The sequence below is a fragment of the Leuciscus leuciscus genome (genome assembly GCF_965113295.1).
Source record: "Leuciscus leuciscus genome assembly, chromosome: 22".
Classification (NCBI taxonomy): Eukaryota; Metazoa; Chordata; class Actinopteri; order Cypriniformes; family Leuciscidae; genus Leuciscus; species Leuciscus leuciscus.
The window spans coordinates 3295546-3367634 of NC_138746.1; the positions used below are offsets into that span (position 1 = coordinate 3295546).

At 37.2% G+C, this 72089-nt stretch overlaps 1 protein-coding gene across 2 annotated transcripts; it reads left to right on the top strand.

Annotated features, from left to right (window-relative positions):
* The first annotated feature begins 5478 nt into the window (after window positions 1-5478).
* On the top strand, window positions 5479-47043 carry kcnk12 (potassium channel, subfamily K, member 12). Of its 2 annotated transcripts, none has more exons than XM_082153443.1 (4): window positions 5479-5951; window positions 6212-6298; window positions 6378-6793; window positions 42866-47043. In XM_082153443.1, the coding sequence occupies exons 3-4, from the start codon at window positions 6469-6471 to the stop codon at window positions 43756-43758; spliced, it is 1218 nt and encodes a 405-aa protein (XP_082009569.1). In that variant the 5' UTR covers window positions 5479-5951; window positions 6212-6298; window positions 6378-6468; the 3' UTR covers window positions 43759-47043. The 2 variants fall into 2 exon arrangements, with proteins under 2 accessions (XP_082009569.1, XP_082009570.1); XM_082153444.1 differs by having other exon boundaries at window positions 6215-6298.
* The last annotated feature ends 25046 nt before the right edge of the window (window positions 47044-72089 follow it).

Below are 72089 nucleotides of genomic sequence, written 5' to 3' on the forward strand. Positions count from 1 at the left end.
TGAGGTTTGTGTGCTAAGGGGGACGATATTTATAACGATAAAGATAAAGATATCGGCTATAATTGTAATGATCATTCTGCAGCACGGTGATCTTATAGTTATTGTTCTTGGTGTGAACGGGCCTTAAAGTCCCCCTGTACTCAATCATTTTATGCCTTAAAAACTCATCTTTGATCACCAAAATGACATATTTTTAAATTCCTTAAAATTTTTTATTCAAGCCTTAAAATATCTTGAATGTAACTCGACACCCTTGCCTCATTTAGTATATGTGGTTCTATGAATATTCAAATGAGCCCCGCCTCCACTCACTCACTCAGCTCAGAGATCCACTGGTTGACGATCACACGTTGATCTGATTGGTTACAAGGTAGTTTGTGACGTCAGAAACACCAGCGATTGTGTTTTTGAGACTGTCTTTGGTTCACTGCAGTTTTAAGGAGAAATTACTCAGCAATGGTGTCGACGTATGAATTTACACATGGTTTGTCTTAAAGCATATTAAAAACACCACATAGACATATAAACAACATTAAAAACTTGATATTCACCACAGGGAGACTTTAAGAGTGAGTATATCAAACTATTGTGCAAAACAGGCTTGGAAATCCAGACCCAAATCTGAAAGATTCATTGTGCTCTCGCGAGAACTCTGGATTTCCAGGGTACGATCGGCAGATTTGCAGTGAATTTGCTCAGTCAGATGAATGCGTATACTGTATGTGTGTGTGTGTGTGTGTGTGTGCTGTATCTGTAGATGAGAGCTGACTCTGCCGCCTGTTCTTTGCAGAATGACACTGGATCGATAGACTTTCCCAATGCCTCCCTCTCCACAGATCTATCTATCTCAGCCCCTCCGCTGCCGTCAGCCCAGAGACGCACTGTCATTTAATCGCTCAGGTAATTATAAAAAGCAACTTTCAGGGGGAATCTTGACAAGTTAGTGATGGATGCAACCATATGTTCTCTGTCTGTGCAGCATCAATAGAGTAGAGAAGCAGATTTTGTCTCCTCTTTTCTCATCAGCATTTTTCACATTGTTCCCAGCCAAGTCGAAAAATACAGTATATGCCTATGCATGACTATATTATACCACTGTATTATATAACCACTGTTATTGGTTACTAATCTGGTGATTGATAATGATCTGAGCCAATCATATGACTGTTATTAGTACTGTGCTAAGCATTATTTACAGTTTTTTCCAATTGCTAACACACTAAAATGACATGCACAGCACAATTATTTAAAATGACACACGGAGAGCAAAACCTCTTAAGTCTCCAAAAGTCTAAACACATTTTCTGCTTTACACACATTTTGCAATTCAAAATGGCACTTTTTAAACACACTGAACACGGTTTTCTGCATAACACACAACAATCTGACATAAAGTCACATGTTTGCCATTTCAAAACACTGCCATTCAAAATGACACTACATGATCTGATTGGCCGATACATGTGTCACCTGACCAAACACCTCAATGGTTAATTGTTAACACTTCAATCTTTTTCAGTATACTGCTTTTTGTGAGCATATTTTTGTTCAGTCCAATGTAAATATATCTCCTGTGCATATGTTGCACTGACTTGTTTGATGAATAAAAAAATTTAATAAAATGTTTCAACAGCATGTGTGTGTGTATCTGCAAATATTTCTGTGCATGTGAACAATCTGAAGAATTTTCTACAATTTGAACTATTTTAGTATTATGGCAAACCATACTAAAGATGAGAGTGCTTTTCATTACGCCCAACAGTGTGTAGTTGGTTAGACAAAAATCTGGTAATATGAATGAAGTGTGTGCCATTTCGTGCAAAAGTTTGATTTTGATAATTGTTGGTTGCAGTTTTGAGCATCCTTTTGACCCTTTCTTATAACAAAAGTTTCCATCTTCTTAAAACAGCTTCTTTGCCACAAAAAAACATTTCATTCTCCATCAAATTTTCCCACCACAACACACCAAAAGGAGCAATACAATAATGGGTCTCTGTGTTTTCCTGATAGAAGGGATATCAACAGTTAAACAACAGAGAAAATCGCTATAAATAATTCAATTACTGTACATTTACATTCATGCATTTATCATAGGACCAACAAAACAGTGTAAAAACATATTCATCGCCAAAAAATGTGACCAGACACTTCATAAGCCACATATAAGAATGCTATGCATTATACAATGTGTGCTTTTAAAGAGGCATTGTTTATCCATGTTGATGCTACATCATCATCCTTGCCGTATACTAGATTATTAGCAGGTGTGTGTGTGTGTGTGTGTGTGTGTGTGTGTGTGTGTGTGTGTGTGTGTGTGTGTGTGTGTGTGTGTGTGTGTGTGTGTGTGTGTGTGTGTGTGTAAGTGAAAGACAACATGGGTGCAATGAGGATGAAAGTAAATTATTTTATTCCCCCAAAGGAGTTAACATGGTTAGTGCACAAATGTTCTTATATTTGATTGGATGGATGGATGGATAGATAGATAGATTTGATTAACATTGTTTAATGTTATGATTAACTAAATTGTATGTATTCAAACGAGCCTTCTGTATCAGACGTGAAGCTTTGAATTAGACTCCAGAGAAGAAAGGGATATTGGTAATCTGATGAATGGAGTATCATGTCTCCCCTCGAGTAAAATGGGGTTAAGTGATTTTTTTCAAGGACACATTGTTGATAGAAGAGATCGGTGATCGCAATCACTCTCGTTCCAGGGCGACCTTCTCCTTACGGCAAGTGATTTATTTTAAACCTTTGTCTTTCCATCTGTTAAGTGTTAGACTACTACATCTGTACATAAGAATGGTTTACCAAACTGTACAATGCTGTCATTATTTATTTATTGGGCAGGTGCTTTTAGCCAAAGCAACATACAATTCATTTACATTACATTTATGCATCTGGCAGACGCTTTTATCCAAAGCGACTTGCATTGCATTTCAAGGTACTCATTTACATTCTTATCAGTTCTTGCTTTCTCTGGGAATCGAACCCATGACCTTGACGTTGCAAGCGCCAATGCTCTACTGTTCATAAATTCCAAATCATTCAATCTTCCCCTCAATCATAGCTCTCAAATCTCATGCTTTTGTTCATATTCAAATCTTTGCCTCAAGATGGGACAGGCTAAATTGGACATCGGTGATATGTCCTACTTTTGTCATTGAGTCTTGCATGTCTCATAATCACCACGTTTGAATATGCACAAACATGAATGATGTGTGACAGAGGGGAATATTTTCAGTGCATTACAATTTTAAATTCACACATTTGCAAGCACTCAATGATGTTCTTAGTTGTTGTTGTTTTTGAACTTGACAGTCACTATTACTCACTAATAATTGAGCTTCTTTATGTTTAAACTTGGTCAATCAACTTGGGGCTTATAAACTGTTGTTCTGTTGTTCAAACTGTTTCATGTCCCATCTTATCTCAACACAGCTTGATCACATACTGTTACCTTATAAAATTAATCTACATGTTTTCCCTCATCGATCCGATCAATAAAAACCTGGAGTGGAAATTTGTGTGGAAAAAAAGCAGCTTTGGCATTCAAAACATCTCATTTTGTGTTTCACAGAAGAAAAAAATTACAACACTTTAGATTAGGGTCCAATTCTCACTATTAACCAACTATTAACAATGACTTTTGCCTCAGTAAACTCATAATTTGCTGCTTATTAATACTTAGTAAGGTAGTTATTAAAGGGTTAGTTCACCCAAAAATTAAAATTCTGTCAGTAATTACTCACCCTCATGTTGTTCCAACCGCGTAAGACCTTCGTTCATCTTCGGAACACAAAATAAGATATTTTTGATGAAATCTGAGTGCTGGGTCACTCTCCATAGGCTGCTAGGTGGCCCAAACTTGCTGGCCCAGAAAAGTTATTAAAGAGATTGTTAATATAGTCCAAGTGACTGCAGTGGCTCAATCTTAAGTATATCAAGCGACGAGAATACTTTTTGTGCGCAAAAACAAACAAAAATAACGACTTTATTCCACTATTCATTTCCTTCTCTCTGGGCCTCTAGTTGGTTCGCGTAGTGTTTTTGCGCTGCGCGTCACACACATGACCAGCGTCGGCCAATAGTGAGCGTACGTGGTGACGTGTAACACAGACGCGCTGCGCAAAAACACTACGAGGCCCAGAGAGAAGGAAATGAATAGTCGAATAAAGTCGTTATTTTTGTTTGTTTTTGCACAAAGATTGAGCCACTGTAGTCACTTGGACTATATTAACGATCTCTTTAATAACTTTTCTGGGCCAGCAAGTTTGGGCCACCTAGCAGCCTATGGAGAGTGACCCAGCACTCAGATTTCATCAAAAATATTTTAATTTGTGTTCCGAAGATGAACGAAGGTCTTACACGGTTGGAACAACATGAGGGTGAGTAATTACTGACAGAATTTTCATTTTTGGGTGAACTAACCCTTTAAGTCTGAGTATAGGATTAAGAGATGTAGAATATGGTCATGCAGAATAAGGCATTAATATGTGCTTTAGCTATAAACAGCCAATAGTAATATGCATGCTAATAAGCAATTAGTTAATAGTGAGAATTGAGACCCTAAACAAAAGTGTTACCAAAAAAGTAAATAGTGTTTGGACAAATGGTGAGTAAATGATACAATGATTATTTTATGAGTGCACTGTTCCTTTAAGTAGATGGTTTTCGTTTAGATTAATCAGTAATTAATAACTTAACTTCACATAGCATGACATCTGTTGTAGGCCTATGACCTGAGAGATTATCTAGCAGTTAACACTTTGGATTTTAAACATGCCAGCCATTGCATTGGATTGGAGTCAGACTCATCTAATTCTGTCTCTGGACTCACAGTTGGCAGTGGTGATGCTGGCCACAGGTAATTATGCCATCGATTAATTGTCAGAAATAACAAGCCCACCTCTTCCAGTTACCGCGGTGCGCTCGAGCGGCTCTAATAGTGCGCGCGGCAGTTGTAGAAGCGCGTGCCGCATAGTTTCCTCGTGATTTGTGGGGAGACTGTGACAAGGCAAGGCGTGCGTTAGGGGCGCAACATGGACTTACTGAGGGATGGAATCAACATTTACCATTATCACGTTATTGTCGACACATTTCACCTCATCGTAGATGTTTTTGGCGCTCCCTTCTGATCTCGTGAGCTGTTTGTGGGAAAAGGGCGGGAAAAGCACAGCGCGCTTTTCAATTCAACATCGAAAACAAAAATGAAAGGAATAAAAAGATTTGAATAATTCAAACACCAGGACGGAATAAAGGATATTTGTTGTGCCTACTAAAAGACAGGCAAAGTAGAAAATAACATCAAGTGTTTCTAGGTAGCCTATGATAAGGAAATGCGACGTAAAACTGCATGACTGTTAAAGAAAAAATTATTGCCTATAGATTTACTATCCTATATTAAATAACTTTGTTAAAGGTCAAACTGTTAAAAGGCATCTAACTTTGTTAAACGTCAAGCAGGTAAAATAACAAGCACTGTAGCTGCCAACATTACTGTAGTGTAAATCATAGTTGTACTCTATGCGCACAGATCTGATCTGAAGATCAGCCTCATTAGGACTGCGGGCATCACACATCCCACAGCGAATATACTGGAGATCTGCCTCACAAAAAAAAGTGCAAATGGCTCAAATGGTCACTAAATGTCTTTATTTGCATTGACCCCGCTGTATCTTTCACAGAAGCAAAAATTAATGTGATTCACGGGACGAGAGATTTTGCGCAGCGACCCAAAGGATGCGCTGGATGCTTCATCCGCAACATGGAAAAGCAGGAGAACACACTGCTGCTGCATCCCTGCAATAAAACACAACCAGGAGTCTGGGAATTTCATCGGCTGGGGATTTTAGCCTGCAACTGAACAGTTTAAAGGTGGATTTATGTGGATAAGCAATCCATGGGATGGAGACGGAGATGGATGTAGAACTACTTTAATGAGCGCGAGGGTGAGTCTAGTTATTTAAACTATATCTGCTAAAGCGGATCCACAAGTGGTGTATCTGATGGAAATGTATCCTTTGAAGGATTCAGGCAGGCTATTTAGAATGCAACAATATTTATAAATAAAATTCATAATTGGTTGCCTCATGCGTTTCTTAAACAGAAGAAAGCAAAATAAAGAGTATGAACTTGGAAAGTTAATTTTCTCTCTTTTCCAAGACTTATCTTTCTTGTTTGATACAAATATCTGTGCAATATCCTTTAGAAGACCGGAGTGTCCAAAAGCAGCAGAGGCAGCAGCAGCGCTAGAGGATTCATGTCACTGAAAATGGCAAATGGATAAATGAAGCTGGTAAGCGTCTTAAATGAAGGCTTTCTCTTATCTAAAACTTATCTGAAGTGTTTGATACATATCATTAACGTTATGTTAGGAGGTCTCGGAGTGTCCTCAAGAAGCAGGTGTAGTGGATCCATGTCATTGCATTGGTCGCTGTCCACCGCGCCGGTGGTGCTGAGATCTGGATGATGCAGGGCTGCCGCTCCCTTCACATTAACGAAGACAATGGGCGCTTTCTGCTGCTCGCGTTGCTCATCATCGTGTATTTGCTGTGTGGCGCTGCGGTGTTCTCCGCCATCGAGAGGCCGTCCGAGCTGCGGGCACACGGGCGCTGGAACCGGACCCTCCTGAACTTCAGTGACACGTTCAATATCAGTTTGCAGGATCTGAGCTCCTTCCTGAAAGAGTACGAGGTTGCGATTGCTGCTGGAGCTCGGGTCGATGCTCTTCGACCCAGATGGGATTTTACAGGGGCGTTTTATTTTGTTGGGACAGTGGTGTCCACTATAGGTAAGTCACCAAAATGCATGATTTTCTTTAATGGGAATAATTATTCTCAATTTATCTTCTTGGGCTATTAGAAAAACGATTTCAGAGCTTTTCTTAAAAAGATATGCTCGATTAAATGTCTGCTAATGTTGTTTCTAATTCATATGACTTTATGGTAATACTTTATTTTGATTGTCCCTTTTTGAACATTCTGTCGACTATAAGTAACTTTGAAAGTACTAACTCTCCGTAACTGCTTATTTATATGCTAACTGCAAACACACAATTGTCTTCAGGTAAGTTTATTAGCCAAGGACTCAACAAGCTTTTAGTAATTATTTGAGTAAGTAAGTATTTGAGTAAGTCCACTTTAGACATTCTACTAATTATAAGTAACTTTGCAACTACATGTCAACTAGCAGTCATTAGAGTATTATCTGCTAACTTTATTTTACTTTATTAAAATAACTTTATTTATATGCTCCCAAACAGATATTCAACTGACTATAAGTAACTTTGCAAGTACATGTCAACTTATTCAACACTAACCACCACTAATACTCTACTAATGCGAGTTAGTAGACATGTATGTGCAATGTTACTCATATTTAACAGAATGTGTTAAAGGGACAATCAAAATAAAGTGAAACCGGCTTTATTTCTTCTATGATTACGAAAGTACAGTGGAAGTTGATCAGGACATGGGCTTATTTGTTGCCACGACAGATCTCAAATCTCAATAGTGCTAGCACATATACAGACTTATTATTTATTAAGTCTCGATGGGCCAAATTTGAATATGCAAATGTATAAATTAAATGTGATGGCTGTGGCTAAACTAGGGTAATATTTTAAATAAATAATGGTTTTCAGTCTGTAACTTGCTTAAAACTTTTGTGTGACAAATCATAAGGACTACGTTTATGATGCTTTTGTTTTTCCCTTGTTGGTATAAATCACTGTCCACTTTCATTGTATGGAAGTGACATGTGAGAACATTCTCCTGTGTTCCACTGAGGAAAGTAAGTCATAAAAGAAAGCATGAGGAAGGATAAAAGGTATTTTATTTTTGGGGTGAACCATAATCTAGTGGTGAACTGGTGCAATTGTTATTTTCGTCACATATTTACTGTTTAAAAGCATATTTTCCCCAAAGACTGATATCAAATGCAATCTTAATGCTCGAGCAGGATGGATTCTGATTGGCTGTCAATGTTTTTATCACTCATCAGCTGGGATTTTAAAGTGATTCCAATGATATTGTTCCTCTGTGTCGTTATCGTTAAAGTTGTGGACTCTATTGCATTTGGAATTATTTTTAAACTATATCTTTATCATCCTTGGTGTGAACGGACGGACCTTAACACTGTATACCTAGAATAATTCTACAGGACACATAAATGGAAAATAGTACAGTCAGCAAGTGCTATTTGTATTTGGCAGCAACAGCCTCAGGCTCCTTGCTTGACCCCATGACCTTTCATTGAATCTCACAGCGCACTTTTGCCTTGCCAAGACAACATTTCCTCGCTCTCTGCAGAGACTTCACTTTTCCATTGGCATTTCCCCAGCATAAGTCCTCTGAAGAGCAACAAACACCCTCTAGTGTTGACTCTTTCTCTCGGGCACCAGGCGGCCGAGCCAACTCCCTGCTGGACTTCTGCATTCAGGACGAACCCTCAGGCTTGCAGTTTGCTGTGGGGCTCATGTCCCAAAAACCAAATGTGCTGATGCCCACATGTCCTGGATAACATTTACCCGGTTATAGGTCACTAAAGAGCAAGTACCCCTTCGAGGCAACCCCCTGGTTATTGTGTATTTGCTTCCTACAGCCCTTGGCTCCTGTTTTACACTTTCCATCGGCAGTGAATAATCAATAGCCTTGCACTTTGTAGTTCTTTCAACTCAGAGTAATGTATTCAGCAGGACTGTCACTGTACGCTTGCATGACACTCAGTGGTCGCCTTCGCAGATGAAAACTGAAGCCAATGGGTGCCGTTCAGTTTCAGGCTCAAAAAGGCCAGGATTCGGGTCGGGTTGCACAAGCCATTTGTATGTTCTCAAATAAATTGGAGCGTAAAGTCCACAATAGAGGCTTAGTAACCACTAGCTAGTTTGTAACTAACTCTGTGCTTAATTTGGTTGCACCATTTGATCTGAAGGCAGAATGTAGGTTGTAAGTTTGGGAGTTCAAGTCTGATTGGCTGGTTTTATGGACAATGTTGATAAAATGAACAACTAATCATTGGATTTATCAAAGTTTGGAGGTTTGTTGCATTCTCATAGACACTTGGCTGAAAGTAATCTTGATGAACATCAGCAGAACTAGGGGAACGCGGAGCTAGTTGTAACACGCTTGTTTTAAATACTTCCGCACATGCTTGGATGACGAAACTTTGTGTATTTACTAGTTGCCATATCAACACTATATAGAAAAAAAAATTCCGCCAAAATTTTTTTTTTTTTTGGAAGATATCCATAGACATTTATTAAACCATAGCAAAAGTAAATTTCTTACTTAAGTAAATTTTTCATCTCTATTTTTTGTGTTTATTTAAAATAAGACAAATCTGATATTATTTTAATCTCCAATATGTTATTTAACAGTTGAGATAGTTCTTTAATGCTTCGCTAACTAGCAGAAGACACTAGCTGGGTTTAAATCCCAGTTGAGCAGGCGGGGGCATGTTGTAACACTGCGTTACAATGTGCCCCTATTAGAAATATGCTATTATATTCTATACTTTTATTAATTTTATTGTGAAAACGTGAGAAAAAGGTGAATAAAGACTGAGAGTCAATGTTTAGAAATGACTAATTATTTATTTTTTTTGAACTATGTTGTATAGCTGTGTTTTCATGTGTTCATAGTCAAAACTCAAAAATTTGTTTATATTTAATTATTAAAAATTGCCATTATTTTATATGAAAAAGTTTTTTAATTGTATTTTTATTTAGAAAATATTTTAGTTTGTTTTGTATATATTTTTTATTAGATCAGATAACATTTTAAGCTGTCATATGTTATGTTACAATGTGCCCCACAGTTGTTACAATGTACCCCACCTATGGGGCATGTTGTCACATTTCACTTCCATTCTTTCGGGGTATGTCAAGAAAAAAGTATATACTGTATTAATAAAACAAAACCACATAATTGTACTAGACATGTGGGAAATTAATGTGGGAAAAAATAAATACTCTGAACCATAAGTAGATTTACACAAACTGAGAAAGTCAAAAAGCATTAGGTTGTGCCCCGCTCTCCCCTATATCGTTTAGTTTATAAGAAACAGCACTTATTTTTGAACACAGTTCTTACACAGTTTGTAATTTTTTTTTTGTAGAGCATTATCATATTAACCGGCCTCTAAACAAAATGTAAAACAAAGCGAATGTGGTTTGTCGAGTTACATGCTGGCAGGGAAAGGTCTGGCTCTACAGGACTACTAAAAAGCAATAAGTATAATTCTGCTTTATTTACCAACTAAGCTTGAATGAATGTGTGTTTTGTGCACTGATACGTCTCCATCTTCCTTTCATCTCGGTGTGAAGTCTCTATATCCCTCCCGCCTCCAGAAGAGCTTCAAAGCCCGTGAATGAGAGGTGCTTGGGTTTTGTCATGATGGAACATTTGTCATTTCTCGAACACTTCTTCCTCATCTAAGCGAAACTCTGCCATTTCACACACAGTGAGTCACAATCAGACTGAGACATTATAATGGGGGGAAAAAAATTTTATTCACAGATGCATCATTGATTCAATCAATTATTCCTCAAACAATAATGACAATCTGAATTTTAAAGTAATTATTAATCATTCTGTTTGTTGGAAAACATCCTCAGGATACAAATTAGTGCGTGCAACAAACTCTTTACACTGGTGTTTGTGCAATCAAACATACACAGTTGTGTTCAGGTGAGTTTATTAGCCAACGCTCAACAAGCTTTTAGTACTTATTTGAGTAAGCACAATAAAACCATCACCTTAAAATAAAGTGTAACCCAACATGTTAAAGAAATTGGTCACACTTTATTTCGATGGTCCACTTTAGACATTCTACTGACTATAAGTAACTTTGCAAGTACGTCAACTTACTAATCCAAACCTAACAGTCTACTAATACTCTAATGACTGCTAGTTGACATGTAGTTGCAAAGTAACTTAGTTAGAAGTAATCTGAAGTGGAATATCGAAAATAAAGTGTAACCAAGGAAGTTAATAAAGGCATTCAGAGCTCGAACTGGTACTGTAATTGAACTGAGTAAATGTTACTTTTTTATTATATTATATCAACAACCATTCAAAGGTTTGGGGTCGGTAAGAGTTTTTAACTGCATTTATTTGATGAACAAAAACACAGTAGTATTGTGAAATATTATTACAATTGTTTTCTATGTGAATATGTTTAAAAATGTAATTTATTCATTACTCCAGTCTTCAGTGTCACATGATCCTTCAGAAATCATTCTAATATGATGATTTGATGCTCAAGAAACATTTCTGATTATTATCAATGTTAAAACAGTTGTGCTGCTTTATATTTTTGTGGAATCTGTGATACATTTTAGATTTTTTTTTATGAATAAATGTTTCCTTGTGGAATACATATGTATATATATATACTGTATTTCTTAAAAAAAAAAAATATATATATATATATATTACTGACCCCAAACTTTTGAACAGTATAGTGAACATAAAGCATAAATGTACTTACATTGAAAATTTGTATAACTTATGTGCACCACCACCCCAAAAAAACAAGATGTATGTTGATTGAAAACAAAAGTTTTTAGGATGCATCATTTAATTTAGACAGAACGAAAGTCACAGTGCTTGATTTGACCTATTTATTCTATTTCTGTTCGTGGTTGTGAGCAGACATATTTTGGTCTTCATGCAAAATTGAAGTATTAGAGCAGCTTCAGCTCAGGGTGAGAGGAAACGTTGTGTAAGACAGGCGGTTAGTAACATGCTGTCAGTTGTGTGTGATGCAGAGCTCTGGAGACGTTTCTGCAGGCTACAACCATCACTCATCACTCACGTCAGCGAGACAGGAGAGCTTCTTTACTGCCCAGAACGCATGAACAGGTCTCATACTATTAATAGAACCACTGTTTAAAAATTATTAACCTTACTTGCCTGTTTTTGTTCACTTTGTCATTTATTTCATTAAGGAGACAGCCTTCAAATGGATAGTTAGATGTCATGTGTAGTCTATAGTATAGAGGTTTTCAATCTTCCAGATGCACAGACACACAATAAATATGACTATCCTTGTGCAAGTGACCCCCATCCAAAAATATATACATTTTCCTTTAATTTTATGCCAGTTTATACATTGAAAAATTAATAGTATATATACGTGAAAATATTTTCCAAATCATATTTAACACATATTTTTAATAGTAATTTTTTTCCTGTATTATGTTACATTATTACACTTTTTTTTCCCTGTACTGTTAGATGTGTTTATCTGTACTGTTTCTGGCTTCTGGAACCAGAACCAATGTAGGACAGGGCTTGATTTCGTCTTTGGGGAATTGATTGGATGCCTAGATGGTTTGTGGGTTGCTATTGGTGGATCTCATTTGAGTGACAGGTTGCTCCGCCCTCACGCCAGTAAAGAGATGTTGTTGCGAGGGGAGGGAAAGTTATTGTTTTGGTCATTACGGTCACATGAATTAAGAAAAAGAATGATGTGCACAGATACTTTTTTTTATTTTTTATCATAAATACTGCAATGATATAAAAAAAAATATTTTATTGTGACTGTAAAAATAATTTTTTTATTAGATTTATTTATTTCAATCTAAATATTTTTTTTTTAAATTTAGTTTAATCCTATTTTTATCTTTTTCCATTTTTACACTGGACCTGGACCCCAGTAAGATGTTTATCGTGTTTTATTTTGAGAACAGCATGAGAATGAAAGGGTTAGAAGTTGGAAGTAAGGTTTTCATACAAGTTTCAAATTCGTTTCTTCTACAATTCCTTAGGAGAAATAAATCGAGTAGACACAAACGAGTCAGGTGATTTGTATTGTTGTTTATTGCAAAGAAATATTACAGTTTAATATTTTAGATGACTGTCTGAATGATGAATTATCAGTGTGTGGAGGCAACTGCAGTGTGTGTGTGCTGTGTACATAAATATGAACTTTGCTGGCTCGTCTAGGAGACTTGTATTGCAGAATAGACAGAATAGAGTTCTCAATTAGTATGTTTCATTTATGCATCAACTTTATCTTAGATGTTTTTTTCCTAAAATAACATAGAAATGTGTTGATTGCTATCATAACGTAAGAGTGTAAGCTATAAATTGATGTGGATAGCAGCTCAGATCATTTTTTTCTTGGCAGAATTTAATGAGAATTGAGTGAGTTCATTGTGAGATTTTTGATTTTTAATTGCAGACTTTTGGTATCTTGGCAATTTGAGATCTGAAACTTTTCTCTTCTGAAATTATTTTCTCAAACATCCGAGTCTCCGCCGTTGCTGAAGCTCTCCACTTAATCTTACTGCCATGAGAGCAATTGAGATATAAGGAATAAGGAAGATCTCATTTGTGAATTGTATTCCCAGTGGGAACTAAATGAACAGTTTCTGGCCTGATATAAAACTATGACACTAGTGTTTGACTGCTGGAACATTTTATCAGACTCTAACAGATATATAAAAGTCAAAAGGCAAGTTGGCAAAAATGAGTTGACGAAGCAGTTTTAAATGAGCCTGGATCTGGCCATCTCCTTCTTTTGACCCGTGTGATGATCTATTGGGTTTGGTTGGAGGAAGATGATAGATCAGATACGTACAGTTGCCTATTACACGCCTGTCTGAACAGAGACTGATTTCCACAGACTCTCTGGAGAAGACACACCTGGGAGTCCCGTAAGCAGATCCTTCCTCTGTGTTACATGAGGGTTTTAGAATGGATATCATCCCTTCTTGTCCGGTTTTACTTGATATTGTTGCCTTGTAAGTATATATGTGTAGAGATGCACCGATATTTATCGGCCAATTTTTTTAATCATTTTAAAATCATCAGCATATCGCCGATGAAAAAGGCCAATGCCGATGGTTTTAATTACTTAAAGGTGCTCTAAGCGATGCTGGGTGACGTCACTTCTTGTTGACGTTCGAAGTATTGTCAATAAAACAGAGAGGCTAGCTCGACCCTCCCTCCTCCTCATCCCGTCCCCTCCATAGACAGTAGATAAACTGGACACAGCGACCCCATTGGATTCAACGGAGAAGAGTGAAGTCAATTAGAAGCTCTCACTTCCTGATGGTCGAGCGTACTGCGCAGACTCACACTGAGCTTGACGACGTAGATGTGACGTGAGCAACCCGTCTGTCTTCTAGTAGCTGTGCCGAGAGAAATCTGAATCATTCCCTTCCGAGACTTGCAGAGACGGAGAGTGTGAGTAGGAGGTGTCCACGAGCTAGGAGCAGGAGAAACTTTTGCTAAGTATTCTGATTAATTATTTTGTCATTTTGCCTCCACGTCCCCCCGATTGCCCGCGAGCTCCTCCTGTCCATACGGTAATCTCTCTACTGTGCGACAGAGAGTCGCGTGGTTATGACGCAATCGTTAGCCTATTTTTACAAAAACTTCTTCTACGGGGCCATAACATAAGATACAAAGTATTTTTTTAAACATTTTCGTGTTTCTTTAGAAATAAATAATGGACAAATGGAGTCTTTAACTTTACTCAGATGTAAAGTTATTCGCTCTCAAAGTGACGCCAAAATGAATGGGAGTCAATGGAATGCTAACAGCAGGGGATGGTCCGCTAATCAATGGCGGCGCCCGGGGAAGCTTCAGATTTTTATGAAACAGTGCCCCCCTGGTCCCCTCCCCCTCCCTTCCGTGCTTCCTGAAACAGTCATGAACCATTTGGAAAAACCAAACTGGATTTGCCCTGTCCAGCAAAAACAGAGCCTCCTGAATGTCGGATTGGAAGCCCTTCTGCCGAACTTCGTGCGTTCCTTCTCCTTTTCCCTCTTCTTTGTAATTTCTTCATCGGAACGTCATCTCTTTGGTCGTGTGTCGGCCATTTCAAAATTCTCAAGAATATACCATTTTTAACTAGGGGTGGGGGAAAAAATCGATTCTTCGATGCATCGCGATGCGGACGTGGACGATTCTGAATCGATTCACAAATGTCAAAAAATCGATTTTCTAAAATATATATATATATATATATATATATATATATTTTCTAATAACGTAATATTGACAGAACGCAAAAGGCGGAACTATAAGCAGAAGTGCAGTGCGCGGACAGTCTGTGGCGTGCACATAACATAGACGCGCACATAACAGAGTCGCGAACATACATAACAGACTCATGATGGCTGAGCGCCAAATTCGAACGGCACCTTCTTCGTTAAAAGCTAACGTATGTAAAATTGGCAATTTCATTCTTACCTATTTAGTATTTTTGTATGAGAGCTGCTTTCTGTATTGTTTAGTTTTCACATCAGTACACTGTGTAAACCGATCTGTTATACTGCAATATGTGCAATTTCAGTCACAAAAAGTTACATTTTGACTGTGCTCTCTGCAGATGTTCATTCACTTTTTTTGTATAAGCTGTTTTTGATTGTAGTATACAGCAAACATTTCAAGTCATAACTCTTTATTATTTAGTTGTGTATAAGAGTGGCTTTGTATGTTACTAATTGAAGCTACAGTAAGTTTTTCAAAAATGTTCATTTTGTCTTCTTAATGATTAAATTGGACAATTTTCTTCTAGAAAGACAAGGTGTTCAGGTGGAGAAAAACCTTTTTCTTTACCTTGACATGTTTCGACTGCAACCTGCAGTCTTCTTCCACCTCAACACCTTGTCTTTCTAGAAGAAAATTGTCCAATTTCTACAGAATGTTGGTTCTGATCTACTTCCTAAAGGAAATAAGCCTTTCATTTATTTGTTATTGTTTAGTTCAACTTGATGAGTCACAACACAATGTGATGTATTCATTTCCGTGTTCTACAGAACATAAGCTACATACAAATAATTCTGAAGTTATAACTACACGACACAGAAAGTGCTTTGAGTTGTTGTTACTCAATAAAAGAGTTAAGTAATTCAGCAGCTGACTTTTTTAATACTGCAATCACTTTGTAGTGTATTTTCGTTTACTGTTGTGAAATGGAAAATCAATAATTGCTAATCGAGAATCGTTAATAATCGAAAATCGACTGTAATCGAATCGGGACTTCAATAATCGTAATCGAATCGAATCTGGAAATCAGACAGATTAACCACCCCTATTTTTAACGTTAGTCGATGTCGTTGTCTAGGACATCTCTCCTCTAGGTAACTTCCATATCATTCTTGTTGGTTATTGGCTGGAACACTGTTTGTTATGTTTCATGGTCCAGGCTGGGCCAGTCTGTTTTTGTTGCTGTTTGTGGAGCCTGGGCTGTCTACAGAGACCGCGTTTTTTTACAGTGTGTTCAGGGGACAGGCAGCGAGCGGATAGTGAGGAGATGTTTGCTGTATGTGACAAAAAAAAATTTCGCCTAAAAAACCTGTGACAAAGCTAAGAGCACCTTTAACTGCGTGAAGGCACTGATTTGAATAATGTCTGTTGCATAATTTTTCCAATGTTTTTCTTTGGCTAAAATAATTAAATACTTCCTAAAACAAAATGAAACCTGTATAATATAGCAGCACTGGACAACACGGACTGGTGCATCTGTAACTGTCACTGTCCCGATGAGGCCAGTGCTGCATCTTCACCAAAGTTTATACACGTGTTTTTAAATATTCATGCGCAAGAAGATATAAACGAGAACTCAATTTGGTACTCGCTTTGTGAGAAGTTTTGTGTGCACACACATCCCGGAAAGCCATGTTTTAGACAGCACGCAAATACTGAATTGAGCTCTCTTTCGCTTCCTCTTGCGCTTGAACTGACAAATTCACTCAAAATGATTAAATTGCTCATCTTGGTGAGTATCCTAGTAGTTTTGGCTTAAGTGAACGTAAACAGTTGAGGAATAAAACGCACGTGTGTATTAGTCTATTGGATCTGTGCAGCTCTTAAAGTGACAGCAGCCTAATGTTTAGACTGTCTTTTTTTATGTTAATCAAACAACAACAAAAATCACTCTGCTCTTGACTATAACTTTTGTAACTAAATAAAGATTAATATATATTTGTGTTATCTTACATTTGATTGCTTTATTTAATTTCTGTCCCTGAAAACTACTGTTAGACCTTACCCTGGAAATCCAGAGTTCTCGCGAGAGCACAAGTTGAATTTGCTCAGCGAGTTACTCTGGCGTCGAGTAATGATGCTCATTAAATATTTGCTCAGCGAGTTACTCTGGCGTCGAGTAATGAGGCTCATTAAATATGCCCTTGTATCCGAGCTGCACCAATCACATCGGGTTATCTGATATAGGCGGAGCTAAACAGATGATGACAGCGCTGCGGCGTCCAAGTCATTAGTAAACATTGCAAGATGGCTATGGATGAACACCAGTTGTTTGAAACGGCTTTGGCCGCTACAATGAACGAGTTAGACTTGGCTTTTTATCTAAAAGAGGAACAGAAGACGGCACTCGAATCGTTCCTTTGCAAGAAGGACGTTTTTGCCGACCGGATACGGTAAGAGTATAATCTACCAGTTAGCTCCGCTGGTAGCTAAGCATATGGGGTTTATTGTTGTGATTGGTCGTAGTGTTATCCAATTGCGTGCAGTGAGATTTTCAAATGCATGCTTGGTGCCGCACCTCGAGCTGGCCGATTTTCTTTAGTCGATGCCAGACCATTAATCTTTCAGATTTAGGTCTGGATTTCCAGGCTAGTTAGACCTGCCTGAAAAGCACTGTTTATTTCATATGTATATCTTTGTTCTGATTTATTTATTTATGTTTTTTTTATTGGCCCGTTGAATGTTAAATGGATCCAATCTATGTTCAATGAAGATGATTTGATAATGCAACAATAAACTACTGTAGCTAGTACACCTTAATGCATACGTTTTTGAACTTTGCTCATTTAAAACATGATTTCATTTAGGTATGACTGACAAATATGCGTCAAATTAAGTTTATTATTTATTTTGAAACTGTGCAATGCAAATGGTAATTTTTTTGATTGTGTTAGTAAGACCGTATGTTTTCCTTTTTTGGGGTGAATTTCTCCTTTAACGCTGTTTGACGTGTAAACCTGGGGGATTCCCGTTGCAGCTCTCCGTTTTCCTCCATCCCTCTCTCTCGTGTCTTCTCTCCTGGCGTAGTAATCAGTGCAGTTGGCTCCGGTTACACCACGCTTTGATTGGATCATGCATCATTGTCTCCTCAGCGATGTTCTCTTTCTCCTCACACTCATCTATCAATATAACCTGCTCCGCTAATGCAGAGGAATGATTCCCTCTCTTCCCTGTCCCTCTTATTGATTTCATTGTATTCAATCACACACTGTTTGCACTGATGGACTTCACTTATGAAAAAGGGACTTATGATACATTGATTCGCCATCATTATGCATTAAAACATCATCTGGGTTAATGAAAAGCATGTTTCGTTTAGAAGGGGAAATGTGGTTACCAAGCTATCTTTATATAATACAGCGAGTGCAATGCTGGAAATAGCAGCGATAGTAGTAGTAGGGTTCTGCTTACTGTATACTGTAAGCTGTTAAGAACATGTCTGGGTTGTATTTTACCCTGAACTCAAAAATATATATATATTTGTTTGCATAAAGAAAATTAAGTCTATGTTTTTATGACAACTAAGCACATTTACATCTCATATTCTCATTACTGCAATGCACAAAAAATCATAAATGAAAAATCATCGTGTTACAGTAATGAGAATCTGATTAGCAATTAAAAATAACCTCAAAAGTAACATTTCTGCATGATTGCAGTAATGAAAATATGGGTGGAAATGGGCCTAAGTATCATAAGTATCATTGGTCCTGAAATAGGCTCAATATTTCCATTACTAATAATATAATTTCTAATTTTCTTCTTTTGATTTTGAGGTCAAATGTGACCTGGAAATGGTTTGGGAGATTCACCTGTAAGAAATGCACGATGATGAACCTTTTAAATCAGTATTTTGTTACACCGTTGTTACAGTACATCCTGTTATCATTTCAAATTTAATGCTATTTTTTAATCCAATTTTGTGTAAAAACATCTTCACATTTGGCAGTCTGATCAAATAATGAAAACATTTTTTTTTTTTTTTTTCATAGTTGTTATTGCTTGAGGTAATAGTGCTGCAGGAACCCAGAAATGAGTTTTTAGAATTATATTTTTTTCCGTGTGCCTTAAATGGTGGTTGACAAATGACTAAATGGGACTACAGAGGTTGTCCGGGACATTAAAAGGGTCATGACATGAGAAATCTGATTTGTCTTGATCTGTTGATATATAAGAGGTCTTTGTAGGTCTGCCAGTTTCATAGCTTCATATAGTCCTCCTCATTATAAACAAAACATTTATTTAATCAAGCTCCAAAAATGGCTGGTTAGATATTGTGGGATCTGTGATATCACACATTTGCCGATTGTATTAAGCCTGTAAAATTCATAAAAGTTGTGTTCATTTGTGAAGATTATTTTGATGAACAAAATGTATAAGAAACTTTTGTTGGTCAAAGGCCTTATTTTCTGCAATAATCTGAAAAAAAATAAAAAAATTTGGAAGATTATTTATTTTGATGAACAAAATGTATAAGAAACTTGTTGGTCACAGGCCTTATTTTCTGCAATAATCTGATAATCTCACAAAATGGACATCCCTGTAGCGCTCTATTCGTCACATTGCCATTGTGTAATTCAACCTTCCTCTCAGTTTGCTCTCAGTTTGCTCTGTTGTGTGTGGCACTTTTTGGCAAATGTCATCCAAGTATTCCAAGCTTAGAAAATGTGCATATTGTGCATTATAAACATGCTTGCAGGCTGCAAAATATAGTACTAGTAATATGGTAGTATATTCTGTTCTGAGTATAGCCAAGATTTATAGTTCTGCTTATCATCAGAAAACCTGGAGCAGAGAGCAGCACCTTCTCTCTCTTTCTCTCTCTCTCTCTCTCTCTCTCTCTCTCTCTCTCTCTCTCTCTCTCTCTCTCTCTCGCTCTCTCTCTCTCTCTCTCTCTCTCACACACTCTCTCTCTCTCTCTCTCTCTCTCTCTCTCGCTCTCTCTCTCTCTCTCTCGCTCTCTCTCTCTCTCTCTCTCTCTCTCTCTCTCTCTGATCTCCTGGGTCGCTCTGTAAAAACAGAGGGCTGGAAAATGTCAAAGTTAAAAATGGAAGAGGGCGTGTATCCACATAAAAGGCGAGTGTGCTGTTCTCACCAGTGTGTCCTCAGCACAGATACTGAACGAGATTTAATGAGACAGAACGTGATTAAAGAAGTGTCAAAGTGTCAATATATATATATATGTTTGATCTTTGGGTAAAAATGACATGTTTTTTGGGGTGACCTGGACATGTTATTGACAGGTTTGGTGAGATCTACATGCCCTTTATATTATAATAAATGAAGACATGGGAATTCTTATGTTATTTTTTGGAAATACTGGAGATTTTCTTAGCATTTATTATGATGCATTTTAGTCACAGAAATTTAATTTCACTCAGTCTGATTAATGTCCTTACAAAAGGACACAAGCGGCATAAATGTCGGTCATGTGACTGTTGCGTTGCTTTCACCACCGGTACGATGTTTTATGTTCATTTATGTTAATGCTCGTAAAGTTAATTTAGCCTTTTAAAACTGTCTATCACGCAGGATATGCGATTTATTCCATTACAGTGGATGAGAAACTGAGTGGCTGAGAGTATATGGATACAAATTGTTAAAGTCACAATAAAATCAAAATGGACAATTCCTACTTTTTAATGGAATATTGCTGTATTTAGTATGAATGATTTATCCGTGCACATCATAATTTATTTTAATTCATATGCCTTCGTAATCTTTGATTAAAATAATTTCCCCTCCCTCTTGCAGCATCTCTTCTCTGATGATGTGTTTGCTGGCGTGAGGGCGGGGCAACCTGTCACTCACATGAGTTCCACCAATAGCAAACCATCCAATCAATTCCTGGTGGACTAAATGAAGTCCCGCCCTACATTTTTTCCTCTTCAAGAAGCAGTTTCACTCAGAAATGTGTCACATAGAGAAGAGAAGAGCAGCACTAAAACATTTTTTTGCCATCTTTAATCCTGTAAGCGCTTAATGTAAATGCTGAACTGACAACTGGTTCAAAACTGATATTCTTTCCAATCTTTGCATTTTGTAGCCTAAAACATCTTTTGTATACATGCATGTGCACACAGACAAACACAAACACCCACACGGTGACAAATCAGTGTCAGGAACAAATGCCTGTCCCATTTGTGCATTTATCTCTGCCCTGCATCCTTTCTGTCTCGATCCATGTTCGTGATCCGGCCTGGCAAACACACCAAGGCTGTAAATAAATCTCAATGCGGAGCGTTCCCATCTGATTCCCGCTCAACAGAGAATAAATCACACACAGCACAGCATATACAGTATGCTCTGTAGACAACACCAATTGCTTAAGTAAAACCACAGATTTGATGCTGTCACAGCATTACCCACAGATCAAAACATCGCCTCATAAATGTGCCTCTCCACTCCTCATGCTTTTTGCCTGAATTATTACTATTCAGAATAAGGCAGAAGCTGAAATGATGAAACACAAATGTCATCAGTATCCAGCACACTGGTTTGATCAGAAAGGTCAGAAGAGATGCACTTTCACACAGAACTAATATTCGGAGTGGCGAGCCAATAATCCAACATTATAGGGAGAGTTCACCCCCCCAAAAAAGTAATGTAGTGAATATTTACACAAAAAGCAAATAAGCCAAGAGGCTGTTTACACCAACTCACACACCAATGTCTGATTGAGCCGGTTGAAATTATAAAAGAATTACGAATCCTCCTTTTTCCAAACTCTTTCTTCTCCCTTTTCCCCATCACTTATCAGCTTGGAGAGGTAAAGTGGGAATAAAGCGCCTAATAATGGGAATAGAGTGTTTAACCGGTAGGGTTAGGTGTAAGGATGCTTTGGTAATGTTCCAGGATCCACATCTTTGTTGATCCTGGAACAACATTCCAATCAACCAATCAGATTTGAGGGAGAAGTTTACAGGTTATGTCAAGTTTAAGCTTACAACCAGTGCTTCTACATCAGTGTTATCCACCTCTCATTTCCCTCTGATTTTAGGGATGAGTTGGGTTAGGTTTAGAGGTAGGGATAAGGTTAAGACTAAATGTTCAGACAGGAATGTTGTTTTAGGATCGACAAAATATGCTGATCCAGGAACATGTCTTGGCAAAATCACTGTGACCGAGTGCTTTAGGGATCAGGACAAGTAATGTCCCAATAAAGCAGCATCCATTTATGATTTTAATAAACATAATCATGTGCACTGAATCTGTTGTTGTTATTGCATACAGTTTAATAATATACTACAATACACTGAGGTGCTAATACTATCTAACAACTATTTACATGAAGTGCAAAGAAAATACTTTTTTTGTTGTTGCTATTTACAGTGTAAATATCATCTATCATTATTTGTACTACTTTGTAGCATTTAAGTAAATTCTGCTTTCATTCACTCACCCTCATGTCATTTCAAACCTGTTTAACTCTCGCCAAAATGCAACCTACAGTATAGGGTCTTTTTGTTAACCGAGGCGAACTTTCGTGTAAAAGCATAATTAGGATGGAAACGCCACCTTTTTAAGATTGACCGTATTTTCATTTTCGGTCAAATTGCCTTGTGAATGGGAGTGAATGGGGCACTTCTACTATGATAGCATCAAAAATAGCTATTTTTAAAACACTAGAAGGCTCGACACAACATGAAACTGTGCTGGAAGTATCACCAGAGGCTCTACACATGAACTCCAGCATTGACTACATTGTTTGTGTACACAGAGTTTACTAAAAAGAAAGGTTTTGAACAACTCCCGTCCGCCGGCATTTTGACAGTCAAAAATAGTCGATCTCCGAATGCGAATGAACTGACTCTGAATGTTAGTATTGCTTCTTATATGAGGATCCTTTTTCAAATACAAGGTCAATATTGATTTTCACTAACGACAAAACAACAAATTATCCGTGAATTTATATGGAACTAAGCTTTAGGAGCTTTCCATCCTCACTCTCCTCCCTGTTACGTTGCATTCGGAGTTTGACTATTTTTGACTGTCAAAATGCCGGCGGACGGAAACAACAACAGCTACAGTGAGTGGTTCAAAATCTTTCTTTTTAGTAAACTCTGTGTACACAAACAATGTAGTCAATGCTGGAGTTCATGTGTAGAGCCTCTGGTGATACTTCCAGCACAGTTTCATGTTGTGTCGAGCCTTCTTAGTGTTTTAAAAATAGCGATTTTGATGCTATCATAGAAGTGACTCCCATTCACAAGCCAATTAGACCGAAAACAAAAATACGGTCAAACTTATAAGTGACGTTTCCATTCTAATTATGCTTTTACACGAAAGTTTGACTCGGGTAGATTAACAAAAAGACCTTAGGTTTCACTTTGGCGAGAGTTACCCTTTAACTTTCGTTCTGCCATAGAGAACAAAAGGTGAAATTCTGAATAATGAATAAGAAAGAGAAGCACGATAAATGACAAAGTAAAAAAGAGCTGTCAACCTGCAAAAAGGACAAGAAAGCACTAAAAAGTATCAATCCGTAAATGACTATAAAGTTTTGTGTGAGAAACAAACACATCATATGGACTTTTTTTTTAGTGTGGTGCTTTTTTTTTGTCCTTTTTGGATTAAGAATATATTGTTCAATCTAAAAAAAAAAAAAAAAAAAAAAAGACAACTGGGATGGATTATATGTAACTAACCCTAACAAATTATATGTTGTCAACCTTATCATACTGTACATGAAAGATTCTTCCATTGTTTTACTTGTGAAACTAGAACTGATTACACAAGATGTTGTTTCATTCATTCAAGAATTAAGACATTTTTATTGAAAGGTTAAGAGTCACTGGCATATGATATGATATGATATGACTGTACCTTTGATAATTAAGCATATTTTATTGGATCGTCCTGCTTGTATAGGTTATATGTGTGTGTGTGTGTGTGTGTGTGTGTGTGTGTGTGTGTGTGTGTGTGTGTGTGTGTGTGTGTGTGTGTGCTGGAGGATGGCTTGTTTTTGCAATATTCACCTAAGTGGATTTTCCTGTTAAAAATGAATCCTTGATTGAATTGTTGGTAAGAGCTCAGTATGGCTGCACTTGCCCTGTTTCTGTAATATAGTACAGGGTCATTACTGAAGCGCTCAGGAGCTTTGCAGATCCTGCACTTCTGAGCATTATTGAAACTTTTAGCATCTTTTCATCAAATTGAAAACTGTCAGGAGATTCAGCTTGAGAACTCTGCAGTGCATCAGCACTATTCTTCATATATTGGACATGGTGTTCCCTCCCATGTGCCGGTGTAAATTTAGATGCGTGTGCTTCACAGAATCAAAGAGCTTTTGCATCTAGTGTGAGCAAAGTCAGTCTCAGCTGGCAGACACACGGGCCGTCACAGCCCAGTTACTGGCCGTCTGATGCTAATTGCAAACAAAACTGGAAAGCGGAATTTATTTATTTTTATTTATTTATTTATTTTGCACTTTTACAGGTTTTTGTCCAGGGAAACAAAACTGTATTTAAAAGGTACTATATTACACTATTTTTTTTTTTTTTTTTTACAAAGAAATGCCCAGAAACACAATGAATTAAATGTGACATTTTGAAGAAGAAAGACTAAAATAGTATTTTCTCACCAGTTTTTTTATTTTTTTTTTTTTTTTTTTTTTTATTTTTTTTTTTTACAGTGTATAAGCACATTTGAGAAAGAGTCCTTGTATTTGCTAAAGTTTGTGAAGTTAATGTCATTAAATCTCTTAGATATTTTAGATATTATTCCTCTTTTATTTTAGGATAAGTCGAATTTTAGTCTGAGACACAAAGACAAACAGTGAAATTAACCAAATGAAAAGAGTTATTTTCCCTCAAATATCACTGCAAGTTCATTGTACTTAACAGGAAAAAGTTAAGTGAACTCAATAAATGATTATATTAAGCTGAACATAAACTGAATGAGTTGCAGCAGATTTCTAGTTCCCTGCATGCTTTCCGTCGGATTGCGTAAGGAGAATAAATGTTGAAATGAAATGTATTTTGAGTGCTTTTGCACATGATTAATAAAGGGAAAGACGTTTTGGTGTTTAATCTTCTGCTATGTTGGGATTTATATGTTGCAGGTTTGTAGGTCTTCATTTTGGTGAACAGTGTAGAGCTTTTGGTTAGATTGAGGATGGACTGCGAAATTTGAAGACTACATTTATATGGACTTTTATGAAATAACTTCGATTGATGAATCCGTACGTAGTGTTTACATGAAGTCTAAATAAAGGTGTGTTTATATGCCACAAGCTTCAAATCAGATTTGAGTTAATATGATGTTAATCCAATCAAAATGCACGAGTCAGCTTAATAATGATTTGAAATTAAGTCAAATTTTTTTTAGTTCTGCCAACTTATTAGTGCTTAAGGTGCATGCTTTTCTATTATTCTCTATTATTTATCAGATAAATGTGTTTGGTCCCCTCTTCTTGTCCTAGTGGGAGATTCTCCGCCAGGATAAGCTTAAGATGTCCTAAGAACATTTCTGAAAGTCAAATGCACCACCATGACATCGTCTGAAAGGGTCAGTGGTTATCTATATTACGAATTAACTGGTGATGGATAGACACGATTTTCTTAAATGCACGAACTATATGTGTGGTGTTAGCCATTAGCTTTGACCTTTTCCCGGCTCTCCCTCTCTCTGTTTCACTTCCACGTTAACTCAACCATGTCTCTGTGCTTACGTCTGCAAAATATCTCCGCCTCCACTTAATTTATGAACAGCGTCGTAGATCGAGTGCTCTCCACTCCTACTGGGAAAGAGCAGGATTCTCGGAGCGTGTCGTGAGCGCTATCAGAGTATGAATGACTGTAATTGGCTCTCTAACGCATGATGTGTTTTGTATGCTGTGCTCATTGAGTCATATAAAAGATTTTATGCAGATATAAGTGCTTTTGTTCAGCCTTTAGAAAGCACCCAGAGGGGCAGGTGTGTTTGCTCGGGGAAAGTGATGCCGGCTTTGTTTTTGAACAGCGTTTCTTGTATATAAAATGCCAAGCAGACAAGAATGGATTTCTCTCACAAAATACATTTGTGCAGAGCTCCAGGTCTCCGAGGCATTCCCTGTTTTTTAACTGGCTCTGCATCCCACTCGTAGCGCTGGGACAAAAAGCAGAGAGAGATTTATTGAGAAACTCTCATAGTAAAACAAAACAGCGTGAAAATGTGTTTTGTTAAGGATAATGTGTGTGTATCTTGTATGTTTCTTTTTCTTTCTAATAAGCCACTAGACTAGAGACACTGTGATATGGATCTTCTTTTCATTAGAGTTGAGGAATACTGTAACATACTGACATGAATTGCAAAAAAATCATATTCATAATTAGTATTTTTGTCTTGTTTTCTAGTTAAAATATCAACAACAACAAAATACATTAAACAAGATTCATGCAAAACTGCATACAATATAACGATTGTATTGTATCTTTAATACAAGTATTATGTGTTATGTTTTTTCACTTCCATCTAGTTACAGAAATACACTATCGTTAAATATTTTTTTTTTTTATTTTTTTTTTTTTTTTAAAGAAGTCTATTATGTTCAAGGCTCCATTTATTAGTTAAAAAATACAGTAAAAACAGTAATATTGTGAAATATTATTGCAATAGAGATGAAAAATACAATAAAAACCAAAAAATGGTAAAATAATATAACAATTTAAAATAAAATTCTATGTGAATAAATTGTAAAATGTAATTTATTCCTGTGATCAAAGCTGAATTTTCAGCATCATTACTCCAGTCTTCAGTGTCACATGATCCTTCAGAAATCATTCTAATATGATGATTTGATGCTCAAGAAACATTTATGATTATTATCAATGTTAAAAACAATCGTGCTGATATGTTCAGGAACAGCATTTATTTAAAATAGAAATCCTTTGTAACATTATAAATGTCTTTACAGTCACTTTTGATCAATTTAATGCATCCTTGCTGAATAAAAGTATACATTTTTTAATCTAAACTTTTACTTATCCTAAATTTCTCAAAAAAAAATCTTATCTTGTTTCAAGAAATTTTTACATATTTTACGGGAAATAAGATTTAAAAATAACTTTTACCATTTCTCTGCATAAAATACCGGCATGGCCCACTATATGTGTGCATTATACAAGACAATCTGGATCTTTTTGTAAAAAGTCCTAAATCACAGTTCTGTTTTGTAGTGTTAAACTGCATGAATAAAGGACATGAAGCTTTCCAGGGATTTATAACTTCACTTCTACAGCTAAGATATACGCTGTCTCAGCCAGTCTTTCCTCCATGATATCTATAAATATGTCATAGACCTGAGTAATCCTCTGACAGCGAACTGCACAAACAACTTTAAAGTGTCTGTGGCAAAACAAGTCTGAGTCGATAAGGAAATAAAAGCAGAGAGAGAGGCAGCGCTGCTCAGTTTCTCCACAATAAATCAATAGAAGGGACGACTGAGACGTCGAGCTCGCCTCTGTATATTGTGTGTAAAATTAAATACTGAAAGACACTCGAACAAACCAGACTGTGTTCAGGCCAGATGGCCACTAACAGGGAAATATCTAATGCAGGAAAAGCATCTCCATCTGTTCAGCTTTAGTGAATGTGGACGCAGAGCTGGAATTGGTTGGTTTTGGATGTTTGCTGAGCTGGTGTTGCAGTCGTCACTGATGGAAACCCGCAGTGTCAGTCTTTCCTCCTTTTCCGCAGTCATTCCAGTGAAATCTTCTTTTCTTGTGCCGCCATGAGAATGATGAGGGTAAGACTAAATGTGACCCTGGATCACAGTCGCACGGGTATATATGTGGCAATAGCCAACAATACATTGTATGGGTCAAAATGATAGATTTTTCTATTATGCTAAAAATCATTAGGATTTTAAGTAAAGATCATGTTCCATGAAGATATTTTGTAAATTTCCTACCGTAAATATATAAAACATTTATTTTTGTGAGTGAATGCAGCACAATCGCCAACATAAATGAACAACTTTAAAGGAGATTTTCTCAATGTTTTGAATTTTTTGCACCCTCAGATTCCAGATTTTCTAATAGTTGTATCTCGACCAAATATTATCCTATCCAAACAAACCATGCATCAATGGAAAGCTTATTTATTCAGCTTCCAGGTGATACATACATCTCAATTTCATAAAATTGACCCATGTGACCGGTTTTGTGGTCCAGGGTCACAAATGTGTAGCACTTTTTGACAAGTTTTACGCCCGTTTCACACATACTCCGTTTGCAGTATGTGGTGCATATTTTCTTCCGTACCCATGTTAACAGGTCAGAGCATTCACACTACACCTGGTTGCAGTCCTGCGATCCGTTCCAGGTGCGGTGTGTATACAGCAGTGCAGAGATCGTTTCCGCACCTGAGTCTATTTCTGCTGTGCTGCACACGCTGAATTAAAGTGACAGCGCATGGTTCGTGGTCAAACTGAACACAGATTGACATGAAAATGTAATTTCACCATAGATGCATTTAATTAAATAAAATGTAGTAATCTCACCATAAATGTATGTAATTAAATACTACTATTTTTTAATACTAAAGTCATCTTTTTACTTTAAGACCGGGGTAAAGCAAAGAAAACTACAATTTACCCCAAACATGCAAGATTTATTGTATAAATGCAAAAGAAAAGAAAAGACATGAGAGTCGGACGTTTTTGTCAATTTTAAGTTTTAATTTAAAATGTTTGCGATTTTAATATAATTACATGGTTAAATATTTGATCACTTGCTTGAGCAACTTAATATAGCCTATATAGAAGTAATGCATGGAATAATAAGCCTATTGAATTGTGTTTAAACGTACATACGTCCATTAAAGAGTGTATATGTGGACAAAGAGAATCGCAATGCTGACAATTTTTTTTTTTTTTTATAAAAGTTGCTGCATAACTTCTGGATTTGAAATAAAAATCGTGAGTAGGCCTATGTGTTTGTGGTACAGCCGTGGATCAGTTACGCACTGCAAACGCAGCATATGTGAAAGCACTATAAGCGCGTGCTGCTCCTGCACGGCATACGTTATAGCTGTTTTCCAGCAACAGTGCAGATAAATTAATAAATGGTGACCAACGCATTTTGGATTCTGCTGTTTATCTCACTCTTTTGACCGTTTTTGAATCGTTCAGTGAGCTTATGTTCAAATGCAGTCGGAGCCTCTTTTTTTAATGCAGCATCTTCACTTGTTAAAGGTCCCATGACATGAAATTTCCACTTTCTGAGTTTTTTTTAAAATTAATATGAGTTCCCCTAGCCTGTATATGGTCCCCAAGTTTCTAAAAATTTTAATCGGTGTAAATCGAGCTTTTGCTATTTTTCTCTGCCTTTGAGAAAATGGAAGCTCAACCGGGCTGATCTTGAATCTCCTCCTTATGACGTCATAAGGAGAAATGTTACCTCCCCTTTCTCTGCTTTGCCCGACCAGAGAATATTTCTCGCCCATGAGAAAATGAGCTAGGAAGTAGAACGCGCGCGCGATTTTAGTTTGTCCACGAGAGATATCATGGCTTTTGAGCGAGCGAAGCATAATAATTGCTCAATAATTGGATGTACAAATGAACATCGAATGGTCAATACAGAGCTGGGCTTGCTGAACGTCGGACAAGTAAGTCAACAAATTATATACAAGTGTGTTGCTTTACTGTTTATGGTTACCTAGCTTCTTACACGTAGAATGTGGCTGTCACATTAGCTATGCAGTTACTTGCGCTAATGTAAAGGTAGACAGCATCAAGTTACACATACTGTAACGCGAGTGTTGTACATTTCTTTGTTATTTGGATAACCGTTTTCCTGTTGGTTATATGGCGCGCGCGATATCCGCATTTCAAGATCGCAGAGCTTGATGTAATTGTAATAAGATAAATGACAGACGTTACAGATCTCTCATGAAAAGGCAACAGTAGGTTAGCGTTAGCTACATGATGATAACTGTAAACCATCCGAATAAAGTACCGTATCCAGACATAATATTTTAAACTAACCATTCGGAAACGTCCTGCTGGAGCCGCTGAGTTGCAACTTCTTCATCCGTTGCTTCTCCATCTGGATCAGATTCTGGGTCAAACTGAAATGCTTGAACGACTGCGTGTCTTCGTGCCATTGCAATATATCCAACATAAACAAACATGCATGGTACCGTTGCGCAAGATGGTCAAGGCCACACCCGCCCTCCACCTTACCCTGCCTTTCTCCTCCTCATTAGCATTTAAAGCTACAGACACCGAAACGGCCCGTCTGAAGGAAGCTCATTCTGGGACTGGCTTGTAGTGGCTATAATTCTGCACCGAGGCTGAATTTTTGGAAAGAGATTTCAGATACAGTACTAAGGACCACTAAGGACTATATTAAAGCCTACAAAAAGTAGCATGTCATGGGACCTTTAAGCTTTGAATGTAGTATGTATAAATGATGTATAAATCTCAATTTCATCAAATTGACCCATGTGACTGCTTTTGTGGTCCAGGGTCACAAATGTGTAGCACTTTTTGATTTACGCCCATTTCACACATAATCCGTTTGCTGAACTCTACTGTTCGAACGCTGCGTTTCGCACATCTCTGTACGCTAGGGTTGCCAACTTCAGAAAAGAAAAATGCGGGACAATCGTGGTTCTTTATAGGAAAATAAGGGACACTCAAAATATTTGTACTGTATCACACAGTAGCCTATATGTCATTTCAGGTTCGTATGTGTTTAAAAATGTCTCAGATATAAACACATTTGTTTTGCTTAACCTATTTATGTATGTTCTTCTAAAATGAATTTTAAGGTCACACAAAAAAGTAACATTACACACAAACCATAGCTCAAAATAATAGCATTTATCTGAAATAGAAATCTTTTGTTACATTATACACTACATTTTAAAGAAATTAAAGAAAGTAATAGCATACTTTTCCCTCAGGAAGATTTCATGTTTTCTAGCATGGCTGGATGGATATTGGACTCATGAACAATAATCACAGTGTTTGAATTCACCAAAACTGATTTACCGAAATCAAAACCCGGCCGGACAGTGAAAGGGATTTGCCGTTTGCGCGAGTCTGGATTCTCCGGATCGAACCGGGAGCGACAGCAGAGGACTCTGTTCGCAAATCAAACAATAATTTGTCCCAAAAGAATAATTAATTCTCAATTTAGAGTTTGTTATTCGTATGGTCTGATGCGCGTGAGTGTGGGCTGTGATTGGATGATGCGGTGTCGTGATCATTCTCAAGTGTCGTGTTGCTGTTGTATCAGTCAGTGGTTAGATCAGCGTAGCAGTCTATTTAATCGGGACAAGGGAGGTCCCGTACGGGACAAATAAATTGGACCCAAAATACGGGACGTCCCGGCTAATTCGGGGCAGTTGGCAACCCTAACTGTACGCTCTCGTTGAGGTGCAGGTGAGCTTTTCCATTCAAAGGCTGTGTGAACACCCATGTCTGAACACAGTATGCGCTTTCCCATTCAAACACACACACTTCCTGAAAAGTTCTATACAATTACATGAAGCTTGCAGAAATCTGGGTAATATTTTGATGGTCACCTTCAGACATTCTGTAGACTTTAAGTAACATTGCTTCTACTAACGTTGCAACTAACACTCTAATGAGGGTTAGGATATTCATTGTATTTGAGAGAGATAAATACTTCTTTGATTGCAAAAATACTTTATATTTTTAAAGATGACCCTTCTAGCCAAGAGCACAACTCACAGCGTGTGCCCGTCGCGCTCTAGAAAGAAACATTGCAATATAGTCACAGATGCTATGATGCATTTCCAACTAGTTTGAAATTTGGCCGACCGTCTCTGACAAGCAAAAGCAACAGCCAATGAAGATGTGATAGAGTGAAGCATTGAGCCAAACCTTTGCAAACGTCTCTCTCTCCTTTTCCCAGTTCTGTGTAAATCAGTGCTGAAATAAAGTCCATGTTGTGTGTGTACATTTACATTTATCCAAAGCGACTTACAGTGCACTTATTACAGGCACAATCCCCCTGGAGCAACGTGGAGTAAAGTGTCTTGCTCAAGGACATACTGGTGGTGACTGCTGGGATCGAACCAGCAACCTTCGAATTACCAGTTCAGTGGTTTAACCCACTAGACCACCATCTCCATGTTGTCCATGTGTATGTTGTCAGCTCTCGTTACTATGTGACTTGCATAACAGTACAGTAAATGCTTTTATTGATAATTTACAGACAGTCGTGTATGAAGAGATCGGCTGATTTCACCATTGCTGGTATTGATCGGATGCCTTACATGTGGCAAGCCACCATATAAACTCATAAACCTTACTGTGCAAAATCAATAAATAATAAGTATGCTTCGTTGCTCACATGCAGGGGATTTTTCAGTCTGCTAGCACAGCAAAAAAAAAGTTGGATTTCTTAAGGTCACGTTGACTTGCTGCATGAGATACTAGCACAAAAACTTTAATAAACTGTAGACCAGGCAAGAGATATGACATACATTTTTTTAAACTACTATTTTTTACAGTAAAATTGACATTTAAATATGTGACCCTGGACCTCAAAACCAGTCACATGGGTCAATTTTATGAAATTGAGCTTTATACATAAATGAGCTTACCATTGATGTATGGTTTGTTAGGACAAGTTGGACTATCTGAAAATCTGGAATCTGAGGGTGCAAAAAAATCGAAACATTGAGAAAATCTCCTTTAAAGTTGTTCATTTATGTTCACGATTGTGCTGCATTCACTCACAAAAATAAATGTTTTATATATTTACGGTAGGAAATGTACACATAAAAGAAAAATCGATCATTTTGACCCATACAATGTATTGTTGGCTATTGTCATAAATAAACCACCGACTCGTGACTGGTTTTGTGATCCAGGGTCACATATTATAAAAAATATATTGTATTAAAAAATGTTGTATGTATATATTTCTTTATATTAAATTGCTGTGCTTTACCAGATTTTCTGTCACACTGTTCATGAAAGAATTGCTGAGACAGCATTTATCTCAGCTGTAGATGTAAAGTGAAAATCAATGTTTTAAAATGTTTGTGAGAATATTTTTAAGCTGGTAACAAAATATTTCACATTGCACAGCTGCATAACTGTCTCTAAGTGAGTGTTTAATGATATAAAATACGTTTATATAAAAAAAAAAAATTCCAGGTAACTGTTGAATTTTTTATTTATTTTATTTACCTTTAAAGAACGACTATAGCCACCAAAGCAGTGATTGTGTACCGTTTTACTTCCACCGTGAATTCAATTTAGAACCATATCTTCTTGTGTTGTGTTTTCAAGGTCTTTAATTTTGTTCTTGCAACATACATTCTTCAAAATAAAGCTTATTTACTGGCATCAATGGTTCCATGAAGAACCTTTAACATCTATGAATTCTATACCAACTACCAACATTTTTTAAAATAATTTTCACACAAATGTTATGGCCCCTGGAATATTTTATTGTATGAATATCTGACCATGCAATATATCAAAAGAAAGAACAAAAGTTTTATTTTTGCTTCATGCATTCTTTTTTTTAATCAACACTTGAATGTAAGTTTCATAAAAAAGCAACATTTGGAGCAAAAAGCTGAGAAAAGCAACAAAGTAATGCTTTTATTCCTTGTTTCTCCTTATTTTATGTTCAGCAACAAAAAAAAGTGTGTTTGTGTCCCCATGAATAATCCGACGCATGATGTGTACGAGGGCGAGTGATGGGCAGATGGTGGTGTAGTGAAGAGAGCGAGCCAGATTCTTCTTACTCAGCTTCTCCTCCCCATCTCACCCAGGACCCGTTCTCCGCAGACCCCCTGCACTCCAGCCGGTGACTAATGATTTCCACAGGAAAAAGAAAACAGCCCATCTCTATATTTTATGTATCTGGCTTGATACTCAGATCCCTGAAGACAGCAGGACAACTGAAGCGGTCTCTGTCCAGGGCTGCGAAATGCCAGATTGGTGACATTATGCCTCTTACTGTCACTGCGAACAATGATGTTTTTATGTGCTTGCTGGCTGTGTGTGTGTTTTTTTCAGAGGTGCTAAATAGCTAGACTGTGCTGGCATATTGTGAGGCAAAGATTGCTGCACGCTGCATTGTGTTTGGAAACGAGCTAAAACCATCTGTCGCAGTGAAGCACTCATATGCTATTCATTTCTTAAGAGAAAACTGACTTGCTGCATGACATACCAGCACAAACACTGTAACACACTGAAGGCCAGGCAAACGACATGATGTTTACCATATTTTACAGAACATAAGAACATTTATCTGAAACATACCGTGACTTATATTCCAAAGCAACAAGCAAAACATTGGATCGGTGCCAGATGATGAGAGAGGAACACGAGCCCAAGGTTATTTGCACAGGCCATTTACATGGTGGTAGTTTCAGTTTTGCTTTAAATAAATGTGTTTAGACTTGGCATTTATAATGCATGTTGTTTATAATGAATGCCACTGTAATTTGTCTTATACATATATTTTTCATTCGTGTTCTGTTTTGAATACTGTTCAATTTAAAGTATTTGTTGTGGATTGAGCAGAAAATTTATTTGAATAATGTTGATAATGTTGTCAAAGTCCTCATGTGGTGAAAATCAAGCTTTTAATTTAGTCTGTCTTAATATGTCTATGTGGTGTTTTTAATGTGCTTTGAGACAAAGCATGTGTAAATTCATAAGTCGACAGCATTGCTGAGTATTTTCTCCTTAAAAACACGGTTTGAAATCGCTGGTGTTTCTGACGTCACAAACTACCTTGTAACCAATCAGATCAACGTGTGATCGTCAACCAGTGGATCTCTGAGCTGAGTGAGTGAGTGGAGGCGGGGCTCATTTGCATATTCATAGAACCACGTATACTAAATGAGGCAAGGGTGTCGAGTTACATTCAAGATATTTTAAGGCATGAATAATTTTTTTCAAGGATTTTTTTTTTAAATATGTAATTTTGGTGATCAAAGATGAGTTTTAAGGGATACAATTATTGACTACAGGGGGACTTTAAATGTTTTATTTTATTTGCCAGTACTATTTCTCAATAGTTAAATGGTTTGGTAAAAAAAAAGCAGTATTCTTACACTATATATGGTACAGCTTTTTTGTATATGTACGAAATGAAAACAACCCAGACTTATGGTAAAATATGCGACAAGAGGGGTTAATTGTCACACTTTTTCTTTCTCTAGTGAATGTTTTTCAGGGTAGGTTTATTTTTGAAAGTCAATTTCTATATAGATACTCTTGAACTCTTGGCTGCAAAAAAAAAAAAAAAAAAAAAGCTGAACATTTCCAACATTATTGAACAGACAGAGTTGGTTGAACACACATTGACTGTATAGTGGGGCATGTTGTCACAATTGATGCAATAAATTGGCACACTCCAATAATGTCCCGCTCAGACTTTTTTTTTTTCATTTACATTCATGCATCTGGTAGACGCTTTTATTATCCAAAGCGACTTACATTGCATTCACTATACATTTTATTAGTTCATGCATTCCCTGGGAATCAAAACCCATGACTTTGCCGTTGCTAGCGCCATGCGCAACTGTTTGAGCTCTAGAGATGAATATAACCGTCCTGTAGCTCAAACAGTAGAGCGTTATGCTAACAACGCCAAGGTCATGGGTTTGATTCCCAGCGAATGCATGCATAATGCATAAAATGTCAACCTTGAATGCAATAAAGCAAGTCACTTTGGATTAAAGCGTCTACCAAATGCATGAATGTAAATGTCCTGTTTCACTTGCAAATGCGTTATATTTAGTAGAATTGTCCAGTTAGTCCATGCTAAGAGCATCTTCGTCCATTGAAGGCCATTTAAAATTATATGCGTATTCTGATCTTTCAAATCTCAGATATTCATTATGTTTTTATAGTGGACAATTTTCGTTTTTGTCCTCTCTTTCTACACTCCTGTGATTCACATACTCGTTTTCCACAGGAATTATAGACCTCCTTTGGTTACTTTACAGAAGTAAAATGTGTTGTGCATTTTGATTAATGTTGCTCGCTAATTTTTAATTGCTTTGATAATTAACATTAATTTCTGAAAAGAGGCTTTTATTGTCATGCAGACCTCAAAACGAAATATACATCTGGAGTTTCTTTAGAGTAGTGGATTGTTTCCAGATTGTCCTGAATATCAAATATATATAAGATCATAAAGCAATGTCATTGTTGAGTTGCGCAGCAGCTTTGAGTTGTAACCCTCCACAATGGCGATGGATGTTGCAGGTTATTTTGGGAGTGTTTGCTTCTCTCCAGCTCTGTCCCTGAAGTCTCTGGAGATCCAGTCTGAAGTGTTGGCTCTGAAACAGCACACAGAATCGATGCTTCGGGGACGGAGGTAACTGAGATTTTAATGAAGGAGAGCTGGACAGCCCTTGGCAGACGAAACCTCAATGCCCTCTTAACAAGAACACTCTCCAGGCCAGTGGAAAAACGAGTAGGGTTAATTAATTAGAGATGAACGGCCAAGAGGCTAGATTTGATTCTCTTTCTAAAGACCCCCGCTTGACAGTGCCGTGTGGTTTCATGCCCGAGCGATGAAAGGAGAGGCTGCTGTGCATCAGGACGCTCCCCTGCTCAGCCTTATTATTATTATTTTGTGTTGTGCGTATGTGACTATTGAAGTCGTACAGTGTTTCCTAGACAGAGAATGTTTTAGTTGTGGTTGTTGGATAATGTTTCAGTGCCTCCTGAGGCTAAAAGTGTTATCTAACCGTCCAGAAGGCATCATAGGGTGTTTCCATGGGCATTTTTGGTTCGGCAGACTTTGTATTTTTTTTATTTATCTAACTATGTCCAACAGCTTACAGTATATATTGTGATTTTCATTGTAAACCTTTTTTTATATATTTTTTTATTTATTATAAAATTGCTGAAAATTCCTTTGATTTGCTAAGGCTGATTCAAAGTAACTAAAATAAAACAAAATTATGTTACAATTACTTTGTTTGTAACATTAACTGAAATAAAATGTAACTTAATTCAGCTAGTTGCCAAGGAAACATTTCTAATTTTCATTTAGTTTAACTTGATGTACTTAAATAACTAAAACTTTATAACAACTATATAGAAATGTTTTTAACTAATAAAATGACAAAAACAAAACAAAATTACCAAAAATGTTGGTTTCACTTTATTTTGATGGTCCCTTCAACACATTCTGTTGACTATAAGTTTTTTTATTTAATTTTATTTATAAGTATTGTATTTTATTTATCCCGAACAGCCCTGCACATCACTAAGTAATATTTTCACACTTTTTGAATAATTTGACAAAATGTTAAGCTTGATTGGAAATTACACAGAATAATATATATTCTGTTCACAAGTGATATTTGTAATATTTGTGGTTTAGTGATAAAGTATTTACCATTTACCGTTTATTTCTCATATTTCATCTATACTTGGTAAACAGGTGCAATATCTTTAAGGGGGAAAACCTTATTATGAGCAGTTATATATATATGTGTATATATATATATACATTTTGTTGTGCTTGATAGTTGGAAAATCTCCCATAGACTTGCATTAACAAGGCAAGTCACCTTTATTTATGTAGAGATTTTAACAATAGATTGTTTCAAAGCAGATTTACAGAGATAACAGGAAAATAATCTAACAAAGATTGTTTCCAGAAGAAAATAGCGTCACAGTCCAGCTTAATTAAGTAAGTTCAGTGATGTTTCATTTTTGTTGTAAAAAGGTTATTCATTTAGTTCATTTATATATATATAGCCGCTCTGGAGAAAAGCGTGATGCCATCGTCCAGCTCAGTTTAGTTCTCATATAATGCAGGCAGATCAATAATATTTTTGATTATTAAGTTAAATGTCCCCGACTAAGCAAGCCAAAAGCCAAGGCAACAGTGGCAAGGAACCAAAACTCCATCAGTGACAGAATGGAGAAAAAAACCTTGGGAGAAACGAGGCTCAGACACTCAGTTCTCCTCTGGCCAACGAACGAACAGTGTATGATTATGACTCAGGCAGCATTACAGGTCAGAAGTCAGATTGGATTAGAACATTCAGAATAATATCCAGTTCCATCAGGTTGAAGATCGGAGTCACACCGGTATGGAGACGAGTTGGTTGAGGATCAGTGCCGATCGTGTCGATGAGGCTCATCGGTATGTGGGTACTGTATATAGGGGTAATGCATCCAAACAGCCGATATAATGAAATGGGGCTTATCGGTATGTGTGTCCATTAATGTGTGGGCTCTGGATGGAAAAAAAACAAGGTCTGGTGCTGGCATCATTGTGGATTTTGGGTGATAAAACGAGGGCTTTGTACTTACTGGTTTGTTACCTCTCAGTTCTTGGGTAAAGCTTTTTTAGCCTTGTTCCTTGAAAGAAACAGCGTAGACCCGACTTTAATTAATTCCAACACGCATTCATATTATTCTTTTATATAAGTGCCAGGTTTCCTACGCACATTTATTACGAACCCAACTAAAGCTCAACTTTTTTTTGATAATTATTGATCTAGAGAGTCCATAGAATTGCCCTAGACTGGTCTGGTTCCGATCGGGCGAAAAACATAGGACTCGTTCGCAAAAGTAGGTTTTAAACATGTTCGTGAATATTTAATGAACGGTTTGATTGACAGCAATGGTTCTTGATGTTCAATCACTGGGAGAGTCTAGTTGACACAATCTCTGTTGTCATGTCCAGGCGCAGGTCCACCATCTGATCTGGATACGGCCCGAATCCGGCTGATTACAGTAAACCTAGGAATAAACAGAAAGACTAACATTAGCGTAGATGCCATTCTTCTTATGATGTAACGAGTGCATCGGGTGGTATAGGAATTACAGAATGTTACTCTACTATGCAATGAACATACTTGCGTTGTGCATGAAACAACACATGAATTCAAGCTTATATAACCAGAAGTGTTTGCGTTCACATAAGCTTACTTGAAATCTTAATGCTATTCTTTTTTCAGCAGAGTTCATTGTGCCTTTTTCTCTTTCTTTCTCTCACTTTAATCAGTTGAAGTGGCAAAAGTGTTGCTTAAAAAAAAAAGGGCTTTATCTTTTTCTCCCAGGGATTTTTTAATTATTCAGAAGACTCTATTCGCTGATGTGTTCCAGATGCAATCCTCCAGAAAACATCCTCTTTAATATATAGCCCTCTAAATCAGTTCCAGCTACCTGTCAAAGATGAGCTAGTTTAATCACTGGGATGTTCGTACATGTGGCAGCATTGCTGAAGGTCAGTCTTTATTGGAATAATCCATTTTGGGGGATATCAGCTAAAACAAATTCCCAGCATTCGCAGTCAAGTCAAGTTACAGTCAATGATTTTTCAACCTTCATCTGGACAGCAAAAACCATCACATTCTGCAGAGAAATCTCTGAAGACTTCTTCTGAGAGCACTTAGCTACAGTAACTCATAACCTTATATTAATACATATTAACATAATACTGTTCAGCATACTCGAGAATCTCACAAAAATGCGATTTTTTTTTTTTTTTTTTTTGTCAGCATAAATTAAAGGCATGCAACTACTGTGTTTTGTAAAATTGGTAACACTTTAGTTTAGGGTCCAATTTTCACTATTAACTAATTGCTTATAGGCATGCATATTAGGCTGTTTAAGCATATATTAATGCCTTATTCTGCATGATCATATTCTACATCCCTTAAAGCCCAATATAAACTTAACAACTACTGTACTAACTATTAATAAACAGTAATTAGAAGTTTATTGAGGAAAAATGTGTAATGGTTAGTTATGAATGAGAATTGGACACTAATATAAAGTGTGATCATAAAATTTAAATAATGAACCATTTTATGCATCAAAGTAATGAGAATTTGGGGAGGAAGTTTAAGGGCCCTATTTTAAGGATCTGAAACGCAAGTATCAAACGCGAAACGCAAGTAACTTTTTGTGGCGGATCTCGGACACTGTTGCTATTATACCAGCGGGATAAATGACTCTTGCGTACTCAAATCTAAAATGTGTTGGTCTGAAGTAGCTACATTACTCATAGGTGTGGTTTGGGCGTAACGTGAAATAAACCAATTAGAGCGCCATCTCACATTCCCTTTAAAAGCAGGTGTGCTTGTTCCATGGCGGATTGCTATTATAATGGCGGATTGTCTTGCCACTATTGGTCAAACAGGTTTGATCCGTCATTACTACAATTAGCCTGAATAATTTGGGTAAATGTGTAAGCTAGATTTATGCCTATTATTTCACATCTTCATGGACACCACAAAGATTTCCCTCGTGTGGTAATATTTTTCCTTGTAATTATGTATAGTTTGCAAAAATGGGAACCACTGCGTCTGTGTTGATGAGATAAGCAAAGTGTATGTGCGTTGTGCACACGCTACATTATGGCCAAGCATGCGCCCTTAAAATAGCATCTGAATAACGCACCTCTGACTTTAGACTAGGTTTTCCCTGGTCTGTGGCGGAATTGTTTTCTGAAACTGCAAAATAGCACCAGGGAACGTTTGCGCCGGAACACGCCTCCTCTTTTCGCTGATCCGCCCCCGGGAGCGCAAGTTCATTCCCTAATTTACTGACGTGCGTCTGTGGAGGGAAAAGTCCGCTGTGTGTCGGGTGCAAAATAGGAATGATACATGCGTCGGTGTACAAAGTCATGTCATGTTCTTGACAGATTTACCCTTACAATCTCAGAAGGCACAAAGGCCTTAGGGCAGTACCTTTTTTAAAAGTCAAGTCAAGTAACCTTTATTTCTATAGCGCTTTATACAGTACAGATTGTATCAAAGCATATTTACAGTGATAACAGGAAAATGATTTAATGATGCAAACGTAGTTCATTTCGGCTGTACGGCAGCTCTAAAAGAAAATAGTGTCATTATTCAGCTGACGTCACTTCAGTGTTGATTCAGTTCTGTCGAAAAGATCATCAATTATTAAACTAGTTCATTTCATCTATAAAGCAGCTCTGCAGAAAACAATGATGTCATCGTCCAGCTCAGTTCTTTTCTAATCCAATAGTGTCAGTGCAGTCAAATCAATAATATTGATCTGACTGTACTTTTGAATAATAAGTGACCACCTCTGTACCTTATTTACCCCTGGAGGGTGCATTTTAGACCTAAAATGGTACATATTAGTAGGGTTTTTTTCTTTTTTTTTAAAGAGTACCGCCCCAATGACAGCTTTTGTACCTTTTTTTGGTAACACTTTACAATAAGGTTCATTAGTTAACATTAGTTAATGTATTAACTAACATGAACTAACCATGAGCAATACATTTGTGACTGTATTTGTTCATCTTTGTTAACATTAGTTCATAAAAATACAGCTGTTCATTGTCAGTTCATGTAAGTTCACAGTGCATTAACTAATGTTAAAGGGATAGTTCGGCCAAAAATGATATTAAACCCATGATTTACTCACCCTCAAGCCATTCGAGATGCATATGTCAATCATTTTTCAGACGAACACATTTTCAGTTATTTTAGAAAATGTCTTAGATCTTTCAGTAGTTATAATGTCAAGTTATGGGGTCCACCTCCTTCAAGTCCCAAAAATGTGCATGCATCCTTCACAAAAGTAATCCATCCGGCTCCAGGGGGATAAACGAAGGCCTTCTGAGGGTAATCCGTGCGGTTTTGTCGTAAAAATATACATATTTAAAACTTTATAAATGAAAATAACTGGCTTCCGGCAACGGTCGACGCGCGTTCACGGGAGATGGATGCCGGCGTATGACGTAGGACGTAGCGTAGTGTCGTTCTACATCACGACGGTTCCTACGCTACGTCCTACGTCATACGCCGGCATCCATCTCCCGTGAACGCACGTCGACCGTTGCACATTTTTGGGCCTTGAAGGAAGTGGACCCCATAACTTGACATTATAACCACTGAAAGATCTAAGACATTTTCTAAAATAACTGAAAATGTGTTCGTCTGAAAAATGATTGACATATGCATCTCGAATGTTGAAAATAATATTGTAGGATTGAAAATAATCCAAGATATTTTAAATGAACAAAGATATTTTCTTTACTGTTTCCATCCCCTCTTTCTACCACAAGGACCATTTGGAGTTCCTAAAGGCACAGAGGTTTCTGATAGTGATCTAGGCCTGTAGGCCAACATGTTTGTACTTTGGGGGTCGATGAATTGTCACACCTTTAGTACAGTGGGGGAAGTGTAATTATCTGATTGGTCAGTTTGAATGTCTCACATTTGGGTTTTAGTCACATGGTCGGGAAAGGATAAAAGAAGATTGAAACTGTTGCTCTGGCTCTCTTCTTCTCTGGGTCCCTTTCTTGGGGCTCTCTCTCTTTACCTCCTCATTCCTCTTTCTCTCTCTCTCTCTCTCTCTCTCTCCCTCTCTCAGGTAACATTTTTCATATATGCTGGGTACAATTAATAATATAAGTTATCATCATCTCATACATATATTTTGTAACTATTTTAAGTGTAACCATAACCATATTTTGTCATTAAACCTTTTCAATTACAACTAATGTGCTAACTAGTTTTGATTTTGTATTGACTTTGAAGTGCTACCTATTGCAATACAATATCGTCACTCTCTATAGCAACGCTCTCCCACAAATATGAAGCTATTGTAACTGCGCTTATTTCCGTCGTTGGTATAAGTGGCAGTGGGTGGAATAGACAAGAAATGTGCAGTTTTCTACCATCTTGCTAATAACGTTTCTTTAGTCATTCGGCAAGTCTTGCAGCATGAACCACTGCAGGAATCCACCCTTCCAATATTAACAAAGATTAATATATGCTGTTTAAGTGCAGTTCATTATTAGTTCATGCTAACTAATGAACCTTACTGTGAAGTGTTACCCCCTTTTTTATATAAGAATGTATGCTTCTGTAGCAGTGCTCATTGTAATGAGCTCTTTTGGTCTTTTTCTCCGCAGGATTCGGGATGACCACCCCTGTGACGGTAGCTGGAAAGATCTTCTTGATCTTCTACGGTCTGTTAGGTTGCGCGGCCACCATCCTGTTCTTCAACCTGTTTCTGGAGCGCATCATTACCCTGCTGGCTGTGGTGATGAAGGCCGTTCGTCTTCGTCGTCTGAGGACCAGTGGTCTCCTCCCGCCGGGAATCTGCCAGGACTTCGCTGCGAGTACGTTGCCAGGCTGGAAGCCCTCGGTGTACCACGTGATGCTCATTCTGGGTTTATCGGCCATCGTGATCTCCTGCTGCGCGTCGGCCATGTACACTCCAGTCGAGGGTTGGGCGTACTTGGACTCGCTCTATTTTTGCTTCGTCACCTTCAGCACGATTGGTTTCGGGGATTTGGTGAGCAGTCAGAGTGCTGTGTACGGCTACCAAAGCCTTTACCGGTTGGCTAACTGTCTCTTCATCTTGGCTGGAGTGTGTTGCATCTACTCTCTCTTCAATGTCATCTCAATCGTTATCAAGCAGGTCCTCAACTGGATGTTGGGGAAAATGAATTGCTTGTGTTGCCAACGCTGCAACAAAGCAAACGCTTTCTTGGGACGCCGCAATGCCATCAGGCCCGGCTCACGCCTCCGAAAGGGACGATTCGGGCAAACGCCGGACTCGGACGGGCCTTGCGATAGTGACACGGAGGGCCGTAGACTCTCGGGTGAGATGATCTCCATGCGGGATCTGACGGGATCCAATAAAATCTCACTGGCCATTATGCAGAAACAGCTGTCGGAGTCAGCAAACGGATATCCCAGAACGGTCTGCGGAAGCTCGAGGCAAAACGGCTTTTCCGGTGGCGTCGGTGCTCTCGGCATTATGAACAACCGATTAGCAGAAACCAGTGACTCTAGGTAGAGCTAACTTTAGCCTAAACAGGGTAAGCATCTCAAAAAACGATTATCTTTAGCAGTAAAACCTCTCCAACTCTCTCTGGAAGTAACGCGGTTTGGATTTGCGATTGATTTAGTTTAAATTTCCCGACTCTGTCTTGAGCTTGTGTAGAACAGCATGACATGCATGAACTGTGTAGGATATCCATTAGGGTTTTTGGACTGCAGCACATGATAGGAAGTAATGGTGCATTCAAATCATGTTAGAAAGATCGTATTTACGAGTTAAATGCACATGAACGGCACCACAAAGTCATAATTACGATTAGAGACACCGAGTGAGAAAACATGTCGGATGCAGCGTCTGTTATTTTGTTTCAAAATAATACTTTTTTTAACAATAAAACTAAGTTGCATGTACAAAATACCCCATAGTAAAATATCATATACTAGATAATTTTGATAGTATTGTACAATTACTATAGCATATATAATAAATCAATTTAATGCACCTTCATAAATTGATCAAAAACATAAAAAGTGAAAGCACACCCAAAGCGCATTCTTTATTCATTTTGTAAATGTAGTTAAAAAACATCATGCAGAAAAGGCCATCTTGCTCCGACCAAAGTTATTTGAAAGCACCTGACGTTCCCAACTCGTAAATACGAACTTCCCTGGAGGACTTGCTCGCACCACAAGTGACTTTACATATTCAAGTAATCAACCGTTTTCTAGAATTTGTAGACAGTACTGTACTACATTAACTAAACCTAAACAAACGCTCTGAAGTTAGGCTTGACTATTCAACCAGTGGCTATTCATATGAGTAGAGCTTTTCAAATCTCTAATATGTAGAAGTAGCATCCTTTTTACTCCGTTCGGATAGCACACTCGACTTACAACTATGCATCATCTCCATGCCGCAAACATTTTAGTTTTTACCAGTGCGCATACTTATGCTGTGCATTAAATGTATGTACTTCACTCCTCAATGAAAAGTCCTTACTTTTAAGTGTGTGTTTGTATTTGGACATACTGCAAAATCTCAAAATAACACACAGGCTCACTTGTTATGTACAGTTTGTTCATGCACCTAGAACTGATGATGGATATTATGCGAGCTAATATGCAGCATTACTCAAAGAGAAATGTAGAGCAAAAGCTTATTTCTATACTTGCATATGACGACGTTACAGTCTGCAGATTAGAAGTTGGGAGGTTTGTACTGTATAAGCGAGTGCATTTACGGTACCCCCTTCAAATCGGTGTTCCTGTCAATAGGGATCACATGGAAAAGAAGTGCCACTGTTGGAAAAATTCAGCTGAGGGTTTTACACCCTCGCATAGTAACATGATGAGATGCACCAATGAGAACTTCAAAGCCAAACTCTGTTGTTCCCCAAAGAGGAGAGAGGAGGAGCTGAAGAGATGGAGTGAGACAGAGTGAAGGAGAATAAAGTGAAGAACCCCTGAGAGAGAATATGAGCCATCTATCAGCGCAGAACTAGACTTCCAGCGGAGCTCATCTGCCAGACCGAACGTTAGTGCCCTCAACCCCTCCGCTATCATCTTATAGAGTGAGGAAATGTCCGCTTAGATGATATTTTCTACACCTGTCCTGAGAATATAGTGTGGTAGGATGCCTGGTTTTCAACAGAGAAAGCTTCTTATAGAACAGTCTAGAAACATTTAGAAAGAAAACCAGCTTTGTGCATGCTATATTGTTCGACACAATGAATGTGTTTACATGCACAATCCTGCACTGAACGCAGACGACGTGAGCTTAATGAGATTTGCGTGAAATGCACATGAGATTTTGAAATCATTTTCCTCAAAATGTAAACAAGACATGCACAAACTGAGTAAAGCAACAAAATGCTGTGTGTGTTTACATGTGAAGTGGAATGGGTGTGATTGGTTTAAATCAGTTTTGCTTTAACCTTTTGCAACCTTCCCAGTTAAAAGAACATGTTTTCGACATGACCTTCGGTCACGCACGTGAATGCACTCATTAACATACTTATTACGATTCTGCTTTGCATTTAAATGGCTTGATCGATATTCTGTCAGCTTGTTCAGTGTGGACGTGACTGTGTAACACTGAATCCTGATCGTTTCAAAATCTGTGTGTTGGCAGTCTCATGATTTGCACTATTTCCTTTTTCACAAGCAGATTTTTGATAATTATCAATATTTCGTTGTGCATGTAAACACACTCAATATAAGCTCATATACTCATTTGCCCTCATTATGTGCAATTTTGAAACATGATTCTGCACTGGTAAACGCCACAATGCATTACCGCTCTTCATGCATAAAGCTGAACTCTTTAATTAACTTCTGTTGCTTTACAACAAAGTCATTCATGTTGTGTCTCACATCACCAACTCTCACTGAAAATGAATGACTTCCGGTTGCTTTCTCACTGCAAATCTGCCTTTGCGAACTTCCCCGTTCCCCAAATTGATAAATTAAACTGCTTTAATAAAACAAGCACATAAAGGGAATATAAAAGACCTGGTTGATGAATTGCAATAGATGCTAAATGAGCTGTCGTGCAGCATGTGTGTGTGTAGCAGAAAAGAAACATGTGCTAGTGTGCAAATCCTGACATAGGAAGAGTTGAGGAGGGAGAAAGACAGGAGAAGAGAGGGAAAGACAGTCCCTCAGGGTTGATAAAGCATCAGCACAGATGTATTTGCATTAACTAGCTCTCTCCAGGTGATCTATAACATCTCTGCTCAGCTCTCTTCTGCTCCAGAGACGCACAGCTTACATTAGCTGTCTCATGTCTGCATTCACAACACACACAAACGCACAAAAAACACACACAGCACACTCTCTACCTATACTCTTATCATCAGTCTACCTGTATGTAACTCAAACGTCAATGTAAATAGTGCGGTGCAGTCAAGCAGAACAATTTCTGATTCTTTTTGCATATTGCAAAAGGGAAACCGTGAAATGACTGAAGATTTCGGCTCTTGCTTATAATATACAACCTCAGGTAGTTCAAACTTCTGATAGTTTTTTTGCATGCTACTATGGTAAAGCCATACGAGAGCCTCTTGTATCTCTTATAGGTCTATTTTTATATACAAATATGTTCGTGTATTACATCTGGCAGTGTTGGTGGACTCGTGTTTGAAATGTAATGAAGACCAGGGGTGGGCGGTATGAACAAAAGGATCAATCACATCACGAGTATGTTTATGTAGCGGTATATATCATGTCAAAACTGGTGACTGGTTTCTAGCTCATCTAACTTGGTAATTAGCTGGTCCAAAACCATCTTGGATCCGCAAGAAACCAGTTACCAGCTAGTCGTGCCATTTTAAGGTGGTCATACTGCTTTTTGCATGCTGTATACCGTATATAGTATTATATATATATACTATTATAGTTTTATCCAAATTATGAATTATCTTTTATTTTATATTTTTAGTTTTTAATTAGTTTAAAAAAATTGTCATTTTGTTACTTTTTAAATTTGACTATTTAGGTTAAATTATGTTTATTTTAAAATTTCTGTTTGATTTTTTATTTATATCCAGGTAGTAATTTTAGTGCTTCAACTTTCAAAAAAAAGTTTTTAGCTAATATTTATATTTTATTTTATTTCCGCTATTTTGATTTACAAAACATGTTTTATAGTAGTTTTAGTTAATGATAATATACCTTATACCGCTGACCCCTAATGAAGACCCACAAATGTGTAGAAGACTGCTAGTGACACCATGAACTGAACATATCATTGCGCATGAGTGATGTACAGAAGAGAGAGTTTGAGATGCTAACATTACAATGGAAGTGCAACTCAAAACGAATCTTGGTTTGAGCTTGTGAAGGAACGAGTTTCCGCAAACCTTGAAATATTTAAAATAAACGTATTTAAGACTCAGTTTGTTCTCTTAAAATGCATGCATGGCTCGATATCTACTGCCTTATTTTGTTCCTCAACCACATGTAACTATAATGTAGATCTGACTTAACTCTGTACAGTAAATCTTTTGCCTTTTGCAAAATGAATCTCCATTGATTGCAATGGATCTAACTGAACTGAAGTCCTCCATTTTCCCCAGGAGTTGGGAGATCTGGGAATTTCACAGTTGTATATCTTCTCTTTTTTTTGTAGCCTATATAAAACAGACTCAAATAACCTGTCCATCATGTTTTCCTTTGTGTTTTTACAGCAATATATAAAGTCCAATATCATTGTCACAAAGCTTTCGATCTTTGTAATGTGGAAACCAGGTTTAGATTACAACGGCTTTCTGATTAAAATTGTTTTGGTAAATGCATGAAAAAGACATCAATCAGAGAATGAAACATGAAAGGAACTTTCTGTAAATGGTTTCTTTACGTGTTTATACTGAATTTTAGTGACCGCTGCAATTCTAACATACATTTCTTCGCTCACACTCACAGTCAAGGTCAAATTATTGTTAGTGGAAGTTTGTACGAATTAATTAGCCACTAATTAAGCAAAATGTAAAATATTTACAAATTGGTGTTGGAGAAACTGATCTTCTTGCCCATCCAGTATTTTTACTTTCTATATCTCAAGGTATAATGATTTTGTATTTAAACAGGTTGTTGGTTAGAAGATAAGCAGTTAACATAAATGATATCGCTGGAAGCTTCTATACAAGGTTTTATCTTGGCTGTGAGGTTGGAGACGGTCGTAACATTACGTTTTATGACAGAACAAATAATGCAATGTTTCATGGTAGAACTGTAAGATTGAATATTTAACTCTTTCCCCGCCAAAAAAAAGTTTCCCCGAGAATATTTTTTTTTTATGAATATTTGAACATGCAATATATCAAACAAACGAAATAGCTATTTTTCTAGCTATTTGTTCATGCTTTATTTTTATCAACACTTGAATATGGGTAAGATTTATTTTAAAAAGCAAAAAAAAAATAAAAAAAATATTGGAACAAAAAGCATTTTTGTCAAAGGCCATTTTCGGATTGGATTCAGAACGATGATCAAAACACAGAGTAGATCGAGTCCATCAACACCCCTAAAGCTTCACAGTCCTGTCTCTCGTCCTGGGTCGACATTTCATTCAGTAACACTAGACAGTTTTGATTTATATGCTGTTTGATTGCGTTATTTTACATGTTTATATCGCTTGTTTCTGCTTCTTCTTCGTCTGTGGAGACTCTGTACTCTTTCAGAAAATGAGTAATAGCGCCCCCTACCGTATACCAGTGAAAACACGGATTGCCAGAAAATTCTATCAATGGCGGGGAAAGAGTTAACATATTTAATGCACATTATTGCATTAAATTATCTAGTTTATTGGTATTTTTGATTTATTAGATGATTGCAAAAAGGGTTTAATTTACTGCAATTCTAAGCAGTTCCAGTCCTTTGTCACATTATTTGTGTCAGCCAGAACAATTAGTTAAGGGTAATTTAGTAAGTAATATTAATAAATATTAAACAATATGGTGATTAAATCATACTGCCATTCTCATGTTGAATCTACTGTAGTATTATTTTAGTCTTTATGCAACTCTCACTGTTGGCATATGAATGTTTCGTTTACCAGAAGATGGCAGGTAGATTAATAAAGTACAAAATGTACAAAAGAAGCATGAGATTGCAGATTCAGACAGTATTTTGCAGTGTACAATGAAAAGATGGATGTGCATATATCAGATTTTATATTTGTGATAAGTGTGACTCAGACTGTTTAACTGTTGACGTGAATTTTCATCATCATTTTATTTTAAGAAAGATTACTTATCAATATGCAAGAAGAGCAGAGCAGAATAGGTGTTCGCCTACTCAATCTCTCTCTCTCTCTCTCTCTCTCTCTCTCTCTCTCTCTCTCTCTCTCTCTCTCTCTCTCTCTCTCTCTCTCTCTCTCTGTCTTGTGTTTCTGCAGAAACATGCATGTAAGGAAACCGTCCGATTAGATTAATAATTCACTTCTTCATCTACAATGAAGGTTAAAGTCAACATGAAATGGCATTCAAAGCCCATTTTATTATTGACCTTTCTAAATGAAACCCGAAACAGGTTAATCTCGACTTTATCTATCTGAAATGTTGATGTTTTTGTGGAAGATAAACATTATTTTTCACTGAAATAACATGTACTTATGAATCATTCATAACAAGACCAGGAACATTTGTTAATTGTAAATACGGTATGCATATTTATATAAAAAATCGGGTTGATTTTTCATGTTGATGATTTCATGTTGACTTTAAATCAAGTTCTAGTACAGTTACAGTCTCCACTTTAGTCATGTGTGTGTGTGTGTGTGTGTGTGTGTGTGTGTGTGTGTGTGTGTGTGTGTGTGTGTGTGTGTGTGTGTGTGTGTGTGTGTGTGTGTGTGTGTGTGTGTGTGTGTGTGTGTGAAGACTTCCAGTGCTTTATTTGTTACGCTGGTCAGTAATCTAGAGCTGGTTTCCTGATTCTCAGCGCTCATAAGTCCTCATCCGAGACTCAAACCTGTCCCATGTCGCCTGCATCGTGGCGCATCATTCATTTACTGTATGCAAATTACTTCTGGTTGCAAGTTGCACATTTATAACGATGATTGTACTTTTATAAGTATTTTAAAAAGATGATATCTAATGAGTCATGCATATAAGAAATTAAAATCTATTCTAAGAATTTCTCTGTCTTTTTTTCCCCCTCATATCATTTATGATACAAGCTGACGGAGGCGAGTTATTGCACATGTTGCCGTCTGTGGTTTGACATTTGTTTCAGCAACTAAACTGTGCAAGACAACATAATAGCTTGAGCTGTCTATACACAGCACTTAGAGGAGTAGTTCACACAAACATGAAAATGCTGTCCTTGTGTTGTAGGGATGGGACGATTACCGGTTTCACTATAAATCACGATAAAATGTACTGTGACGGTAAGTATTATCGTTTAAAATGTAATTAATCATTAAAACCGTGTTTGATTATCGTGATTTGAATAACTCACTGTAGTTAGCCAGCAACAGGCTGGCGCAGGCGCAGTGCGCAATGTTCTTGTTTTTTTAATCGAGAAGGAATGGCGGAAGGCAGATTAATGTTTTAAATCTTACATGATCACAAAAATATTATCAAACTCAGTAAACAATAAATCAACTCTGATTTCATTTTCAATACAATCGAAAACGGAGACGCAAGACGGCAAGTTGTATTTGAATGAAACGAGAGAGCGCGTCCGCTGTGATACATGTGCGCTGTGTTATAATGCGTTGCTATTGACGACGGTCATTATAAGGAAGGACATGCCACAGAATATAATCTTGCTTAAAAAAGTGCATAGATCTGCTTGTTTTATTTGTTGTTTGTTGATTTTCAAATATAAAACTTGTTGAAATGTCTTCAGTGTGATCATCAGTTATTTTTGAACACTTTCATCTCGTTTTAACAAAACCGTGATAATATTGATAATCACGATAATTTTGGTCACTATTATCGTGATATGAAATTTTCATACCGTCCCATCCCTATTGTGTTGTTGTTTTTGCAGTGGAACTCAAAAGCCTGCAACTTTCCTCTTATCCCGAGCTCCTTCTCCTTCACACAGTCCAGTTTGCGATGACATGTCAGAAAGCATTATGCCTCGGTGTGTTTTCTGTGTGTGTTCACCGGCGTGTGTCTGCTCGGCTCAATCTTCCCGGTGATGCTCATTCAGAGTGAAGCTGCGAACCTTTCCCGACACCACTGAACAAATTGTTTTTCTACACTAGCTGAGGTCGTGATCCTCGCGCACGGAAACAAGCTGTGAGGCTGAACTGTGTTGACTAGCCCAGAGCGAATTACAATCAGTCCTACACAGCCGGAATAATCACGGCCTGCTAGTCAATAGGTCTTTTTTGTGGGCTTGCATTAAACTGAGATAACATCTGCTTACATCAGGCTAGCAAACAGCATCACAGTAAAGCAATGCATAACTCTTGTGTTGCCACAGAACTGTAATTAAAACAAAAGTAGTAATTGCATGCAAGATGAAAATGCATGGTTGAATGAAATAATTGGCAAGCGCAAGTATGTCTGACTGTGCGCAGGAAAGCGTTTGCACACTCTGAAAGCTTTGAACTTTTAGAAGTAAAGATGTTAAATGATCACCGAATGAAAACATATCATGAAACTTGTTTTTTCTCCTAAGGGCCTCTTGTGTTAGTCGAGATGTCTTGCACAGAAATAGTCGTAATTTCGTTTCTCATGACCATTTTCTAGCCTCTCTCTGACCCTCAGAATAAATAACAATTTTGAGTTGTGGAAATGGGTCTATTAAAATTGAAATCTTTCTATAACAGCTTGTTTTGAAAAAGCCTGCATGACAGGATCGCATTGTTTTTATATGGAAAATTCTTGTTATGCTTGTCTCCGCCACAGAATAATAATAAAAATGGTAATTGCGCCTTTTTCATCTTACAATTCTGACTTTTTTTCTGGCAATTGCAAGTTTATATCTCACAATTCTGACTTTTTTCTTAGAACTGCGTGATATAAACTCACAATTCAGAGAAAAAAAGTCAGAATTGCGAGATAAAAAGTCGCAATTACCTTTTTTTTATATTCTGTGGTGGAAACAAGCTTCCATGCTTTTGCAAATATATATATATATATATATGTGTGTGTGTGTGTGTGTGTGTGTGTGTGTGTGTGTGTGTGTGTGTGTGTGTGTGTTTATGTGTGTGTATCAAAGTGTGTGTCAAAAGTTTGGGGTCAGTAAGATTTTTTTGGAACAAATTATTACTTTTATTCAGCAAGGATGCATTAAACTGATCAAAAGTGACATTGAAGACATTTATAATGTCAGAAATGATTTCTATTCTGTTCTTTTGAACTTTCTATTCATCAAAGAATCTTGAAAAAAAATTATTTCTGCAAAAATATGAAGTTGCACAACTATTTTCAACATTGATAATAATAAGAAATGTTTCTTGAGCAGCAAATCATCATATTAGAATGATAAGAATGAACGGTGTTGCGTGTTTTTTTGTGTGTGTGTTTTTTTTATCCATTGCCATGCAATGTGCTAAAAATAACTTTGGACTTTTTGGCTTTGACTGACCCCAAAGTCATGCAGTGCAGTCGTGTAAATGTGGGTGTTCGTGTGCTTTATGGGTCTTGGTTTTCAGAATGAACTGTTTTTGAAGCTTAATTTGGTCATTTTGTTTTGGGGAGGATTTTTTTAGTTAACAGTATATTTACACACAATACAATAGATTATGTAGTTCAAAAGGTTAAAAAAAATGTTGGGGATTTTGATATGATAATATGACCCATATAAAGCAATGAAAAAAAATAAAAAAATAAAAATAAATAAATATACAGTATATATATATATATATATATATATATATATATATATATATATATATATTAAATGGTTGCTTCAGAAGACTTATAGTGTGTGGATTACTTTTATAACAATTTTATAACACTTTGATAACACTTTAAGGTTTAGAGCCGACTGTTTTCATTGTATGGTCAAGATCAGCGTGAACTTTCTGCTGAATATCTACTTTTCTGCTCCACACAATAAAGTCATACAGGTTTGGGATAACATGAGGGTGAGTAAAACTTTCATGGGTGAATCTTGATCTGATGGATCTAACAGATGGATGTAAAGCTAGGATTTATTAGCTATAGTTGGTGTGAACGTCAGCTTTATCACTGCATTATCCTGCTGACAATCACATTGAAAACATGCATTATTGGACACATTTCTGGGTTTCAACTTTCAGAAACTCCCTCTCTGCCCTCACAGGAAAACTGAACCATTTAAAACAATTACACAACTCAACTTCCGTCTTCATTCACTCCCTCTGCCGTGTCGACTAGAAGCTCATGTTGGCTGCTTTTTCTGTTAGTTCTGTCTTTTCTTAGACTAATTACAGTATTAAATCATCGGCAGTCATGAGGAAAAAATCAGAACAAGAGTTCATCGGCAAGAGGACTTCAGAGCTGGTTTGGTGCTAAAATGGACTGGTGGACCAAGTGTTATAGTTAAGTATTCGAAATGCATCCTATACAACACTGCACGATTTGGTCATGGGAAGTTAAACTGGGATTTATCTATATTCTTAGATACACTGCAAAAAATGCTTCTCTTACTTAGTATTTTTGTCTTGTTTCCAGTCCAAATATCTAACAATTCTTTGATCAAGATGCATTTACTAGATGAGTAAAATGACAATGAAATTAAGTGAGTTTTTGCTTAAAAAATGAACTATTATCTGCCAATGGGGTAAGAAAAATAATCGTGTTTCTGTTTGAATTAACATTATTTTTCTTACCCCATTGGCAGATAATTTTGCTTTTTTTAAGCATCAACTCACTTAATTTTGTTTAATTCCCCCTGGAAAGCAGGCCATAATATCTTATGTCATTTTACTCTAGTAAATGCATCTTGATTTAAGAATTTTTAGATATTTTGGACTGGAAACAAGACAAAAATACTAAGTAAAAGAAGCATTTTTTTGCAGTGTAACAGACGAACACAGTACCGGCTCCTCAATAGGTGAGAACGTGGCCAGACATGGAAACTCAATAGTGTTTTTACTAGCTATTATCATGCTGAAAGCGGCACAACTCATACGAGCGCCGGCGCAAAATGAGCTTTTATTAGGCAGATGTTTTGTCGGAGCTTGTGCTTTAGGGAGGAAAGAATAACAAGCATTTACTGAACAATTTATGACTTCGAAATAGCGAAAACTGCCCCCGTAGACATTACATTACATTACATATATTAGAGAAGTACACCATCAGGCCAGACCAGAACACAGAGGCGGAAAGATCTAACGTTACTTCCACATAATGTGCATTGAGATATTTGATGGCCAGTTTGTCTATTACTATAACTGACTCATAATTGACTTACGGTAGAACAAACCACAGATTAAACTCTTAAACTAATCAGTTCTAAAGCATTTTCCACCCATTTTATCATGTTTTCACCTAACAGATAATAAAAGAAGAGAAAAATCCTTTAGAATTACCATTAGTCTCCACAGTATTTCAGGCAAAACGTTACTCTATTAAAAATATTTTAAGTGTTTTTTAAGAGCATGTGCATTTTTTTGTGTGTTTTATAAGCTATTAAATAATGTATTCATATTAATTAAGTTTTTAATTAATATTAAGTAATTTATTTAAAATATTTTTATTCTAAAACAACACACCAGAGCACAATTTTATTAATCACATTTATATGAAACATTTATTTCTATAATATATTTTATTAACGCAGGATCATCTGTGTCTGTGAATTCTGATTCACCCGTCACACCACTTATTTATCTCTAAATTGTATTTCAACACGAAACAATGAAGAGGAAGTGGCATCATTTGAGTCATTTATTTGTGTTTGACAAGATTTGTTCAGTATAACACATCAACCCTGTCATTAAAGGGTTAGTTCATCCAAAAATGAAACTTCTGTCAGTAATTACTCACTCTCATGTTGTTCCAACCCCGTAAGACTTTCGTTCATCTTCGGAACACAAATTAAGATATTTTTGATGAAATCTGAGAGCTGGATCACTCCTCCATAGGCTTCTATGGGATCGAAACTTGCTGGCACAGAAAAGTTATTAAAGACATCGTTAAAATAGTCCAACTATTCATTTTCGTCTGTGTGGGCTTGAATGAATTCACGTAGTGTAACAGCGCAGCGCTTCTGTGTTGTACGTCACACGCATCACACACATGACCAGCGTCGGCCAATAGTGAGCCTACGTGGTGACGTACAACACACACGCTGCGCTGTTACACTCATAGACAGTATATAAACTGGACACAGCGACCCCATTGGATTCAATGGAGAAGAGTGAAGTCAATTAGAAGCACTCACTTCCTGATGGCTGAGCGTACTGCGCAGACTCAAACTGAGCTTGACGACGTAGATGTGACGTGAGCAACCCGTCTGTCTTCTAGTAGCTGTGCCGAGAGAAATCTGAATCATTCCCTTACGAAACTTACAGAGACGGAGAGTGTGAGTAGGAGGTGTCCATGAGCTAGGAGCAGGAGAAACTTTTGCTAAGTATTCGGATTAAGTATTTTGTCATTTTGCCTCCACGTCCCCCCGATTGCCCGTGAGCTTCTCCTCCTGTCCATACGGTAATCTCTCTACTGTGCGACAGAGAGTCGCGTGGTTATGACACAATCGTTAGCCTATTTTTACAAAAACTGCTTCTACGGGGTCATAACGTAAGATACAAGGTAATGGAGCCTTTTATACATTTTTGTGTTTCTTTAGAAATAAACAATGGACAAATAGAGTCTTTAAACGCCTCAGATGTAAAGTTATTCGCTGTCAAAGTGACGCCAAAATGAATGGGAGTCAATGGAATGCTAACAGCAGGGGATGGTCTGCTAATCAATGGCGGCGCCCGGGGAAGCTTCGGTTTTTTCTGAAAGATTACCCCCTTGGTTACACTACATGAATTCATTCAGGCCCAACCAGACAAAAATTAATAGTTGAAAAAAAAATTTTTTTTGCGCGCAAAAAGTATTCTCGTCGCTTGATAAACTTAAAGGGATACTCCACCGTTTTTTCATATTAAACTATGTTATTCCCTTAACTAAGACGAGTTGATACATACCTCTCTCATCTCAGTGCGTACACTCAATCGCTCTGGCGCGCGGTGACACTCTGATAGCACTTAGCTTAGCCCAGTATATTCAATGGTATCTAACAGCAATGAATTTGGAAGTGACCAAACACCTCCACGTTTTCCCTATTTAAAAACAGTTACACGAGTAGTTATACGACCAAGTATGGTGACACAAAATAAAACGTGGCGCTTTTCTAAGCGGGTAAAAAGGATAACTATAATGTATGGCGGAATAGCACTTTTGGGAATACTTCGACTCGGCGCAGTAAAACTTGGTCGTATAACTACTCGTGTAACTGTTTTTAAATAGGGAAAACGTTGATGTGTTTGGTCACATGTTTGGGCCGGCACGTTTCGATCCCATAGAAGCCTATGGAGGAGTGATCCAGCTCTCAGACTTCATCAAAAAATATCTTAATTTGTGTTCCGAAGATGAACGAAAGTCTTACGGGGTTGGAACAACATGAGAGTGAGTAATTACTGACAGAATTTTCACAAATTAACACAAAACTAAACTTTTTCTATTCCTAGAAGTCATATGTTTGACTCATGCATTTAATGAAAGGCCATAACCTTGATAAAGGCCAGAGGTATTTTGCTTTGAAATGTTTCACCTGCATCAAGTTCATCATGTATCGTAAAGTCTTACAGAAATGGATATTTCTCCAAAATAGGAAAGGTAAGCATAAAATGAGTCCAGAGGTAGAGTTTAGCTAAAGCTCTGTTAGTGACTGGCACTCGTTGAAAACAGCAGAAAGAGCTCTTTAAATCTGGAGAAGCTCTCCGCCGTCTGCATTATTAGTGTCCCTTTTGCAGACGTCAATTATCATGATCCTCGTGGAGACCTGTCAGCACATTCTCATCAGGTATCCCACACGCTAGAGGCTTTGCATATCAAACCAGAAACTCTCCGTGTGAAGCGAGTTAGATGTCCTCAACGGGCTAATGGAGATGAGAGCAGAACCTGATAACGTATGTCTCCTGCCAACAGCCACTGAAGAGCTAATGGGAAGGTCGATGCAGGACAGGGTGAAAAAGTGCTGCTAAACACTGTGATTAATGAAGGATCACTGAGAAGAGGGAAACCCACCGACTCCATACGCACCTCACATATCCCATCAAACTAGCCATTGCATTTTATTTACATATGTTTATGTATTAAACAATAAATGTTATGAACAAATGTCTTATTAAAAGAGGAAGGTTTGGTATGACATAACATTTTTTTTTTAATGAAAATAACTATTATTTAAATTTAAAGAATTTTTTTTGCCATTTCCTTTTGACTTTTCTTTGTTTCATTTTATTTTATTTCCATTTATTTGTTTGTTTGTTTAAAGAAATATAATTTTTTTTCTTTCCTTTCCTTTTTTCCTTTTCATATATAAATGTAAAGAAATTGTTATTTTTCCTTTTCTTTTGTCATTTACTTGTTTGTTTGTTTGTTTGTTTAATTAATAATTATTTAAATTTAAAGAAATATTTATTTGTCTTTTTCTGCCTTTTTATTTATTTATTTTTTCTTTCCTCTTTTCTTTTTTCAATTTATTTATTTAAAGAAATACTTATTTTTCTTTTTGACTATTTATTTATTTATTTATATTTCATCAATAATTATTTAAATTTAAAGAAATTTTTATTTTCCTTTTTTTATTATTTATTTATTATTTATTTGTTTAAAGATACTTATTTTTCCTTTTCCTTTTATTTATTTATTTATATTTCATCAATGATTATTTAAATATAACAAAATATTTATCCTTTTTCTTTTTGCCTATTTATATTTCATCAATAATTATTTAAGTTTTGTATTATGTATTATTTAAATGTATTTATTTGTTTAAAGAAGTACTTATTTTTCCTTTTTCTTTCTGACTGTTTATTTAACTATTTATAAAAAAATAAAAAAATAATAGCCATTAGCCAATAGCTATGTCAGCATTTCTGTTTTGAATGCAACTTACTGTAGCAAAGAAGTCTACATATAAATGCTATAATGCAATGCACAAACAGATAGGCCTATTCTGTTGATGAATGAGATCATAAATGTGGCTGGTGGAAATGAATGAAATGAAATGTTATGAATGCAAAGTCATGAAATCAGAGTAATTGCAAATTTAACCTACTTTTTGCGGATTTAATGTCTTGTGTCATTGAATGTATGTTTGGCATTTGTTTCCTTTCACAGCCGAAACCTGCCATGATAGTGAAACCTGAGCGCATAATGGAACAGTGAAAGAGCCAATCTGTATGGTAATTCCTCTTCACATACACTCGCTTGTCTTCATGCTTTCCTCGTCCCTTCGGACAGAGTTTCTCTGCTCACGTGTGAAATCAGTTAAGTGAAGTTAATAGCCGATATCAGACAGCAGAGCTTCTTTAATTCCCTGAGAGGCGAATGCATTACAGCATGTTAGGGATGGGACGGTATGAAAATTTCATATCACGATAATACAGTAGCGTAGCCAGGAATCACAATGTAGGTGGGCCCAGAGAAAATCAGGTGGGCACAGCCTAAAAATGCACCTGTTATCAAAATAGGCCAACACAACTACACCTGCTTGAATACACCACAGTTTAATCAGAGCACAAGCATGTATGTCATCATAAGCAGTGTTAAGAACATAACGATAAGAACAGCATTTCCACTGCGCACCACACACGCGCGCATCTGACAGATGCAAAACAACACCATCATCAAATCGGCAGGACAGTAGTGGACAGTGTGTAAAAACAATGCTTGATCATAGTCTGGCTCAGCGGCCACATAAACCACGTTAAATAAACAACATTGACTAGGAAACTGCATAAACGTAGATTGGCTTACTTTTGATGACTAGCTTATTATAACAGCAGACGACGGGGCTTAGAGTTGAACACTGCAATGATTTCGTCAGTCCAACGATTCAGTCAATTCTCTTTCAAATGAGAGCAGGGACAAAGAGAATTTTTGACACGAACTTTAGTAAGTTGCTCTGTTTCATTTTAGTTTAACATACTTAGCTAAACTTCAGTGTCCCTCTGTGAAATGTGCTCGTCGTTGTGAAGGGGGGATGGGCTGTTCGCAATCTGACTGCGAAATGCGCTACACGGGCATTTCGTCATCACCATGACAACCAAACAAGAATCAAGAAACATTAAGATTTATTTTTATAGTTTCACAACAGAATTACCTCCTTAGGCTACCTTGTGAGGCCACTGACTGGATGGGCCTGACTGACAGGTGGGTGGGCCCAGGCCCATCCAGGCCCACCCCTAGCTACGCGAGTGCGATAATAGTGACCAAAATTATCGTGATTATCAATATTATCACGGTTTTGTTAAAACGAGATGAAAGTGTTCAAAAATAACTGATGATCACACTGAAAACATTTCAACAAGTTTTATATTTGAAAATCAACAAACAACAAATAAAACAAGCAGATCTATGCACTTTTTTAAGCAAGATTATATTCTGTGGCATTTCCTTCCTTATAATGACCGTCGTCAATAGCAACGCATTATAACACAGCGCACATGTATCACAGCGGACGCGCTCTCTCGTTTCACTCAAATACAACTTGCCGTCTTGCGTCTCCGTTTTCGATTGTATTGAAAATGAAATCAGAGTTGATTTAATGTTTACTGAGTTTGATAATATTTTTGTGATCATGTAAGATTTAAAACATTAATCTGCCGTCCGCCATTCCTTCTCGAATAAAACAACAACATTGCGCGCTGCGCCTGCGCCAGCCTGTTGCTGGCTAACTACAGTGAGTTATTAAAATCACGATAATCAAACACGGTTTTAATGATAATTAAATTTTAAACGATAATACTGTAATGATGCAGGCAGGAATGAAGCGGAGAGTGAATCCAATCGCAAGCACTTTAATAAACAAACAAACAAACAGGTAATCCAGGGTACACGACAGAACAGGAACCGGGAACTCAGGACGGGAACAAGGAGACAACAGCAAACATTACAACATCAAGAACTCACAAGGACTGAACTAAAACACAGGGCTTAAATACAAGGGAACACAAGCTAAACAAGATAACAAGGGGGCGTGGTTAAACTGAAACACCTGGGAAGACTAATCAACATAACGGGGAACAGCTGAACATGGGACAAGACACATGGCAGGATCACATGACAAGCAGGGAATCACATGACAGACAAGAACAAGGAACAAGACACAAAACCCACACCGTGACAAATACTAACCGTCAGTACATTTTATCGTGGTTTATAGTGAAACCGGTAATCGTCCCATCCCTACCTGCGATTCAACACGTGTGTATTAACACTCTTTCAGGAAGAGCTTCAGCTCTGTCAGTTCAGACCTTTTCAATGAAGATGGGTTATTATACTTTTATATTTTCAAAAGAGTTTTTAACTTAGCACTGTTTTCAAATTACATTACATTTGGTTTTAGTTATAGTTACTTTTAGAAATGGTTTTGATTTTTGCATTTATTTTGTATTTTCTTTTTAAAATATGTTTTTATTGCAGATTTCATTATGTCATTAATAATTAAAGGGATATTTCATCCATAAATGCAAATCATGGATGCATGTATCCAAAATGTTTTAGCAGTGCACAAGTCCTTCTTAGGGACACCCAATATACTGACATTATGACAACTTATGTTTTTACATTGCTTTAACTCATCAACATAAGCCATTTTCAAGATTCAACTTATTTTTTTAATCAAGTCAGTTTAATGTCATTAAGTTGAATGACTTAAACATCAAGGTTGATTGTCCTTAAAATTTTAAAGCAGCAACTTTTTGTGTAAAGTATTATTCGGCCGGTCATGTGATCTGAACAGCATGCACCTTTAAACTAAATATAATCCTCTTCATTTCTCGGTTTAAACCCTTCAGTGCTGAGCTTTGATTGTAAGTGCATTATTATAAATATATTTTCTGTTTGATATTACAAACTAAGAAACATTAAACTTATCAGTCTTTTTGTAATCAACAACAGTCACAGATAAAAAAAAAAATTAAAAAAAAACACTATAATTAATTTTCCCAGCATCTTGGATTTTTCCATTCTTCAGAACCTTAAAGGTTCAGCCTTTGGTAAATCAACTGACATGAGTTTCCATCACTTAAATTCTACATTTCTCATCTTCGTATTCTCTTCCTCAACATGCCTCACCAGAAAGATTTGCATTTCTTTGATGGATGGCCTGTGTTTCGACAGAGCGCTGTTCTTCAGTGTGCTCCAGCCTCGGGCGCTCACATTAGGACGGAGCGGGAGTTGATGAACTGTGTATGAATATGAATATGCATGCGCAGTCAGGATGCCACAGCATAAACTACATTTGACAAGCGTTGACGAGAGCAGATATTCCTCTTGAAGGTGAGCGGGTTCATGGGTGTGAACGTGTGAGAGATGCGAAAAGAACACCTGATTTACAATATGCTGTTTTGACACTGGATTTTTATTGTATTTTATGCAAATTAGGTTGAGTGATAAATTCATACACCAGCTCTTAACTACAAAGCATGCATTACACAACATCAGAACTAAATCAGCAACAAATAGTATCATCTTGTCTCAGGAACCAGTCATTTATTATACTCCATAATAGTATATTTGAAATTCATAAAGGCAATTTGTTTGATTTAAGTAGATACTTGAGTAAATTCTGGTAGAATAATAATATTAACAGATCATGGCATTTCTCTTTCAAAAGTTGCAAAAATGATTTGGGGTTGAATTTACTGTCAATGTTCGTGTTCTTTGTGACAAGAACAATATTTAGTGTTTCTTTTTGTAAAATGATGACATTTTTAAGTCAAACTATTGACGATGTCAATGTAAGTATAAACAATCAAATATCATTCTGATAAACACTGAGAAAGTTTGAACCATGTGATCAAAAAAATCCCTTGAAATATGATTAAAGAAAGATCAAATCATTTCAAAACAGGGAGACAAATTCTGCATAAAAAAACCCTAGGCTATATATACAATTAAAACTAATTTACATATTCAGTAATTCCTTAAATAATTGATTTAAATAACTTAATTTTCAGTAAAAGCAAATTTAAAAAAATGTGTTTTACTTTGCAATATCTTATAAACTAACCTTAATTAAAAGAAAAGTCCTCCCAAAAATAAAACATCTGTCTTCATTTATTAACTCTCATGTCGTTCCAAATCTGTATGACTTTCTTTCTTTTCTTTTCTTTTCTTTAGTAACTTTCTTTTAAAACAAACAACTTTGGAACCCATTGACTTTCACTGCATGGACAAACACAAAACACTGAGGCATTTCTCAAGTTCAAACAGTTTTGGGATGACATGAGGATGAGACAATAACTGCGTCCCAATCCGGCGGCTGCATCCTAGCGAAGGTCGTAATGATGGTCTGGCCTACTGACCACTGTTCTTGTTGCCTAGCAACCGTGACAGCTGCCGTTAACGAGTGACAGTAACGTTTGTACTGGACTTTTTTGAAAGCTGTTAAACTGTCTGAAAACTAAACAGGGTTCACAAACTGTCTACAAATTTTCATCACGGTCCATTTTTTGTATACAATAAAAAGTATAAACTATAATCACATAGTAAGATAGAAGTCAACATTTGAACCGTTTTAAAGTCTCCATGAAATCAAAATTGAAGTTTTTTGGCTTTTATTATGAATATGTCAGCCTTACTGTTATCTATAAGCTAGTTTGCTCCAAAACAATGACAAAATTCACATTTAGAAGAAAGAAGCATTGAAAACTTAGTCTCTCACTTCCACCAATATGAATGATTTTGATGACATCACTGTTCACTTCAGCTTCTCATCAGATTTTCTGTCCAATCAAATGCTTTCTAGAATCTGAAGCTCCGCCCCCTACACTATAATAGACGCTGATGTTGCGGCTGAAATCAGTCACTTGTTCACACATTTACTGTTTTCTACATGGTGAATGGCACATAGTGCACTATATAGGGGATATAGGGAACGATTCAGACAGTGTAAATGTGCTTTCCATTGCGAATGAAGTCTGGTTTCACGTCAGTGTCACGTGAACCACCACAGCTCCGGTCCAGAGACACGATACACAGAGCGGATCATATGATCGAGTCGCTCAGACCAGAAAACGTATCGGACCTGTTTGATATTCTGCACAGAATGCTGTATTTTAAAGCGATATGAAGGAGATCAGGAGGAGAAACGGTTAGAGATTAGGAGGAAACTGCGGCTTTACCGAGCTCAGCGGCTCTGGCGGCGCTGTGATTATAGACCAAACGCTATTGGCTATTTAAAAAAAGGGGAGGAGCTGTTCGATATGTCCTGCCCTGTCTTCCTGTTTCAGTGGAAATTACATCGACACATTAAACAATGCTGTGCGTTTCAAGGCACTTCTGTGGGTGTTTTATTTAAAGTGTTTTATTTAATTTTTACATTCATTTCATTATATATTTGAGTAAGTTCAAACCCAATACATACAGTTAAAAGTGTAATTCGGCAATTTCTCTCAAAACTGGCGCGTAATGAATTCTATGTCAGGCAAGGCCTTGAATGATCCATCTGTTGTATCCTTCATTGCATGGGAAACCAAGGACGCATTTGAAGGAGCCTTCGAATTGGGACAGCCAAAATATTCATTTTTGGGCGTACTGTCACTTTAAATAACATCAATACGTTGACGATCCTGATCATTATAAAAGTAACTCATTGGGACACACAGGGCACAATTAGGAGGGTTTCCTAAAAATGACCCGTCATCATTAGTCTGATCATTGGTCCTGGTCAGTGGGAAAAATAGCCCGATCTGATTGGCTGATGAGCTGGTGTCAGTGGCGGGAGAGATTTCAGGATATGATGCGTGTAGTGATGATGTGTGTGCTGGATGTGATTTTCAGGCTGATTGGTGTCCTGCTGTTCTCGTGTGCCCGAACACCTCAAACCAGCGATGAGCCGCATGCTGACCAAGTTATTTCTGTAGAATAATGACTAGTAGTTTGTTTGCATGTTTACACTCATAAGTGTGTGTGTACTTGTGTACGTGCATGAGTACTGTATAGGGGGTATTTAGTTGTTTCTCAGTCCTTTTCAGTGTGAGTAGTTATTTGATAATAGTGGTGAAAATGTTTGCTAACATCTGCCATCAGCAAAACATGTTTCTGGCAAGAGTCCAGCAGACAGATGCTTAATTGATCCCAGATTGAACGTTTAGTGAAATCAAAACGGTCACTAACGTACAGCACAAAACATTGCAAACACTGCAAAAATAGCAGTGTAAAGTTTAAACTATGTTAAGGTCTATCAGACAAAGAGATTGGATGTTGCTTGGGTGTTCTGGCTGGTTGCTAGGGTGTTGCTTTGCTCATGCTTGGGTGTTCTCGGATGTGGCTTGCTATTTTTCATAACTAGCTTTTTGTGAAGCTAACTACTTCAACAGCTTGTTAGGGTGTTGCTCTGCAGTTCGCTATTTTTAGTAACTTTAGTGAAGCTAACTACTTCAACTGCTTTGCTATCATGTTGCTGTGCAGTTGCTATGGTGTTCTGGATGGTTGCTAGGATGGTGCTATGCAGTTGCTATGTGGTTACTAGGGTGTTCTGAGTTGTTGCTAGGGTGCCCTGGAATGTTGTTTGCTATTTTGTTTAGTAACTTTGCAGTTGTTAGAGTGTCCTGGTATGTTGTTTGTTAGTGAAGCTTACTACTTCAACCAATGTAATCTGTAGCTTGTCACTCTACAAGCTGTTCATAATTTAAAGTGGTTTAAGACATAATTCCTCTGTGAAAGGCATTCCATCCAGTGAAGGGTGCAGATGATCTATGTGTCATTTCTGCATTTTCTCTATAGCACTTTCTGTTTTTTAAAATCTCCATCTTTTTTTTTTTTTTTTTTTTTTTTAGCACATAGGACGACTTTTCATTTCCATATGCCGACACAAATCTTTCTCTTACTGGCTGGAATGTGGGGAAACACATTTGTATCTGTAACACCAGCAATGTTGCCCATGCCCTTATGCACTAGAACGAGTTTATTTCTTCATCTTGTTTTTGTTTCGCCTTGGGAATTATTCGGAAGCACAATAAAAAAAGACGCTTTTTTGGAGCGTCTGGAAACATTTATTGGATTTTAAGCAATAAAGATCTCGCTCTCACACACACAGATTGGAGGACTAAGAGAAAGACTGTGCTGTTAGTGCTTCATCCATCACTGACAGATGTGAGCGAGTGATGCTGACAGATGACAGAATCCTTCAGATTCAGTGATGACATTAAACATGTGTGAGAAAAGGTCAAAGGATAACATCTCTCGCCCTTCTTGTTTGTCTTAGCTAAGCAGATGTGATGTGTTTGTGTTGCTGTTCTGATTTGCTACTGGGGACTAATCATTAACTGACTGAAATATCACAGTACTATGATGATTTTGTGATACTAATCGCACTTTCCATGTAATCGCACTTAAATCGAGATGGCTTATCACGATTTTAAAATCTCAAAGGTTGCGAATATTTTTAATGCGCAGCTTGTCATTGATGTACGGCTCTGTAAACGCTGCTCCATCTGAAAGCACTGTGAGTTTGAGTCACTTATAACGTGCATTTGAAAAAGCAACACTCGTCAAACATCTTTCCAAAAGCATTTACGAACCTCTTGTCCAACAACAGACAACATTTAATAACATGCATTTACTCCAAACTCACTTCATAACGACAGCTGAGCTCCTCCTTCTGTGAGACGATGTGCTTCTTACACAGAGTCGTGTATTTATAAGTCATGTTTAATCAAAGAGTTTCAATCTTCTGTTTATTCCAGGGGGGTAATGTTTCATAAAAAACTGAAGCTTCCCCGGGCGCCACCATTGATTAGCAGACCATCCCCTGCTGTTAGCATTCCATTGACTCCCATTCATTTTGGCGTCACTTTGACAGCGAATAACTTTACATCTGAGGCGTTTAAAGACTCCATTTGTCCATTATTTATTTCTAAAGAAACACGACAATGTATAAAAGGCTCCATTACCTTGTATCTTCCGTTATGGCCCCGTAGAAGCAGTTTTTGTAAAAATAGGCTAACGATTGCATCATAACCACGCAACTCTCTGTCGCACAGTAGAGAGATTACCGTATGGACAGGAGGAGAAGCTCGCGGGCAATCGGGGGGACGTGGAGGCAAAATGACAAAATAATTAATCAGAATACTTAGCAAAAGTTGCTCCTGCTCCTAGCTCATGGACAGCTCCTACTCACACTCTCCGTCTCTGCAAGATTCGGAAGAGAATGATTCAGATTTCTCTTGGCACAGCTACTAGAAGACAGACGGGTTGCTCACGTCACATCTACGTCGTCAAGCTCAGTTTGTGTCCATTTCTTTTACTGTCTATGGTTTATTCAGCTACAGCGAAAGGGATTTCCTGGAATGATGCGCATTATTGTACTTCTGCGGCGGGGCATATTTATCGTGTTTGCATGAGAGCGCCCTCTGGCATTCAGATGGAGCAGTATTTACCATAGATATCATATAATAAAGGCTAGATGTCTCGTCCGCGCTGCTGGCCAATGGAGGTCGACGTCCGCACACGGCGGCCATCTTGCCACAGGGAGCTCGCTCACTCATAACATTGTTGTTAATGGTGCATGTACTTTTTAAATAACCATAACTTGCTCAATTTTCTACCGATTTTCAAACGGTTTGGTTTGTTATAAACGTCAGAGATGTAGTTATGACACTGCATACTTATCAATAAATATAATATTATATATTTAAACATGTTCAAGCATCCTGAATTATAGCCACGTTAATAACGTTTGTAAGAAACCAAACCGTTTGTAAATCCGTCAAGATTTCAGCGAGATAAGAGGATTTGTGTTCGTGCTGATCACTCACCTTACTTCAGATACCACAGAGCTCGCCAGAAAGCTTCCCTGTGACAAGATGGCCGCCGGTGTGATGCCGTTCGAGACTCCGCCTTAAGACATCCAGCCTTATATGGATATCTATGGTATTTACTACCAATCAGCCGCACTCCACTGACAAGCTGCGCATAAAAATAATCGCAGCCTTTGCCAAATCGCATGCGGTTTCATTGTGATTAATCGTTCAGCCCTAGATACTATTATTCATAAACCGTGGAAGATCTAACAATAAGAGTAGAATGCGGTGTGCGAAAGCTTGTGCTGTTTCTGTGTCTTCTGAGGAAAAACCTGACGAGATCCCTCATCATTTCAGACTGATCTGAACCAACACTAAATTATTTATGAAGGTGAAACTTTTACTTTTGTGAACTGGTGGAGACAAACGCATGTAATTCCTGCTTCTCATTTCACATGCAAAGATTTGAAACATGTTTCAAAGGCACAGCGGACAGATCGACCCCTTTAACTCTGAAGGTCAGGAGAGGGTGCGGAAAGGTCATGCAGAACTAATTATTATGATGTTATGATGTTTTTAATGCAGTAGGTGGACCTCATGGAGAAATAATTAATGCATTATGACATGACCCCTATAAACCCTGTAAAGCCTGACATATGAAATAATTCTCTGACATATGAAAATGGAACAGTTTATGTAACCTATAGACAAAATCTAGCAAAAAACAAGTTTTTATGGCCCATATAATATGATATAGTAAGAATATGGAGCTCAAGGAGAAAAATATTTCTTATAAAGATGATATTTAAATGCTTAGTTTTATGATCAACGCACTGTAGTTTTAAAACATATAATGAAATGCAATTAAATGATCACATAAATGACCTCAAAAGCCGGATGATCCTATATACTTGAGACTCACATTTGAACATGATTTTAAAAAAAAAGAAAAAAAAAGAATTATGTATAGATAATCAAGTAAAAATCCAGTACGTGTTCATCTTGAAATATTACTAACTATATACACCATATAATTTTTTTTATTTTTTTTATAAGCAAGTTTTTACAAGTTTTTTCAGCAAAGTTTTAATCATGTAGATAATTTAGAGGCCTTGGAAATTTGCATATCAAATACGGTAGGTTTTATTGGGGTAATCATGCATGCACAAGCACAAAGCATGACCGCTGGGGTTGTTGAGACTACATGATGAAGAGACCCTGAGGCTTTAGCCTTTCATTACTAAACAATGATATTGTGCATTAGTACAGTTATAATACAGTTATCGTTATCGTTCTTGGTGTGAACAGGTACTTCACTGGGGCTGAACCAGGTACAAGAGATTGTTTATAGCCTGCACACGCAGGCCAGAACACCTGCACTTAAACAGTAATTCAATTCAATACATATTTATTCACCAGGTCACCGATAAAACAGCTGGGGGGGGGGGGAAATCCCACAGACTTGCACTGAAGGAGCTGTGCCATGCAGTATCAAAACACCAGAAGATCACAGATAAATAATATGTCATTATGTGTGATGTCTTTTGAGAAGTGTTTTCCAACAGTAAACATCACACTATTGTCCTTTGTTCCCAGAACGTTCTGCTTTCTCATCCCTCATATCATTTCCATCACTGGTCTGGATGAAGTGTGGCGTTCTGCTGAGAATGCATGAGGTTTGATTGATGGGGCTTTTGTGCTTCAGGCCACTGAACACAAACAGCATTTGTCACAAGAGACACACATAAACAAACTCAAGCACTGCAGACTTTTCATTCCAGGCCACCAAAGAAGAGAAGCCCCTGTTTTACTTCTTTTACTTACGAGTTTTTCCAATTGAGCATCAGTGGAGTTAGTGTGATGTTGCTTTGAGTGACAGGAGAGTCATAACATTCACTTTTATTGTTCTGTACCCTTATGCTGAACAAGCATGATGCTCAGGGCTGTGTTCATATTTCAGTTGTGTTTCTGCTTTATGAAAACCTACACACATGCCATCTCACTTTATGCATCATGTAGTTTTCAAGAGGGATATTTAGTGTTGTTCTTTTGCAGGCAAGACATTGCAGACATTTTGGGTTTTTCATAACATGTTGTTTCGTAGTGGAAAAAAACATGCAAAATACACTTTATCTATTTGCGTCTGTAGATTTCAGTTACAATGCATATCTTTAAAGGCGGTTTCCTCAAGATGTGTCTTTGGGTCACACTTTAGTTTAGGGTCCAATTCTCACTATTACTGTAACTAACTATTAACTACGACTTTTGCCTTAATAAACCCCTAATTACTATTATTAAAATTATTAAGGTAGTTGTTAAGTTTAGGTATTGGGTAGCATTAAGGGATGTAGAATATGGTCATGCAGAATAAGGCATTCATATGTGCTTTATTAGTACTTATAAACAGCCAATATCCTAGTAATATGCATGCTAATAAGCAACTAGTTAATAGTCATAAATCTCCACAACTTTACAGTTTTATTCCTATCTATATTCTGAAGGTTTTTTGCCCATATATAATTTGCCTGATATTATACAACATTTTATTCATATCATGGAGAATTATATATTTTTTTCTGTACAGTAATTTCTGATTAATGGAGCGATAAAAGGAAATCTAAAAAAGAATCCTGTAAAAAACTCTAATATGTCGACAAGAATTTTAAATCTGGCTTTATTCCCAACAGGTTTAGGGTTACTAATGTGGATTTCATTAAAGGGATAGTTCACTTTGAAATTAATTTTTGGTATGTTTTAGCTTACCTCAAGGGCATCCAAGGTGTAGGTGTCTTTTTTTCCGCAGAAGTTTCAGTTTTGATATTTTTAGGTCAAACCGTTCTTGTCTGTCAGTCATATAATGCAGGTCGATGGTCATTATCTCAAAACACAAGCACAGAGTCCAAATTAAAACAATTCCCCGTCGTCCAAATTAAACAATTCCCCATCGTAAGTACACATTGATGGCCTAAGACACGAAACGAGCGGTTTGTGTGAGAAAACGAACAGTATTTATATCGTTTTTACCACTTATACGCAGCCATGTCCGAGTGATCTGATCTGACGTGTATGCAGACTGGTGCATAGATATATACACACTAGATGTCGCCTTGTCTACGGCAGTTCATTGGAACGAATGTCTTTAAGGCGACATGCGACTTCGCGCATTCCTTCTCCTTTTCCCTCTTCTTTGTTATTTGTTCATCGGAACGTCGTCTCTTTGGTCGTGTGTCGGCCATATCAAAATTCTCAAGAATATAACATTTTAACGTTAGTCATTGTCGTTGTCTAGGACATCTCTCCTCTAGCAACTTCCCTCTTCATGCTTCTCTCTCCTCCACTCCACCCCCCCCCCCCCCCCCCTCATGTGCACGTGCACTAACCCCCCACCCCCACCCCCAAATCATTCTTGTCGATTATTGGCTGGAACACTGTTTGTTATGTTTCATGGTCCAGGCTGGGCCAGTTTGTTTTTGTTGCTGTTTGTGGAGCCTGGGCTGTCTACAGAGACCGCGTTTTTTTTACAGTGTGTTCAGGGGACAGGCAGCGAGCGGATAGTGAGGAGATGTTTGCTGGATGTGACAAAAACATTTTTGGCCTAAAAAAACGCGTGACATCGCTTAGAGCACCTTTAAGGATAAATGGGAAGCTGATTTGGGCAGTGTAATTGAAACAGAAACTAAGAATGAATTCTGCAAGCCCATTTGTGTTCAAGCCTCTAATTCCTCTTGGGAAAGGCATGAAACTCTGCACAGACTGTATTACACCTGAGGTTAGACATGAAATGAATCCAGGTCTGTGTGGTTTGTGCATCAAGTGTATATCTGTGACTGAGACATTTTGTCATTGCCTGTGGAGTTGTTGTCCTCTTATAAAGCAGTTCTGGGACTTGACAGTTAAATTAGAATTTTTAGGGAATGCTTATGATGAGATACCCTCAGACTTCCAGAATAAAGACCTTCTTCATATTTTGGTTTATTCTGCTCCCACTTTAAATCAACGTCGGCTGCATTCAGTTCTTTTTACAAGTAAATAACCACCTATAGCAATTACAATAGCATTCACCTAACAAAGATCTTAGAAGCTGCATAAGCTGCATTTTGCAGAACTTGCATTTTCAAAACAATATGTAGTTTAGCTTGCCATCTTCTTGGATCCCAGTGTTCTCATTAATCCAGCCGAACGTTTCAGCTGTGCCAGTGTGTGGTGATGGATGTGTTTGTTCATTACTTACAAGTTCCAGTCCTTCATTAGTGTAATGTCTGGGAATATTGCGCTCATGCATTTTCTAGTCTATCCACCTCATTCTTTCAATATAGAATCAAACACTAAATATGAAGTAAAGATTCACCATAATAAAGAAAAAGAAATGTTAGTGCTGCATCTTCAGCTGAACTAATGCAAACTGTCATTTTGGGGTGAACTAAAAGTCCTACATGTAGTTACACTTCACAAAGTCTAACGCTAATGGTTTATAGTTGACTCTGAATGTTAAATATTAGAGAATGTATTTTAAAATCTCATTTGAATGCCTTTCAAAAGCTTGCAATTATGACTGACTGTTTAATTGCTTTTCAGATTAGTATGTGCAAAATTACTTCTTACATTCCAGCAGATCTTAGGATTCTCGTTCATCTGTTGATCTGCTGAGTTTAATCAAAAGCAGATGGACATTATTTCAGCACATGTGAGGTGTAGTTTCTGGAATATTGATGACGTCTAGTTGAAACTCTGGCGAGAGACATGAAGCAGGGATTGATCAGCGTGTGTTAATGCTTTAATGAGAAGACATGTTGCATGACGTTTAGTTCCAGTATTGAAAAAGCTTAATAGAATTAAGTTCAGTGTCTGCAAACAACAAGACAATTCAATAATACAGATTAAATTTAGGTTTATCAATTATAGTCTCAGTTTATAAATAAATATAATTATAACAA

Bases quoted from the DNA above. Each gene is read 5' to 3' on its own strand.
- kcnk12 (XM_082153443.1), top strand. From the start codon at position 6,469: ATGATGCAGGGCTGCCGCTCCCTTCACATTAACGAAGACAATGGGCGC. The intron at 6,794-42,865 runs GTAAGTCACCAA...TTTTCTCCGCAG, and splicing joins GACAGTGGTGTCCACTATAG to GATTCGGGATGACCACCCCT.